The sequence below is a fragment of the Crocuta crocuta genome, unplaced genomic scaffold (genome assembly GCF_008692635.1).
Source record: "Crocuta crocuta isolate KB4526 unplaced genomic scaffold, BGI_CrCroc_1.0 scaffold441, whole genome shotgun sequence".
NCBI classification, from domain to species: Eukaryota; Metazoa; Chordata; class Mammalia; order Carnivora; family Hyaenidae; genus Crocuta; species Crocuta crocuta.
In genome coordinates, this window is record NW_027527822.1 from 79,411 (window position 1) to 151,499 (window position 72,089).

The 72,089-nt window shown below is 40.3% G+C and overlaps 2 protein-coding genes across 3 annotated transcripts in view; one reads left to right on the plus strand and one right to left on the minus strand.

Moving 5' to 3' along the window:
- The first annotated feature begins 7,105 nt into the window (after positions 1-7,105).
- Positions 7,106-54,712, plus strand: NLRP3 (NLR family pyrin domain containing 3). Of its 2 annotated transcripts, XM_077775896.1 has the most exons (10): positions 7,106-7,168; positions 7,627-7,955; positions 13,486-13,584; positions 14,284-16,048; positions 18,774-18,944; positions 20,983-21,153; positions 22,782-22,952; positions 48,722-48,892; positions 49,592-49,762; positions 53,416-54,712. In XM_077775896.1, the coding sequence occupies exons 2-10, from the start codon at positions 7,673-7,675 to the stop codon at positions 53,513-53,515; spliced, it is 3,102 nt and encodes a 1,033-aa protein (XP_077632022.1). In that variant the 5' UTR covers positions 7,106-7,168; positions 7,627-7,672; the 3' UTR covers positions 53,516-54,712. The 2 variants fall into 2 exon arrangements, with proteins under 2 accessions (XP_077632022.1, XP_077632027.1); XM_077775901.1 differs by lacking the exon at positions 22,782-22,952.
- A 12,919-nt stretch (positions 54,713-67,631) lies between these two features.
- Positions 67,632-72,089, minus strand: part of LOC144241347 (olfactory receptor 2H2-like) — a 5,888-nt gene continuing 1,430 nt past the window's right edge. The window contains exon 2 of the mRNA XM_077775939.1: positions 67,632-68,592. Within this exon, the coding sequence (XP_077632065.1) occupies positions 67,632-68,592 (961 nt within the window). The remainder of the gene's footprint in view (positions 68,593-72,089) is intronic.

The following is a 72,089-nucleotide window of genomic DNA, read 5'->3' on the forward strand; positions in this document are numbered from 1 at the left end:
GTTACACAATCCAGCCATTCCACTCCTAGGTACTCACTCAAAAGAAATGAAAACACACAAAAACTTATATGTGAAAGTTTATAGTGGCTTTAATAACAATTGCTCCAAACTGGAAACAACCCACATGAGCTTTGCATAGGAAATTAACAAACACGTTTGTGCACAGCATAGAACACATCCCAGCAATAAAAGGGAATGAGGATACAGCAATGGGGGCAAATGTGTTCCACATGAGTGGAAGGACCTGGATACAAAAAGCCGCATGCCCTGGGATTCTGTTTATGTGATGCTCTGGAAAAGGCTCAGCTTTAGCTACATAAAGCAGGCCAGGGGATACCAGGGTCTGTGGGTGGGGACACAGGTTGATTAGGAAGTGGCACAAGAAAAGATGGCAGATGTTGGAAGTGTTCTGAACGTCCGCTGTGGTGGTGGTGATGTGATCACACGGTGCTTGTGAACACTCACAGCCTTTAACAAAAAGATAGCATGAATTTTTACTGTGTGCAAGTTAACCTGATTTGCTCACTCAATTTATATGAATGAAAACAAAAGAAAAAATCCTCAGTCAACAGATCTAAAGGATAACTACAATTCAATATAGCCTAACTATTTGCTATGTCAGAAAAAAATCTTTATATATCTATATTTTCATATGTGTATCTTTATATATATCTATATCTTTATGTATATATCATTACGTATATAAATGTACATATACACATATATAATACATTGATAGGAAAGCATGAAAAGCACATGATTTTTCAAGGAGGGAAAANTTATTTATATTCAAGTTTGTTAGCATATAGTGGAATAATGATTTCAGGAGTCGAATCCAGTGATTCAAAACAAGAAATGTTCTTGTCCTAGAAGTCAGAAGTCTCAAGTTCAAGTATCAATCCCATCTTGGCTGTACCCTTAAAAATATGTAAATCAACAGTAGAACTCCCCTGTGACCCAGCAATAACACTGCTAGGAATTTACCCAAGGGATACAGAAATGCTGATGCATAGGAGCACATGGACCCCAATGTTCATAGCAGCACTCTCCACAATAGCGAAAACATGGAAAGAACCTAAGTGTCCATCAACNGCTGAGCGAAATAAGTCAGGGAGAGAAGGACAAATATCATATGTTTGCACGTATAGGAGGATTAGGAGGAACTTAACGGAGGACCATGGGGGAGAAGAATTGGGGGAAATAAGAGGTGACAGGGAGGGAGGCAAACCATGAGAGACTCTCGAATGCCGAGAACAAACTGATGACTGATGGGGGGGAGGGGAAGGGGGTGATGAGCATGGCGGAGGGCACTTGTGGGGATGAGCACTGGGTGTTATATGGAAACCAACTTGACAATAAACTATTAAAAAGTATGTAAATCCACCCTGTTACTATTTTCTTATCTGTGAAACTACATTTAATCTGCCTGCCTCCTGTACAGACAAGTTCTGATAATCATTTAAATGTGAAGATTTCTTGGGGCTTCTGGGTGGCTCAGTCCGTTAAGCATCTGACTCTTGAGGGGCACCTGAGTGGCTCAGTCGGTTGAGAGTCTGACTTTGGCTCTCAGGTCATGATCTTACGGTTTGTGGGTTCAAGCCCCACATCAGGCTCTGTGCTGACAGCTCAGAGCCTGGAGCCTGCTTCAGAATCTGTGTCTCCCTGTCTCTCTGCTCCTCCCCTGCTCATGCCACCTCTCTCTCTCTCTCTCAGAAATAAATTTTAAAAACATTTAAAATAAAAAAAAATCTGACTCTTGGTATTGACTCAGGTCGTGATCTAATGGTTGTGGGATGGAGCCCATAGTCGAGTCCTGCATTGAGCCCCAGGTCAAACCACGCACTGAGCACAGAGCCTGCTTGCAATTCTCTCTCTCCCTCTGCCACTCTCCCTTGCTGGCGCACTCTCTCTCAAAAATAAATAAACATTAAAAATAAATGTGAAGGTTTCTTTTAGATGTGCTCTAAAAAAGCAGTATTAGTTAATTGAGCTTATTTCATTTATTACTCATGAGTAATGTTTATGGCAATAGAATATAATTCAATAGTACAGAAAGAATTAAAGGAAAAAGAAGGGGCTCCTGGTGGCTCACTCGGTTCAGCATCTGACTTTGGCTCAGGTTATGCTCTCATGGTTCATGAGTTTGTCGTCTGAATTGGCTCTGTGCTGACAACTCAGAGCCTGGAGCCTGCTTAAAATTCTGTGTCTCCCTCTCTCTCTGCCCCTCCCCTGCTCACTCTCTGTCTCTCAAAGATTAAATAAATGTTAAAAAAATTTTAAAAAAGGAAAAAGGAAAAGCTTGTTCACACACACCACACACACACACACACACACACACACACACACACACACACACACACACACACCTGTTCCTGGTTCAGCCTTTCTGCTTGAGCATGTTTGATATGTCTGTGTAGCTTGAGTGTATGAAGGTATTGCTGCTCCTAATGACAGGCAGAGCTTGAGGCTCAGTTCTGCTATTCTGCCCTTGCAGATATTGGAGTGTACCCCTCTTTCCTCTCTCAGAATATTCTGCACATAATTATAGCAATGATAGTAACAGGAATTACCCACTGACACAAGCTTCTACAAATTAGGTTCTGTTCAAAAGGCCTCACATTTATCATTTGTTTAATCCTTACAACAACAACCCTCTACAATCAGTGCCATCATTTCCCTCATTTTACAGGTGAAGAAACTGGGGCACAGAGAGACAAAGTCATTGGCCAATGGCCTTCCTGTGGACCTGGACTCTTGTCCTTTTTGCTCCAGGGTCCCTGCACTTGCCTGGGGTGCTGAGCACCTCTCATTCATTATGCTCTGTTAAACTCATGCCATTGTGAACAGTTCTGCAGCCACTGCAAGTACTGGAGAAGGTGATCTGGGTGTTTCTCTATCCTCTAAACTCCTCTTGGGTATAGCAAGGTGATTTGCAGCTTTGTGTTCTTGCCTGGTACACACCAAATGCTCCATACATGTTAGGAGAACAAGAGAGTCAGTGAGTCAGGGAATAGAGTCTGTGCCTATCCAAAGGAATTGAAGCAAGGATATCGAAGAGATGCCTGCACTCCCCTGTCCATGGCAGCCTTATCCGTGATAGTTGAGATATGGAAACACCCTAAGTGCCCATAAGTGGAAGAATGGATAAAGATCTCTCTCTTTCAATCTATCTATCAATCATCTATTTATCCATAATCATCTATTATCTATTATATATCTATTATCTATTATATATCATCATCTATTATCTGTCTACCATCTATCATCCACTATCATCTATTATATATCTATCATCTATCATCATCCATAATATATCTATCTACCATCTATCTATCCATCATCATCTATTATCTATCATCATCTATTGTCTATCATCATCTATTGTCTATCATCTATTATCTGTCACCTATCAATCATCCATTATCTATCATCATCTAATATACCTATCATCTATCTATCTATCTCTCTCTCTCTCTCTCTCTCTCTCTCTCTCTCTCTCTCTCACATGATGGATATTATTCAGTCACAAGAAAAAAGAAAATCCTGGGGGCTCAGTCAGTTAAGCATCTGAGTCTTTATTTCAGCTCAGGTCATGATCTCATGGTTTGTGAGACTGAGCCCTGCATTGGGCTCTGTGCTGACATTGAGGAAACTGCTTGGGATTCTCTCTCTCTCTCTCTCTCTCCCTCTCTCAAAGTAAATAAATAAACATTAAAAAAAGGGAAATCCTGCCATTTGCAACAACATGGATGGATCTCAAAGACATTATGCAAGGTGACATAAGTCAGATAGAGAAAGAGAAATAGTGTATGATATCACTCATACATGGAAACTAAAATAGTCAAAATCATAGAAACAGAGAGTGGAATGGCAGTTGCCAGAGGCTGGGGAGAGGGAAAGTGGAGAGGTATTAGTCAGGGTCCAAAATTTCTGTTATGCAAGATGACTAAGTCTTGGAGATCTGCTGTACAGCATAGTTCCTACAGCTAATCATTCTGTGTTGTGTTTATTAAAGTATTTATCAATTATTATTTACTTAAAGAGTAGATCCTTTTATTTAAAAATTTTAATGTTTATTTTTGAGAGAGGGAAGGAGAGACAGAGAGTGACAGAGTGCAAGCAGGGGAGAGGCAGAGAGAGAGGGAGACACAGAATCCGAAGCAGACTCCAGGCTCTGAGCTGTCAGCACAGAGCCTGATGCAGGACTTGTACTCACAAACTGCGAGATCATGACCTGAGCTGAAGTCAGACGCTCAACCAACTGAGCCACCCAGGTGCCCCTAAAGAGTAGATCCTATATGAAGTCATCTTCCTATAGACACAAAATAATAACAATAAAACAACAACAACAACAGTAGCAACAAGAACAAGAATAAAGGGGTGGGAGGGAAGTTTGGGAGGTGATAAACATGTAGGCTTGATGATGGTTTAACAGGTGTGTTCTTTTTATAAAATTTTTATTCAAATTCTAGTTAGTTAACATACAGTGCAACATTGGTGCCAGGTTTTTTTTTTAATGTTTATTTTTGAGGGAGAGAGAGAGAATGAGTGAAGGAGGGACAGAGATAGGGGACAGAGGATCGATCTGCAGCAGGCTCTGTGCTGATAGCATACAGCCTGATGTGGGGTTTGATCTCATGAACTATAAGATCATGACCTGAGCTGAAGTTAGATGCTCAACTGACTGAACCACCGAGGCACCCCTTCCCAGGTATATTTTTACTTCAAGAAATTCACAGACCCTATTCTGCCTGCCGACTGCCTCTATATGGTGGCTTGAGAGAGCAAGGATCTACAGCGTGATGGGCCGGTCATGCTCCCGATTTTCCACTTGCCAGCTCTCATGGTCCTCCTTTCTACCCTCCTGTCTGTCATCACATCACTGAAACAGCAGCTGTAAGAGCCAGAGAGAACATCTGCTGAGCACCAGCTGAGTTTCCCTCAACTCCCTTCCCCAGTGGGCCACTCAGAAGAGTGCAGACATCTCTGGCAGCAACCAGAGATAAGAGCACCACTCGTTCTTGGAAAATCCAGCAACATGAGTAACCGTTAGTCTCTGACTGCCTGTGATGCAAGCTTGTTCAGTCCATGCTGAGGCCACATCCTTCCTGCCCCTGCTGGGCTGTGACCACTATAAATTCATCAAGTTTCCTCTTGGGCTGTTTCTGAGGCCTGCATTTGGGTGAGTCCAACTCTGTGACACTGTGTAGATGAAAGGATCTGGGGACAAATAAGGAGGGGACATCGAAGGCCAGATTTGTCTTGGTTAATGCACTAGGGATTTCTTTATCTTTTTTTAATGTTTTATTTGTTTCTGAGAGAGAGAGAGAGACAGCATGAGCAGGGGAGGGTCAGAGAGAGAGGGAGACACAGAATCTGAAACAGGCTCCAGGCTCTGAGCTGTCAGCACAGAGCCCGCCGCGGGGCTCAAACCCAGGAACCATGAGATCATGACCTGAGCCGAAGTCGGACACTTAACCGACTGGTGCACTAGCATTAGGGATTTCTTAGTCCAGCTTGTGAGTCTGTTCTTCAACAAGAATTCTGGAATGTACTCTGATTTCCCATTATTGGGCTTTATGTGTTTGTGCAAGTGTGTGTGTGTGGGGGTGGGACAGGGGTGAGGGCAGGGGCAGCATACACAGCTTAGACCCGCAACTCTGGGGGATTTGCCAGGAAATCCCCCCCCCCCCCCAGGGATTGGATGGAGAGGATGTGTGTGAGGAAATGAACATCCTAGAAACCAGGGACACAGGAGATAAAGGTCGGGATAGAGTGCATTAGAGTTAGGGAAAGGGCGGCACAGAGAACAGGTACAGTCTGGGTGTGGATGAGAAGATTTAAGGAGGGGGACCAGGGTTGGATCAATCTGGAGAAGGCCCACCACCCTTTAGATGCATAAGGAATGGACTTGGTAGGTACGTGGAGCCAAGAGATACAGAGAGAGGTGAGCGTGTGTCAGGTGTCTTGCACCCTAGGCTGTGGTCATTCCAAATTGTAATTTGAAGTGTTCCACAGCTCCACAGTCCCTCTCCTTCCCATCAGCATCATTTATGCATTTAGGTTGATGCTGTGCTTTTCCAAAACTAGTAATGTGAAGGGATCAATCCCAAACACAACAGTGGATTCATTTTTCTAAAATCTGGGAGAGGTGGAAGAGAGAAAGTTGTGCCAGCTGACCTTTGCTCTTTGTGGAACCCTAAATCTACATAGGGAAACTGAACTCTGTGAGCTCTGTAATAAGTGGCTGTGTGTGGTAAATGCTGGGAAAGTGTTTTTTTTTTCCTTTTAACCATCTATTTTTACAGTCTTTGATCTTTTTTGTTTGTATCAGACTGACAAACCTAGTTAAGTGATGGAAAACATAGTCACACATCTTTCCACCATGTGAACAGTGCAGTGTTAGGGACGTGAGTTAGGAAATCCGTGATCCTGATCTAAATCTTGGCTTTGAATCAATTTTTATTTCTGTGAAACCTTGGGCAAGCTCCCTAGTTTCTCTTAAGTCTGAGTTCCTCTTCCACAAAACGGGCATAGAAATATATGCATGTCATATGGCTTTGTGAGAGTTAGATAAGAAAAATCATTAGTACAGGGCCTAGCTCATGAGAGACTCAATAAATGTCAGTTCTAATTATAATTGTGAAATTTGCCAGGAGACCTTAAAGAGATGTTATGTGTTTATTCCCGTCCCCCATATACCCAAGTTTCACTGTATTTGTTTCTATCAATCAATGGATCAATAGAAGTGCACTCAAAGACCGTCCCCTTCTCTGCCTGCTTCTGTGTACTTTCTCTATCCAACCACATGCTGCTCTGTTTCTATCTTAGTTACTCATTTCCTGGGTCAAAGTAGAAATGGGGAACCAGAGTCTTTCTATTGGAAGGAACTTAAAAGCCATATTTTCCACTCTGTAATTTTATAGATGAGGAAACTGAAGTTGAGGAATAATGAAGAGTTTATTGTAGGCCATAGCCCAGTAATCGATGAGACCAAAATCTCTTGGTGATATGTGGAAGTGACATCATGGAGCAATTGGTTTGGGCATATATAACACTGTTAATGTGATTGCATTTGTGTGTTTAATTACTGTTTCTGTCCACAGGGACACCTTTCTTCCATGGCTCAGGATACACTTCTGAGTCAGGCCAACAGGAGAACATTCTGGTCAGTATTTGGTTCACTCTTTTTCTTTTATCTTCTTTTCTCTTCTCTTTTCTTTTCTTTTTCTTTATTTTGTTAAATGTTTATTTACTTATTTTGAGGAAGAGAGAATGTGAATGAGCAGGGGAGAGGCAGAGAGAATCCCAATCAGGCTCCACGCTGTGTGGAGCCCAATGTGGGGCTCAATCCCATGACCCCTAGATCATGACCTGAGCTGAAACCAGAAGTTGGACACTGAACTGACTGAACCACCCAGGTGCCTTTGGTTCACTTCTCAAAATTAAAGATGACAACTAACAGTTGGTGTGTATATATATGTGTGTGTATATATATATATATATATATATATATATATATATATATTGCTTTGTATTCTGGGTTTTTCATAGTTTAATTCTCTCCAAAGAGGACAGACTTTAAAAATGACTCTCCTTACCCATATGCTGGTTCCACTGTTCCAGCTTCCCCGTGTGGACCTATGCCCAAGGACCCTGACCAGAGCCACGGATGAGCATGGCAAGTGTCCGCTGCAAGCTGGCCCGTTACCTGCAGGATCTGGAAGACGCAGACTTTAAGAAATTCAAGATGCACTTAGAAGACTACCCTTCTCAGAAGGGGTTCAGCCCACTCCCTCGGAGTCAGACAGAGAAAGCAGACCACATCGATCTAGCTACTCTGATGATTGACTTCAATGGTGAGGAGAAGGCATGGGCCATGGCAGTGTGGATTTTTGCTGCAATCAACAGGAGAGACCTTTACGAAAAAGCTAAGAGGGATGAACCAGAATGGGGTGAGTGGAAGGAAGACAACATTTTTAAAAATTGTGATAAAACACACATAACATTTACCATTTCTAAGCATATGATTCATTCATGTTGTGCAGTCAATCTCCAGAACATTTTTTCATCTTACAAAACTCTGTACCCATTAAACAATAATTCTTCATCCTTTCCCCTCAGCTCCTTGAACCACCACTTTTTGTTTCTATGGATCTGACTACTCTTGGTACCTCTTATAAATTTAATCATAAAGTGTTTGTATGTGGCTTATTTTATTTAGGATAAAGTCCTCACGCTTCATCCAAGTTGTCACACATAACGTGATTTCATTCTTTTTGAAGGTGGAATAATATTCTCTGGTCTGTGTACATCACATTTGGTTCATCTATTCATCCATCAGTGGACATTCAGATTGCTTATAGCTTTTGATTGTTGTGAATAATGCTGCTAGAAACATGAGGGTACAAGCCTCTTTGATACCCTGCTTTCAATTCTTTTGGGTATATGTTCAGAAGTGGAATTATTGGATCATCTGACAATTCTAGGTTCAATTATGGGAGGAGCTCCCATAATATTTTCCACAGTGGCTACACCATTTTGCCCTCACATCAGCAGTATACAAGGGCTCTAATTTTTTTTTATCCTCAACACTTATTTTATTTTTGTTTTGATAGTAGCTATTCTAATGGCTGTGAGATGATATCTGATTGTGGTTTTGATTTGCATTTCCTGATTGACTACGGATATTGAATGACTTTTTATGTGCTTATTAGCCATTTGGTTATCTTTGGAGAAATGTCTATTTGACTCCCTTTTCCCATATTTTAATTGAATTATTTGTCTTTGTTGTTATTGCTGTTGTTGTTGTTGTTGACTTGTGAGAACTCTTTTTATGTCCTGGATATTACCACTTATCAGATATATGATTTGCACATATTTTCTCCCATTCCATGGATTGTCTTTTCACTCTGTTGATGCAATAAAGTTAACGTTTGTTTTATTCTTAATAATTCCATTTTTATCTTTGCTTTACCCTTTTTCTGCCTCTCCTGATAGTGTCATGAGACATTGGAGGAAAGCAGTTTGGTTTCTTTCTAGCTCCTTTAAAAATTTGAGTCAGGGCTCATCTGGTCCCTAGGAACTATGGACATGTTGGGGGGTGGTCTTTCTTTCTGGCTTGGTGTTCTGAGCAAGAGAAGGGCACAAGGAAGGGCTCAAAGGAATCTAGAAGATCACAGGATGATGATGTTGAGCTAGTAGAAAGGAGGAATAAAAATGAATCAGCAGATCAGGAGAAGCACGACGAGGGGGGGCAGCGATATGGGCATAATGAGGGAGAGAAACATGATAATGTGGGCATAAGGTGGGGGTGCACAGCAGTGGGATGTTATAAAAATTGCATACAACACAATTAAAATTGTGTCAGTACTTAAATGCTAATTAACCAAATTAAGGTATAATAATCATTGTTGCAGAAGTAGTTCACTTAAGCAGTTTTTATGGATTTTGGTCATTCCTTGTAAGAATTCCATGAGGTTGACATTAAAAAAAAATTATTTGTTGGCTCTATACCCAACATGGGCCTTGAACTCACAACCCCTAGATCAGGAGTTGTATGCTCTACCAACTGAGCCAGCCAGGAGCCATGAGGCTGGCATTCTCAAATGGACTTTCAGTTTTGTTATGAAATAAGACACGCAAGTCAACTAAAAAAACACACTATGATTCCATTTATAAGAGCTACTAGAGTAGTTAAATTATAGAGACAGAAAGTGGTTGCCAGGGGCTGCAGGCATTGGGGAATGGGGAATTGTTCTTTAATGGGTATAGAGTCTCTGTTTTCTAAATAGATCATTTTGGAGATTGGCCAACAACTTGAAGTGAGCCTGAAAGAGATTCTGGTTGCCTGAGGTTCTGTTTTAGTCAGATTCAAGACCTGGATTCAATGCCAGTTGTGCCTTGGGCTGAAGCCTGGCTCTTAACCACTATGCTATCTTGGCTTCTGTAACTGGACTCTGACATGGGAGAATTATAACTAGGGTTAGAAGTTTTGTTTGTTTGTTGTTGTTGTTGTTGTTGTTGAAGGGGAGCAGATTGTAGGGTTAGGCTTTAGAATATGGAAGTCATGGTTTTGGTTTGAGTTAATGTTTAGATTTTGCTTTGTGATTGGGTTGCCAATAGCATTTACATTCAGAATAAATAGACACCTATCAGGAATCTTTTTTTTTTTTAACGTTTATTTATTTTTGAGAGAGAGACAGAGACAGAGAGGGAGTGCAGGCATGGAGGGAAAGGGAGGGAGACAGAAAAGCTTAAGCAGGCTCCGGGCTCTGAGCTGTCAGTACAGAGCCTGACAAGGGGGTCGAATTCACGAATGGTGAGATCATGACCTAACCTGAAGTCAGACGCTTAATCAACTTAGCCACCCAGGTGCCCCAGGAATCTTTTTTTTTTTTTTAATTTTTTCCTTTTTTTTTTTTTTGAAAGAAAGAGACAGAATGTGAGAGAAGGAGGGGCACAGAGAGAGGGAGATACAGAATCTGAAACAGGCCAGGCTCTGAGCTGTCAGCACAGAGTCAGACATGGGGCTTGAACCCACCAACCATGAGATCGTGACCTGAGTTGAAGTCTGACACTTAATCAACTGAGTCACCCAGATTCCCCCTTACCAGGAATCTTTTAGGTTGCTCTTGGGTTCCTCTTCACCTCAAATTATCTCCCAAATATTTCCCTTGGTTGTTTAGCACTTGTTCTACTGTAATTTAATTTATTTGGTGAAATGCCTCTTTGGGATGTGTAATTTAATGACTGTGTAGATCTATGATTCTCAACTGTACCTCCATGTTGGAGCTTTCAAAATATAATGGACTACATGCAGAAGATCGAAACTGGGTCATTTTCTTACACTATACACAAAAATAAACTCAAAATAGATGAAAGACCTAAATGTGAGACAGAAAACTACCAAAACCCTAGTGGAGAAAGCAGACAACACTCTCTTTGACCTCAGCTGCAGCAATTTCTTGCTCAACACATTTCCAAAGGCAAGAAAAATAAAAGCAAAAATGAACTATTGGGACTTCATCAAGATAAAAAGCTTCTGCACTGCAAAGGAAAAATCAACAAAACTAAAAGGTAACCAATGGAATGGGAAAAGATATTTGCAAATGACATATTGGATAAACAATTAATACCCAATATCTATAAAGAACATACCAAAGTCAATACAAGAAAAACAAATAATCCAGTGAAGAAATGGGCAGAAGACATGAACAGACACTTTTCCAAAGAAGACAGTCAGATGGCTAACAGTCACATGAAACGATGCACAGCATCCATCCTCATCAGGGAAATACAAATCAAAACCACACTGAGATACCACCTCACGCCAGTCAGAGTGGCTAAAAACAACAGCTCAGAAAACTACAGATGCTGGTGGGGATGTCGAGAAATGGGAACCTCTTGCATTGTTGGTAGGAATGCAAACTGGTGCAGCTGCTCTGGAAAAAGTGTGGAGGTTCTTCAAAAAAATTAAAATAGTACTACCCAATGACCCAGCAATAGCACTACTAAGAATTTATCCAAAGGATACAGGAGTGCTGATTCATAAGGGCATTTTTACCCCAATGTTTATATCAGTGCTTTCAACAATAGCCAAATCGTGGAAAGCACCCAAATGTCCATCAACTGATGAATGCATAAAGAAGATGTGGTATATATATATATAAAAGAATACTACTTGGCAATAAGAAAGAATGAAATCCTGCCATTTGCAATGACGTGGATAGAACTGGAGGGTAATATGCTAATTGAAATGAGTCAGTCAGAGAAAGACAGATATCATATGTTTTCACTCATCTGTGGATCTTGAGAAACTTAACAGAAGACTGTGGGGAAAGGGAAGGGGAAAAAATAGTTTCAAACAAAGAAGGGGCCAACCCATAAGAGCCTCTTAAATACAGAGAACAAACTGAGGGTTGATGGGNAATTAAAATAGTACTACCCAATGACCCAGCAATAGCACTACTAAGAATTTATCCAAAGGATACAGGAGTGCTGATTCATAAGGGCATTTTTACCCCAATGTTTATATCAGTGCTTTCAACAATAGCCAAATCGTGGAAAGCACCCAAATGTCCATCAACTGATGAATGCATAAAGAAGATGTGGTATATATATATATAAAAGAATACTACTTGGCAATAAGAAAGAATGAAATCCTGCCATTTGCAATGACGTGGATAGAACTGGAGGGTAATATGCTAATTGAAATGAGTCAGTCAGAGAAAGACAGATATCATATGTTTTCACTCATCTGTGGATCTTGAGAAACTTAACAGAAGACTGTGGGGAAAGGGAAGGGGAAAAAATAGTTTCAAACAAAGAAGGGGCCAACCCATAAGAGCCTCTTAAATACAGAGAACAAACTGAGGGTTGATGGGGAGGTGGGCAGGGGAGATGGGAAAATGGGTGATGGGCACTGAGGAGGGCATTTGTTGGGATGAGCACTGGGTTTTGCATGTAAGTGATGAATCACGGGGATCTAACCCTGAAACTAAGAGCACACTGTGTACAATGTATGTTAGCTAACTTGACAATACATTATATTAAAAAGGTATATAATGGTGCTGGACTCCACCTAAGATAGACTGAAAAATAATCACTGGGGGTGGATTCCCAGAATCAGTATTTTTAAATGTTTTCATTTATTTTGAGATAGAGAGAGGGAGAAATCAGGGGCAGGGAAGAGAGAGTGGGAGAGAGAGAATCCCAAGCCACCTCCATGAGTCAGCGCAGAGCCTGACATGGGACTGGAACTCATGAACCATGAGATCATGACCTGAGTCGAAATGAAGAGTCTGACAATCAACTGAGCCTGCCAGGTGCACCTCAAAATCAGCACTTAAACATTTTTAAAATGTTTTTTATTTATTTCTGGTGGGGGGAGAGAGAAAGAGAGAGAGAGAGATAGCATGAGCAAGGGAAGGTCAGAGAGAGAGGGAGATACAGAATCTAAAACAGGCTTCATTCAGGCTCTGAGCTAGCTGTCAGCACAGAGCCTGACGCGGGGCTCAAACCCATGAACCGTGAGATCATGACCTCAGCCGAAGTCGGACGCTCAACCGACCAAGCCATCCAGGTGCCCCTAAAATCAGTATTTTTAAAGCTTCCTAGGTGAATCTCAAGTCAGCTGGGATTTTGAACCATTGAGTTAGACAAGCCAGATTGGTAATTCTGACCCTAGGAGACTAAGAATGTGGGTATGACTAATTTTAGACATTTGGGGGCAGGGAAGATTAATCCTGCTGGTCCATTGCCATTTTAAGATTATGGAGGCATTTATGAGTGCATGAATGCCATGAAGTGGATGTCCAACTGCACATCTGTCATCTGCAGCTCTGAGCTCTGTTTTTCTTTGGGAGAGATCTGGGTCAGGGGACTTTGAGCGGTGTCAGCCGTTGGGTACTGAGTCTGAATTATGTCACCTTAGTCAGGAGTTCTGACTTTTAAACTTGTATTTCTTTTTCCTTTTGTTTTCAGATAATGCACGTGTGGTATGCCGGGAAGAAAGCCTTGAAGAAGAGTGGATGGGTTTATTGGAGTACCTATCCAGAATCTCTATTTGTAAAAAAAAGAAGGGTAAGCAATGGGAGTAGGGTTCCCATTGGGTTTGGAAACCCTGTTTTGGAGGCTGGGAAGCTTGGTCACCCTATATGGTCCTGCTCCTTGGGGGTACAAAGGCCCATTTCAGGAAGAAACAGAACTAAAGCTGTAGAAACAACTCAATGTTCACATGGCTTCTTGCAGTTCCAGAACCAAGGGAAGGTGTTTGAGTATTTCAGGTTTTAAAAGCTATGGGATGCCAAATACCTAAAGGAATAAAATGGAAGAAAAAGGATTTTTATGGGGGTGCCTGGGTGGCTCAGTTGGTAAAGCATCTTACTCTTGATTTTGGCTTAGGTCATGATCTCACAGTTCATGAGTTCCAGCCCTGAAGTGGGCTCTGAGCTGACTGTGAAGAGCCTGCCTGAGATTCTCTCTCTGCCCCTCCTCTGCACTCTCTCTTTCTCTCTCTCAAAAATAAATAAATAAACATTGTAGAAAAAGGATTTCTGGTAGCTGACAGTGCCTATGGCACTTTGCTGTTCTGATCTGCTGTGTATAGGAAGGTTTTGACATTCTAGATTTTCTGGGACTGTCTGTACCTGCACAGTGAAGAGAACCTGCACTTCCCATTTCTCAGCTCTGGCCATCACTCCCTATGGGTCAGAGACCGTTGTTGAGAGCTTTTGTATGCTTGGGCTTCTCCCAAAGTCTACCTTTCTGTTTTTGCCTCAGATTACTGTAAGAAGTACAAAAAACATGTGAGGAGCAGATTCCAGTGTATCAAAGACAGGAATGCCCGTCTGGGTGAGAGTGTGAATCTCAACAAACGCTATACCAGGCTGCGTCTTGTCAAGGAACACAAGAACCAGCAAGAGAGGGAACATGAGCTCCTGGCCATCGGCAGGACTTCAGCCAAGATGCTGGACAGCCCCGTGAGTTCTCTGAATGTGGAACTACTGTTTGAGCCTGATGACCAACACTCTGAGCCCGTTCACACGGTGGTATTCCAGGGAGCAGCAGGCATCGGGAAAACAATACTAGCAAGGAAGATCATGTTGGACTGGGCATCAGAGAAAATTTACCAGGACAGGTTTGACTATTTGTTTTATATCCACTGTCGGGAAGTGAGCCTCGGGACACGGAGGAGCCTGGGGGACCTGATCGTCAGCTGCTGCCCAGATCCAAACCCACCCATATGGAAGATTGTGAGCAAACCTTCCCGGATTCTCTTCCTCATGGATGGCTTCGATGAACTTCAGGGCGCCTTCGACGAGCACACAGAAGCGCTCTGTACAAACTGGCAGAAGGTAGAGCGGGGAGACATTCTCCTGAGCAGCCTCATCAGAAAGAGGCTGCTTCCTGAGGCCTCTTTACTTATCACCACCAGACCTGTGGCCCTGGAGAAACTGCAGCATTTGCTGGACCGTCCCCGTCATGTGGAGATCCTGGGTTTCTCAGAGGCAAAAAGAAAGGAATATTTTTTCAAGTATTTCTCAGATGAGCAGCAAGCCAGGGAGGCCTTCAGGCTGATTCAGGAGAATGAGATTCTCTTCACCATGTGCTTTATCCCCTTGGTCTGCTGGATTGTGTGCACTGGGTTGAAGCAGCAAATGGATAGTGGCAAGAGTCTTGCCCAGACATCTAAGACTACCACTGCAGTGTATATCTTCTTCCTCTCCAGTTTGTTGCAATCTCGCAGAGAGAACCAGAACCACGATGTCTCTACTAACCTCCGGGGTCTCTGTTCCTTGGCCGCAGATGGAATCTGGAACCAGAAAATCCTGTTTGAGGAGTGTGACCTTAGGAATCATGGCCTTCAGAAGGGGGATGTGTCTGCTTTCTTGAGGATCAACCTATTCCAAAAGGAAGTGGACTGTGAGAAATTCTACAGCTTCATCCACATGACGTTCCAGGAGTTCTTTGCTGCCATGTACTACCTGCTGGAAGAGGAAGAACAGGGAGAGATGAGGAGCTTGCCGTGGAGTAGTTCCAAGCTTCCTAACCGAGATGTTACAGTCCTTCTTGAAAACTATGGCAAATTTGAAAAGGGGTATCTGATTTTTGTTGTTCGCTTCCTCTTTGGCCTTGTAAACCAGGAGAGAACCTCCTACTTGGAGAAAAAACTGAGTTGCAAGATCTCTCAGCAAATCAGGCTGGAGCTGCTAAAATGGATTGAAAAGAAAGCCAAGGCCAAGAATCTGCAGATCCAGCCCAACCAGCTGGAGTTGTTCTACTGTTTATATGAGATGCAAGAGGAGGACTTTGTGCAGAAGGCCATGGGCCATTTCCCCCAAATTGAGATCAGTCTCTCTACGAGAATGGACCATGTAGTTTCTTCTTTTTGCATTGAGAACTGTCGAGGTGTGGAATCACTTTCCCTTAGGCTGCTTCATAACTCTCCAAAGGAGGAGGAGGAGGAAGAGGAGGAGGAGGAAGTGCAATGCTGTGAGGTGGACCACTGTGTCCTCCTAGATCCTCATGCTGCCTATACTCACCGGTAAGGCAATTTGGCTTTAGGCAGGTGATAGAATGGTAGTGCTGCCTTCCACTTTCTAGCCACCTTTCTCCGGGCATTTGTTCTCTCTTCCCACTTCTCAATTGTTTTCAAAATGTGGTTGCAACATAGGCACCTGGGTGGCTCAGTCAGTTAAGTGTCAGACTCTTGATTTTAGCTCAGGTCATGATCTCACAGTTCATGAGATCAAGCCGAACATCGGGCTCTGCGCTGACAGCACTGACAGCATGGATCCTGCTTGGGATTCTGTCTCTTCCTCTCTCTCTGCCCTCCCCTGCTACTGTGTGTGCTCCCTCAAAATAAATACATAAGCATTTAAAAACATGTGATTGCAACAGCTACATAATAATGCCACCACCACCCATTTCTACTAGACTCCTTCAATGGTAGAGATTGACTAGTAGAGGAAAAGTACGTGGACAAACGGATGAGAAAAAAAGCCAACAACAACAACAAAAAAAAAAATAAGCAAATATTTGGTGGATGTGAACTCAGTGCAAGGTATTACATGGGGAAGAAAGTTGAATGCAGTGTTGTGAACTCAAATTGCTTGTAATCTACTTGGGGCTCTAGTGCATAGTATCCAGTCAATACCCAAACAACGAAACGACCCCAGTGACTGTCCCAGGAACAGAGAGGATAAAGGGACTTCAGTGCTGGGTGCTGGGAGTGGGGATGGGGGCTCCTCAGAGGAGTGAGGTTTGAGTCTGCCTTGAAGGATCTGTAGGATGTGAGTCAGTGCAGGAGAAGGTAAAGGGATTTTGGCGATGGGGTCTGTGTAACAAGGCATAAATGTGGTCTGAGGAGCAGTGTATGTAGGAGATGGTAGGGGAAGGTCATGACTTCATTGAAACAAATATGAAGGGAAATTGAAGGAAATAGGGCTGGAGAGGTGGGGGTACTTTTAAGCTTCCCCTTTCTGTTAATAACGAGGAAGTCACCAACAGCACCCTATTCAGGGTCTGTTCACCAACTTTGCAGGAGGTTGAAACCAGTCACTGTGTCTGTACAGCAAAGCAGTTCAGTTCTCTGACCTCTGAAATCCCTGCTTGGGAAAGGCCACAGCTACGGTGGGAATGTGGATGCTCTGTGTATGCCTGAGTTTAACCTGCAAGAAAACACTTGACATGGGGCAAAATTAAAGCGATATGGGGCTGGCCTTTCTACCAGGAGCAATGAATTGTCAGCTCCCTCTCTCTCTCTTGGCAGCACTATAAGGATAACCTTTTTTATTTATCATTTGGTCATCAAGGACCAACCGCTGGGGCTTCAGTGAGACTGAGGCCCAGGCCCTACTCACAGTGATGTAAGGTTTGGTTGTGGGAACAGTTGGGACAAAAGAATGGACCACTGGGAGAGATCAGCTATATAAGATCACCTGTAGGATGCACCAGAAGCCCACCTTTGGGAGCCCTTGAGCAGCTGGACTCTGAAGGATGGAGCATGAGACAGCCAAGCATGGGCAAGGGTAGCTCAAACAGAGGGAATAGTGGGTTCAGAAGACAGGAGTTGGGGAAGCAGCATATGTCTCTATGATAGGAAATAGTTCAGAACAGCTGGAGAGAGGGAGAAAGAGACAGGAAGTGAGGGAAGGAGGCATATCTACTCATTAGGGTCCTAAAAACTAGACTGAGAACAGACCTGACCAAGGTGACACAGCCATGGAGAAGGCTGGCAGAAACTCAGACTAAAAGTCCTAATGACAAGCCTGACACTCATCTTGCTAGATGACAGGTACCTTCTTCTGAGGGCAGGAGCTTGCTTTTGTGTATTCTAGAACCTTCTGAAGCCCAGTAGCATGGGCTTCTACCCCATGCTTGTTAGAAGTGCAGAATTGTAGGCCCAGTCCTAGACCCACAAGTCAGAATCTGCATTTCAACAAGAGCTATACATTGGAAGCACCTTGAAGGCTTAAAATTATTGATATGCTTGGTCCCACCTCAGAGATTCTGACTTTATTCCTATGGTAAGGCCTGGCCTAGGGGTTTTTGAGAGCATTGTGGATGCTGTTATGTACTCAGTGTGAGAACTAGGTTCTGGATCACTTCCAGAGTGTCCAGGGCATTGGGCAGGAGAGCTGACCAATGAGACGGGAAAAGAAGGATATTTGACAGAGGGACTAGGGGGTACACAAAGGCAGCCAGTCACAGGCTCAAGCAATGTTCATAATAAGGTGTGTAGGACAGTCTTACCAGGGCCCCCTAGCCTGTGTTATTCCTCAGTAAGCAATCTTTGTTTTTGTGAGTCCTTTTCTTTTCTCTTCTTTTCTTTTTTCTTTTCTTTTCTTTTCTTTTCTTTTCTTCTTTTCTTTTCTTCTTTCTCTTTCTCTCTTTTTCTTTCTTTCTCTCTCTTTTCTTTTTCTTTCTTTCTTTCTTTCTTTCTTTCTTTCTTTCTTTCTTTCTTTCTTTCTTTCTTTCTTTCTTTCTTTCAGTTTATGTGTTTATTTTGAGGGGGGCGGGCAGAGACAGAGGGAGGGAAAGAGAATCCCAAGCAGGCTCCACACTGTCAGCACAGAGCTTGATACTGGAGTCAATCTCATGAACTGTGAGATCATAACCTGATCTGAAATCAAGAGCCAGACGATTAACTGACTGAGCCACCCAGGCTACCTCTGTAAATCATTTTAGAATCCTTGGGAGGTCTTGGTCTCAAATGGTGTCAGCCACTCCTGATTTTCTTTTCTCTCTTCCTTCGTTACAATTTCTAGGTTGGTGAACTGTCATCTCACTATTAGCCTTTGGCAGGGTCTCTTCTCTGTCCTAAGCACTAGCTGGAACCTCACTGAACTGAACCTCAGTGACAATGCTCTGGGGGACCCAGGGATAATGGTGTTATGTCAAATGCTCCAGCGTCCTGGCTGTAATATTCGGAGATTGTGGTAAGAACCTGCCTCTGTGTGTGTGTGTGTGTGTGTGTGAGTGAGATACAAAGACTGGAGGAAGACCACAGAGTCCAGGTCAGTGGTTTATTAGTTTTCTAGGGCTGCTATAACAAAGTACCATAGACTGAGATGTTTAAATAACAGAAATTCATTTTTTTCATAGTCCCAGAAGTCCAAGATGAAAATGTCAGCAGGGTTGGTTTCTTCTGAGGCCTCCCTTATTGGCTTACAGATGATGGTCTTCTCCCTGTGTCTTCACCTGGTCTCTGTATTCATGTCTGATCTCCTCAAGAACACCAGTTATGTTGATGGGGCCCAATCTAATGACCTCATTTAACTCTTTAAAGCCTGATCACCAAATAGAGTCACAATTCTGAAATCCTAGGAATTGAGACTTCAACATATAATTTTTGGGAGGCATGGTGGACACAATTCAGCCTATAACAAGTCAGAAGGCAGAACGGATTAGAGGCCAGTTGTTCAGGAAGTTTCAAATGGAGAAGATTGAAGGGGAACTGAAAGTAAGTCACTTGTTGGTGATGTGACAGAAAGTGCCTGACCTTAAATGTCTTCCATTTTCTCACTGGCCATCCTCTTAGATGAGAGTCAGAGAATTTCATCATGTGCAGTGGCTACCTGGGCTGGATCCCATCAAAACATTTTGTATACATTGAAATGTCACAGGGATTCTCCTTTAGCTTTCTTAATAAAGAGTGGTTGCTCTGAGTCCACACTGTGAGTCAGACTCAGATGCCTCAAGGGGAGCACACAAGTGTCTGGGCCATTTCCCAAACCCTCTTCCATCATACATCTGTATTTTGGATGAGCTATGCAACCAATGTTAAAGTTCACCACTCCAAGGTGTTTTCATACAACCCTCTCTCGATCACCATACACACCCCAACACTAATCTTATCTATTTTACCTCCTATACAAACCACTAGCCCAGATCCAGCAACCATGATTACTTGCCTGGATATTGCAATAGCCTCCAAGACTATCAGCTTCATGGGACAGGATTCATGTTTATCTTCCCATTGTCCCTACAATGTCTGGATAAGTGTCTCAGCAAACATTAGTGCTTAAAAATACATACTTAATGAATATTGACTGTTTGGTCTCCCCACATCCACTTTTACCACCTACAAATCTACTCTCCATACAGATTCCAGTCAGCGGATTATTTAGAAAATTTAGGTTAGGATATTATTTTATAAATAATAGGATTATTTAGAAAATTCTACTTTGGCCATGCAATTCCCTTGCTTCTCTTTGGTCTTTTGATAAATTACAAATCCTCTTCTTGCCTTCAAGGCTCTGGCCAGTTTTGGCTCTTCACGTGCCTCTCTATCTCCATCCCATGCCATTCTCCCAGCCACCCCGGTGGGTGTCCCTGTGTGATTCTGGAGAGTGAGACACAAATAGGGAGACATGGGTCTGACAGAGACACATAGTTGTTGTTGTTGGTGGTGGTGGGGTGATAGTGGTGTGTGTGTGTGTGTGTGTGTGTTTGTGTGTGGTTGTAAACACGTCAAGAATTACAGCTTCCTGCTATTCCAGTGTCAGTGAAAGGCTGGGATTTAATCATCAAACAGAACAATGGGGACAAGATTAGCAAAGAGAAGTAGATGGGTAAAGCTCCAGAGAGAATAGTGTCCACCTGAGGGATTTTCAGTTAGGAACATGTGCTAAAGAGGTGAAACACATAGGTTCACCACCTTTTCCCTGTATGAAACAGGAACATGCCATGTATACATTGGCATTATTTACAGAGAAAGTTCACTGATGCGCTCAACAGTTGTGGTCTCGGGCTGTGAGCTAGTGAGCCTGGGGGCTAACTTCACAGTAAGTCTCAGGCTATGTGCAGGAGGTCTGATAGGATGACACTTTACATAACTTTGGTTAAGATTTTCCCTTTGCGACATGAGACCACACGTGCCCCTGTTTGGTGCTGAAAACAAGCATAGACTGGAAGACAGTGAAGAGAGAAGCAGCCTGTGTTCTGATTCTTTCTGCTTCTGTACTTGGCATGAAGGTTGGGGCGGTGTTGCCTTTCCCATCAGTGCTGCTTCAACATCTCCTCGGTCCTGAGTAGCAACCAGAAGCTGGTAGAATTGGATCTGAGCCACAACAGCCTGGGAGACTTTGGAATCAGACTTCTTTGTGTGGGGCTGAGGCATCTATTCTGCAATTTGAAGAAGCTCTGGTGAGTCTGAGCTATTTTCCTTCCTGAAGCATGAGCTGTGGCTTCAATGAGCCAAGATGGGTGATAGTTTTAGCATGAGAATGGCCTTCCCTGCTAAGATTTTCCAGCGTTTATCAATAATTCAGTAAATTAGTGTTTGCTGTGGGAAGAGCCACATACTAAGCCTTAGAAAGGAACTTAAATAATCAAATACATCATGCTCACCTTTAAGGAATGTATAGCCTAGCTGAGAAAATAAAACCAGTGTAATGCATTGCTCCAGAAGAGTTTTGGGACTTTGTGACAAGCCCTTGGTCTCCACACTAAATAGGAAAAGAGGTGCTAACTCAATACAGACACTCAATATTTTATGCAGCCCTTCACTATATGCCTCTGGGAGACTTGAATTTTGAAGAAGAGAAAACACTTCAAAATGGTAGGGCTGATTTACACCCATTGTGATGGCAATTATAAAAATAATAATCCAGCATGAACTTTCAGGAGCCTGGGTGTCTCAGTCCGTTGATTGTCCAACTCTTCATTTCGGCTCAGGTCATGATCCCAGGGTCATGAGATCGAGCTCCGTGTTGGTTCCACGCTGAGTATGGAACCTGTTTAGGATTCTCTCTCTCTCTCGTTCCCTCTCTCTCTCTCTCCCTCTCGTTCCCTCTGTCCTCTCACCTTTCCATTCCTGCTCTCCGTCTCTCTGTCTCTCTCAAATACAAATAAAACAATAAAACAAAACATAAAACAAATGTTGGTGAGCAAGTGGAGATTAGGAAACATCACACATTGCTGGTGAGAAGGTGAAATGGTACAGCTGGTATGGAAAACATTATGTCAGTTCCCCAAAAAACTGAACACAGAATTATCATATGATGCAACAATTTCACTTCTGGATATATATAGGAAAGAGCAGAAATCAGGCACCCAAACATGTATTGGTTCACCTGTGTCTATAACAACACTATCGCAATAGCTGGAAGGTAGAAACAACTAATTTACCCATGAATGAATGGATTAAGAATGTGGCATGGGGGTGGGGCTGGGAGTGGGTTTTGGGGTCAAGGAGTGTGGCATATACATGCATACAGCCTTAAAAGGAATTTGGATGAATCTTGAGGACAATATCCTAATTAAAATAAGCCAGATGCAAAAGGGCAAATACATATGATCTGACTTACAAGAAGTACCTAAAATAGTCAAATTCATAGAGGCAGGAATCTGAATAGTGGGTCCCAGGGGCTGGGGGAAGGAGGAACGGGGAGTTAGTATTTAGTGGGTACCAAGTTTCTGTTTGGAAAGATGAAAAACTTCTGGAGATGGATGGTGGTCATGGTCACACAGCAATGTGTATGTACCTCAATGTTACTGAATTGTGCATCTAAAAAGGGTAAATTTTATGTTATGCATATTTTAACACAATAAAAACAAGTATAGAGAACTGAAAAGATGTGGGGCTGGCATGGGCTTGGATGGTGTTTACTTTCTATTACACCAAATAGAAGGAAATAAAAAGTTAGCATAGAGTTTGACCTATTCTTCCCATGTGTGGATTGGAGTAGAGGCAGCATTAGATCAAGGGCATCCTTGACTCGCAGACAGCGAGGAAAGAGAAGGGTTATGACATTCTGCCATCTTTATGGAAGGTTGGTCAGTTGCTGTCTCACATCAGCATGTTGTGAGGACCTGGCATCCGTCCTGAGCATCAGCCAGTCCCTGACCAGACTCTACTTGGGGGAAAATGCACTGGGAGATTCAGGAGTTGGAATTCTATGTGAAAAAGCAAAGCATCCACAATGTAAGCTGCAGAAACTGGGGTAAGTCTTCACGGGTGTCTCAGCAGAAAGCCGTCTTCTCTTCGTGGATGTATGTTTGGAAAATGTGGATGGGGATTGCTGTATAAAAGATTAATACGATGGGGTTAAAAGTAGAGAATGGAGGAGACAGACTAGCTGCTACCTCCTGCTAGTAAGGTATTTATGACTCTAGAATTGGAGATCCTAAGAGTTGAAAGAAACTCTCGGGGTTGTGCAGTCCACTTCTCCATTGACTGAAGCACTTGCGTCTAAGACGTTCATGTGGATGGTCACTGGTTGTGTGTGAGCACTTCCAAGCACACCTGTTGCTGCTGCACAAGGTGGCCACTGCAGAGGAGAAAGCTCTTATTTCTTTGGTTTCTGTGCATTGTTCCTTGTTCTGTCCCCCAGGGCTCTGCTGAGATATGTTGATCTCAATTCCCCAGAGACAATTCTCACACTCTAGGTCTTCTCATCCTTTGCCTGGATGACTCTAAACTCTCAGGTAAGATGTGGCTTCACATCTTTACCTATGTAATCATGCTGTCCTAGTTAAGAGCTGTTCTGTTATTGTTCCTATTTGAAGTACATTGCCCAGACCTGAACCTGATACTCCTAAAGATGTGTGGTGGAATTTTCACCTCCCATGGCAGGATATGGTACTGTCTCAGGGAGAATCTGTGATTTCCTTGTTTTTGGCAGTCATATCAGTTCACAAGTTCACATGTGTAAATAATAATGTGAAATTCTGGCAACCAAATCTCTGCAGACACCAACTGGGCATCTTATAAGTCAATTCCATTTTGGCACTAGATACTCAGAGTTAGTGCAGATCCCCACAGCTTCAGGGTCCCCATTTGTCTGCACACTGGCAATGCCAGATACCAATTGCAAGTAGTGGGCACAGGTTACTTGCACTTCCTTCTGACCAGCTATGGATTGGTGGTTTCCATGACCCCTTTCTCAGGTTTGAAAATTTGCTAGAATAGCTCATAGAATCCAGGGAAACACAACTATATTTACATTATTGGTAAAAGATATTACAAAAAATACAAATAAACAGCCAGATGAAGAGTCACATAGGGTGAAGTCCAGAAGGGTCTGGAACATAGGAACTTCTGTCTCCATGTGTTTAGAGTAGTCTACCCTCCTGGTACATGGATGCATTCACCAACACAGAAGGTCTCTAAATCTTGTCAAAGACATTTTATAGAGTTTACTCTCCAATCTTCCTCTTTTCTTCTTCCTTGAGGTTGGTGGGTGGGGCCGAAAGTTCCAATTCTCTAATCACCTTGTCATTCTGGTGACCTATGCCATCCTAAGGCCGCCTATAGCTTCCCCTTCAGTCATCTCATTAGTATAAACTCACGTGTGGTCAAAAGGGGCTTCTCTGAAGGGTGCCTGGGTGGCTCAGCCAGTTAAGCATCCAAGTTTTGATTTTGGCTTAGGTCATGATCTCATGGTTTGTGAGTTCGAGCCTTATGCTGGGCTCTGCGCTGACAGTGGGAAGCTTGCTTGGGATTCTCTCTCCCTCTCTCTCTGCCTTTCCCCAGCTCATGCTCTCCCTCTCTCTCTCAAAAACAAAACACAACAAAACAACAAATAAATTTTTTAAAAAGTGACTTCTTTGAATAGCAAAAGAGACAGATTGGAAATTCTTTAATTTCCACTTAGGGAGAAAAACACTTAGGATATTCCAAGAGTTTTAGAAGGTCTGTGTCAGGAAATGGGGACAAAGACCAAACATATTTATTATAAAGGCACAAAAAATATCTACTGATAATCAAGTACTTAAACATGTATCATTGCTCTTCCATGATCTTTATATGGATTATCTCAGCTGGCCCCATAAAAACTATACCAAGTAGGTAGGTATCAATGTCTCCAATTTAAATAGGAGAAAGTGAGACTAAGACTGCTTAAGACCTTTGCTTTAGGACACCCAGCCAGAAGGCTGTGGAACCCACACTCTGCTCCCTTAACTCCAGTAAGCACTGCCTAATGAGGTGTTGCTGCTGGGCTTTCTAGAGGCCTTTACATCCTGCTCACTCTGACCTGTGTGGACCTCACATTTAACTCTGGTAAATTCTATTTTATCTTTGTTTTGACTTATTGTTTAGGCAGTTTTGAATTGTGATTCTGTCCGTGTTACCTCTACCTACAACAGGCAAACTATAAATGTCTTCATTTACATTACTGATATAAATACTAACCAGATCAACACCAGGACAAAATAGAGCAGGAAGGGTCTTTATTGAGGAATAATCCATTAATCCATAATTAAAACCTCTATATATTCATAACACTATGTTATCTCCTGTCATATCAGCCCAACCTTAAATATCACCGGGTCTCTTTCCTTGAAGAGCCCTATATTGAATGCCTCCATATCCTCTCCTTACGAGTCTACCTCAGCAATTTGGTTTCTGCTATTCTTGGTTTATTCAACAGACATCTTTTGGCCCCTTTGTTTCTGGTCACTCTGGGGGCTCACTTGTAGGTGCTGATAGTGGCAGTGAGAAAGACAGACCTAGACAGACAGACAATATACAACATGTGTAAGCAGTATAATAAAAACTGTGGTTACAGTAAGAGTTACTTTCTTGCTCACCTTCTGTCAGGTGCCATGGGATCAGGTACTACATGAAGTGAGAGTGTGAGCCATGAAGAAACCAGGGGAGAAGAAATACTCCAGGAAAAGAATGGAAGGGAAGAGCCCCAGAACATAGACTCTCTGGTGGCCCTCTGTGGTTCTTGCTCTACCTCGTACACTCTTCCCAGTCTTTATTTTAGTTGACATCTGTTGTCTTTAATTCCACTCTTCATCTTACTGAAACTCCTCTCTTGTTTTTGGGGCACTGCTCAGTCTTTCCTGTTAATTTTATAGCTTCCTCTTCTTTGCGTTCTGCCTTGACTTTGCTTCCTGTGGTCTGGTAACTTCAGCACTGGTTTTCTTTTTTTTACTGATGTTTTTACACTCTCTGGGAACTTTCATATGCCCCTTAGTTTCAAAAACAACGTATATAGATATTGAGATGACTCAGAAAGCAGGTTTTAAACCCCGATATTGCTTTGTTGCTCATTAGCCTTAAAAATAGATTTTTATATCTTAGAATAGATTTTAGCTTCACAGTAGGATTTGAAGGAAGGTACTGAGACTTCCTATATACCCCCTGTCCCCACCATGCATAGTCTCCCCAATCATCAACATCAATGACCAGAGTGATACATTTGTTACAATTGATGGCTGATACAATCACCCAAAGTCAATAGTTTACATTGGAATTAGCTCCTAGTAGTGTACATTATGAGTTTGGACAAGTGTATAATGACATGCATCTACTACTGTAGTATCACAGAAAGTGGTTTTACTGCCCCCAGATCCTCTGTGTTTGGACTATTCATACTTCCTTTTTGTTCATCCTTAGCAACCACTGTTTTTGCTTTTTATTGAAGTAGAGTTAACATACAATGTTATATTAATTTTAGATGTGCATCAAACTGATTTGGCAATTCTATACATTATTCTATGTTCACCACGATAAGCATAGTTACCCTCCGTTACCATACAACATTATTACAATTTTATTAACTATATTCCCTATACTGTATTTTTTATCCCCATAACTAACTTATTTTTATAACTGGCAGTTTTACCTCTTAATCCCCTTCACTTATTTTGCTCACTCTCCTACCCTCTAGGACCTACCACTTTGTTCTTTTGTATTTATGATTCTGTTTCTGGGTTTTGTTGTTGTTGTTGTTGTTGTTCATTTGTTTTGTTTTTTAGATTCCACATATAAATAAAATCATATGGTATTTGTAAATGGGATCATTTTCTCAGTTTCTCTTTCTCCTAATTCATTATTACTATGTAGAGATGCAACAGATTTCTGTATATTACTTTTGTATTTTGCAACTTTATTGAATTTATTTATCAGTTCTAATAGTTTTTGTGGTGGATTTTTAAGAGTTTTCTATAGACAGTATCATGTGATTGGCAAATAGTGAGTTTTTCTTCTTTTTTACTACTTTAGTTCCTTTTGTTGTTATTGTTGTCTAATTGCTGCAGTTAGGACTTCCAGCACTATGTTGAGTAAACGTGGTGAGAGTAGACATCCTGTCCTGTTCCTGATCTTTTTTTTTTTAGTTGAAACATTCTTTCTTTGTTGAAACTTTAAGTCACCAGGAAGAGCAAAAAATGATTAATTTCTTTACCTTTTAAATGAAAACCAAAGATAATTCAGCAACAGGCAACTTTTGTCTTTTATTAGCATATTGGAATGTTTGTCCTGTTCCTGATCTTAGAGGAAAAGTTCTCGGTTTTTCACCATTGAATATAAAGTTAGCTGTGGGTTGTTCACAAATGGCCTTTATTATGTTGAGGTATGTTCACTCTAAAACCACTTTGTTGAGGGTTTTTATCATTAATAAATGTTGTATTTTGTCAAATGATTTTTCTGGATGTATTGAGATGGTCATATAGTTTTTATCCTTTCTTTTGTTAATGTGATGTATCACATTGATTGGTTTACAAATACTGAACCACTCTTGCATCCCTAGAATAAATCATCCTTTTTTTTTTTTTTTTTAATGTTTTATTTATTTCTAAGAGAGAGACAGCATGAGCAGGGGAGGGTCAGAGAGAGAGGGAGTCACAGACTCTGAAACAGGCTCCAGGCTCTGAGCTGGCAGTCAGCACAGAGCCCGACGCGGGGCTCGAACCCGCGAACCGCGAGATCATGACCTAAGCGAAAGTCGGACGCTTAACCGACTAAGCCACCCAGGCGCCCCTAGAATAAATCATCCTTGATCATGATGAATGACTTTTTAAGTATTGTTGAATATTTTGTTGAGAATTTTTTCATCTATATTTATCAGGGATATTGGCCTTTAGTTTTCTCTATTTGTTGTGTCTTTGACTGGTTTTGGCATCCTTGTAATGCTGGCTTCATGGAATAAATTTGGAAGTTTTCCTTCCTTTTTTATTATTGGGAATAGTTGAGAGGGATACATATTACTCTTCTTTAAATGTTTGGTAGAATTTATGTGTGAAGTCATCTGGTCCTGGAATTTTTTTGTTGGTAGTTTTTTGATTACCAATAACATTTTTAAAAAATTGGTCTCTTCAAATTTTCTCTCTCTTCCTGATTCAGTTTTGGAAAATTATGTTTCTAATAATTTATCTTTTCTTTCTAAGTTGTCCAGTTTGTTAGCACATAAGTTTTAATAATATTCTCTTATAATCATTTGTACTTCTGTCATGTTGGTTGTTATTTCTCCTCATTCATTTCTTTTTTTTTTTTTAATTTTTTAATGTTTTTTTCTTATTTATTTCTGAGAGAGATAGAGAGAACATGAGAAGGGGAGGGTCAGAGAAAGAGGGAGACACAGAATCTGAGACAAGCTCAAGGCTCCAAGCTGGCTGTCAGCACAGAGCCCGCCGCGGGGCTCGAACCCACAAACTGTGAGATCGTGACTGAGCTGAAGTCGGATGCTTAACCGACTGAGCCACCCAGGTGCCCCTCTCCTCATTCATTTCTTATTTTATTTATCTAAGTCTTTCTTTCTTTCTTTCTTTCTTTCTTTCTTTCTTTCTTTCTTAACGTTTTATTTATTTCTGAGAGAGAGACACAGCGTGAGCAGGGGAGGGCCACAGAGAGAGGGAGATACAGAATCTGAAGCAGGCTCCAGGCTCTGAGCTAGCTGTCAGCACAGAGCCTGACACAGTACTCGTACCCACGAACCGCGAGGTCATGATCTGATTCGAAGTCTGCCGCTTAACCGACTGAGCCACCCGGGTGCCCCAGTCCTTTTCCTTTCTTGATGAATCTGGCTAAAGGTTCATCAATTTTGTTTATAGTTTCAAAGAACTAGCTCCTGGTTTCATTTTCTTTTTCATTGTTTCTTTAGTCTCTGTTTCATTTACCTATGCTCTAATCTTTATTATTTCCGTATTCCTATTAGCTTTTGATTTTGTTAGCTCATCTTTTTATTTTGCTCTTTCAGGTGTTAGGTTAGGTTGTTTATTTGAAATTTTTCTTGTTTCGTGAGGTAGACCTGTATTACTATTAAGTTTTCTCTTAGAACAGCTTTTGCTGCATCCCCCAAATTTTGGATTGTTGTGTTTTCATTTACATTTGTCTTCATGATTTTTTAAAAAACTTCCTCTTTGATTTCTTGGTTGAGCCATTCATTGTTTAGCAGCATGTTGTTTATCCTCCATGTATTGGTGATTTTCCCAGATTTTTTCTTGTAATTGATTCTAGTTTTATATTGTTGAGGTCAGAAAAGACGCTTGATATAACTTTAAACTTCTTAAATTTACTGAGAATTGTCTTGTGGCCTAACATGTGATCTATCCTAGAGAGCGTTTTGTATGCACTTTAAAAGAATGTGTATTTTCTTATTTCTGGTTAGAATGTTTTATAAAACATTGTAATGTTTTATATATATATAATGTATCTATATAAGGTCCATCTGGTCCAATGTGTTGTTAAAAGCCACTATTTTGTTGATTTTCTGTCTGAATAATCTATCCATTAATGTGATTGGGGTGTTAAAATCCCTTATTATTGTATTGCTGTCAATTTTTACTCTCTGTGTCTGTTAATAACTGCTTTATGTTCTAGGTGTTCGTATGTTGGGTGCATAGATATTTATAATTGTTATATCTTCCTTTCTAACTGTTCCCTATATCATTACACAGTGCCTTTCTTTGTCTCTTCTTACAATCTTTGTTTTAAAGTCTGTTAAATCAGTCCTGGCATTTTTCCTTTTTCTATTTATATGGTAAATGTTTTTTCCATCCTTTCACTTTCTGTCTGTGTGTGTCATTAGTTCATAAGTGAGTTTCTTTCAGGCAGTATATAGATGGGTCTTTTTTTTTTTTTCTTTTATCCATTCAGTTAGCCTATGTGTTTTGATTGGAATACTTAGTTTATTTACATTTAAAATAATTATTGATAGGCATGTATTTATTTCCATTTTGTTAATTGTTTTCTGGTAGTTTTTGTATTCCTTTCTTGTTCTCTTCCTTTGTGGTTTGATGGCACTTTTTAATGTTATGCTTGGATTCCTGTGTGTGTGTGTGCGCGTGCGCATGTGTATTAATTTGATTTTTGATTTGTGGTTACCATGAGGTTTATATATAGCATCTTATAGGTATAGCAGTCTATGTTAAGTTGATGGTTGCTTGAGTTTGAACACATTCTAAATGCACTACATTTTTACTCCCCCTCCCTGTATTATGTATATGATGTCATATTTTATCTCTTTTTTAAATTTTGTGTACCTCTTGACTGATGCTTGCAGATATAATTGATTTTACTACTTTTGTGTTTTAACCTTCATACTGGCTTTATAAGTGATCATTCTACCACCTTTACTCAATGTTTGCTTTCACTAGTAAAATCTTTTCCTTTTATAATTTTCTAGCTTTTAGTTATGTGTGTTTTTCTACTGAAAGCATCCCCTTTAACATTTCTTGTAAAGCTGGTAAAGGTGATGAACTCTTTTAACTTTTGTTCATCTGGGAAATACTATCTCTCTCTTTCTATTCTTAATGGTGATCTTGCTGGATAGAACATGTTTAAAAAAACATTTTTTTAATGTTTTTATGTATTTCTAAGAGAGAGAGAGAGACAGCATTAGCACGGAAGGGTCAGAGAGAGAGGGAGTGATAGACTCTGAAACAGGCTCCAGGCTCTGAGCTGGCAGTCAGCACAGAGCCCGACGCGGGGCTCGAACCCACGAACCGCAAGATCATGACCTAAGCGAAAGTTGGACGCTTAACCGACTAAGCCACCCAGGCGCCCCTTGCTGGATAGAATATTCTTGATTGCAGAGTTTTTCTTTCCAGAATTTTGCATATTTCATACCACTCCCTTCTGGCCTGCAATGCTTTTGCTGAAAAAGTTTAAAATTCTCTTTATCATTACTTTTTGCTGAAAAAGTTTAAAATTCTCTTTATCATTACTTTTTTGTCATATATATTATTATGTGCTGGAGTCTAGCTCCGGCTGGGTCCAGGGTTCCCTGAAGGATGGACAGTGTCGGCGAGGGAGGGATGAGAGAGATGTGAGATTCTTTCTGGTCACCAGCCAGGCCTCTCTCCTCACTGTCTGAGACTCAACTTTATTTTATGATTTAGTGTTTGGGAGACAGCACAGAAGTGGCGTTCTGATGATAAATCCTTTTATTAGTAAAGACTTTCCAGAACATTGATATGCAAAAGGATGGGGAACAGCACAGAGGTGGCGTTAGCATAGTAAAGGCAAAAGTTAGTTCTTGTGAGCAGAGGTCAACAGCCCACTCATCACTTAATGGGAGGTATTAAGAAAAACAGGTCTTTCAGGAAATGCAATGTTGCTCCCATAACCATAAAAGAAGAAATTCTTACAGTAAGTTCCTTCACAAAGTGCAATTGTATCAAGGCCAGAATGAGTCACTCCTAATGCCAATTAACAAGGTAACTTGGGGGTCAATACTCAAGCCAAAATAATTGGGTGCTGGTGGATATTGGGGTTGCTACCTGACGGTAAGAGTCCGTGCAACTTACTTTAACCTCATAAGGAGTTCTTACTCAACCTATGAATTCAGAAAATGGCTCCCAACAATTGTGTGTCCTTGTGTGGACTGCTTTAGGTTCATCTTGTTAGGAACTCTCTGTGCTTCCTGGACCTGGATCTGTTTCCTTCCCCAGATTAGAGAATTTTTCAACTATTATTTCTTCAAATATGTTCTCTCTCCTCCTTCTGGAATCTCTAGGATGCAAATGTTATGCTTGACAATGTCACTGAGTTCCCTTAACCTATTGTAATATTTTATTCTTCTTTTTCTCTTCTCGGTGTTCAGCTTGCTTGCTTTCCATTACCTTGTCTTCCAGACTGTTGATCCATTCTTCTATATCCTTAAATCTGCTGTTAATTCCCTCTAGTGTATTTTTTTTAAATTTTAGCTATTGGATTCTTTATCCTGTATGGTTATTTTTTATTTTTTTTATCTTTTTGTTGAGATTCTCACTGAGTTCATCCATTCTTAAGTCCAGTGAGTATCTTTATGAACATTACTTTGAATTCTAGATAAGCAGATTGCTTATTTATGTTTTAATTAGCTCTTTTGCTGTAACTTTCTCTTGTTCTTTCATTTGGAACATATTCCTCTTCCTCCTCATTTTGTCTGACTCTGTGTTTGTTTCTATATATTAATGAGGTCAGCTACATCTCCTGGTCTTGAAAAGTACTGATCTTGTGTAGAGGAGATCCTGTGGTTCCCTATGATGCAATTCTGGCCAACAGAATCAGACATTCCAGGGGTATTCTCCTATGTAAGCTGCACACACATTTTGGCGGCTGCTGTGGGTTCAGTGAACAAAGTTTGGTTCCTGCCCTGTGGAAGGGCCTTCCGAGGCTGCCATAGGCTCATAGGTAGGTGGGGTCTGAAGTAAGATTAGATGTCTGTACTTAGCCTCTCTGCCACAGATATGTGTTCATGAAACGTCAGGGCATTCTTTCTGTGCAGTCAGCAGCTTAGCTGTTGAAACTGTGGGCATGTTGGTGTGGGGGGTTATCTCCCTATCTCCCCAGGTCAGGAGTCACCTTGGAGTAGTGCATGTCCTTGCTGGGGCTGCCTGCTGGTTGTGGTGGGGCAGAAGCCACTTTGGATGGACACTTGCTGAGGTGGGTGATTTGGTGTGGTGAATCTGCAGAGGAACACAGCAAAGTACCAATTATTACCAAGATAGGTGGATACTATCCACAATGATGTTAATGCTGGCTCCTGCAAGTTTCCAGCTATCTAGGCTGGGAGAGGAAAAAAGAAATGCTGCCTACTAGCCTTTTGTTCTCATAGAAATCTTCTGAAGACTCCTGCCCCTCCAACACATGTTTTGAGATTAATAAATAATTCCCTTTCATGTATTTCCAAGACACATTTCAACTGCTACTTTTGTGCTGTGTCTTGGGCAAAATAATTTATTATGTTGGCTACTTTTTAAAATTTAAGTTTGTTTGTTTGTTTGTTTTTAGTAATCTCTACATCCAACGTGGGGCTTGAACTCACAAACCTGAAATTAAGAATCACATACTCTTTCAACTGAGCCAGCTAGGTCCACCTATATACTGGCTATTTTAGGGCAGGGATTAAATTTTCTATTTCCCTCTGATCTGCTGATTTTTAAAGTACCCAGAGTTAAGCCCCATTGACTTTCAGAATCAGATGTTTTGGTGACTTGTCTTCCTAATGTGGCTCTTCCATGCTTGGGGTGACTGGCATTAAGTCTGATTTTCTTCCTTTTCAAAGTTTGTGGTACCCCTCTCATCTGTGGTTAGACTTGCCAGGAATTTCCTTCTTAACCAGGACTCTATGTCTGCTACCTATTTCCTTGTGGCCTCTTCTCTGTGGAATGTCTTTTCTGTTAGTTTTCAAGTTGTTTTCAGAGTTTTAAGTGCATAGATGGAGCTGTTGCTGTGTCTGTGGGACAAGATTAATTCAGGTTTGTCCTATTCCATCACTTTTTTAAAACGTTTTTATTTAGGGGTGTCTGGGTGGTTCAGTTGGTTAAGTGTCAGAGTCCTGATTTTAGCTCAGGTCATGATCTCACAGTTTGTGAGTTCAAGCCCTGAGTTGGGCTCTGTGCTGACAGTGCGGAGCCTATTTGGGATTCTCTATCTCCGTCTCTCTCTGCCCCTCCCCGACTTGTGCTCTCTCTCAAAATAAATAAATAAAAACTTAAAATTTTTTTTATTTCAATTCCAGTTGTTAATGCACAATATTAGTTTCAGGTGTACAATATAGTGATTCAGCACTTACATACAATACCCAGTGCTCATCACAAGTGCACTCCTNTGCTGACTGACTTATTTCACTTATTATAATACTCTTTAGTTCCATCCATGTCATTGCAGATGGCAATGATTTCATTCTTTTTGACAGGTGAATAGTATTTCATTATATATATCACTTCTTTATCCATTCATCAGTTGATAGACACTTAAGTTGTTTCCATTATATATGGAATGTTTTATTTTCTTTCTGAGAGAGAGAAAGCGTGAGCAGGGGAGGGTCAGAGAGAGAGGGAGACACAGAATATGAAACAGGCTCCAGGCTCTGAGCTAGCTGTCAGCACAGAGCCCGATGTGGGGCTCGAACCCACGAACCGTGAGATCATGACCTAAGCCGAGGTCGGCTGCTTAACTGACTGAGCCACCCAGACGCCCCATCCATTTCATTATAGATAATGCTGCTATAAACATTGGGATGCATGTATGCCTTTGACTTAGTAATATTGTATTTCATGGGTAAATACCTAGTAGTCAAATTGCTGCGCTGTAGGGTAGTTCGATTTTTAATTTTTTGTGGAAACATCTTACTGTTTTCAGAGCAGCTGCACTGTTAGCATTCCCACCAGCAAAGGAGGAGTGTTCCCCTTTCTCTGCATCTTCTCTAACACCCATTGTTTCCTGAGTTGTTAATTTTCACCATTCTGACAGATGTGAGATGGTATCTCATTGTGGTTTTGATTTGTATTTTCCTGATGATGAGAGATGTTGATCATCTTTTCATGTTCCTTTTAGCCTTCTGTATGCCTTATTTGGAAAATGTCTAGTTATGTCTTCTGCCTATTTTTTAACTGGATTATTTGTTTACTGGATGCTGAGTTTTATAAGTTTTTTTTAAATGTATTTTGGATACTAATCTTTTGTCAGATATGTCATTTACAAATGTCTTCTCCCATTCCATAGGTTGCCTTTTAGTTTTGTTGGTTGTTTCCTTTGTTGTACAAAAGTTTTTTATTTTGATGAAATCCCAGTAGCTTATTTTTGCTTTTGTTTCCCTTGCCTCAGGAGACATAACTAGAAAGAGATTGCTACATACAGCCAATGTCAAAAGAGTTTATTACCTGTGCTCTCCTCTAAGATTTATATAATTTCAGGCCTCATATTTAGGTCTTTCATCCATTTTGAATTTGTTTTTGCGTATGGAGTAAGAGGAGGACAAGTTGCATTCTTTTGCATGCTATTGTCCAGTTTTTCTAACACCATTTGTTGAAGAGACTTTTTCCCTTTGGATATTCTCTCCTGTTTTTGTAAAGATTAATTGACCCTATAGTTATGGATTCATTTCTAGGTTTTCCATTCTGTTCTATTGTTTTATGTGTCTATTTTTTGTGCTAGTACCGTACTGTTTTAATTGCTACAACTTTGTAATATAACTTGAAATCTGGGATTGTAATGCCTACAGGTTTCCTTTTCTTTTCAAGTTTGCTGTGGCTTTTTATTTATTTATTTATTTATTTTTTGTGGTTCCATACAAACTTCAGGATTGTTTGTTTTGGCTTTGTGAAAAATGCTCGTGGTATTTTGAGGGGGAGTGCATTAAATGTGTCAAATTGCTTTGTAATATTTGCTTATATAATTTTTTTTTTAATAGTTTATTGTCAAATTAGTTTCCACATAACACTCAGTGCTCATCCCAACAAGTGTCCTCCATGCCCATCCCCCCTCCCCCCACATCCATCAGTCCTCAGTTTTTGTCAGCATTCAAAAGTCTCTCATGGTTTGCTTCTCTCCCTTTCCCCCACCATTTCCGTCCTTCTTCTCCCCCTTGTTCCTCCGTCAAGTTCNCATCATCTTCAATTTCTTTCATCAATGTTTTATAACTTTCAACATGCAGGTCTTTCACCTCTTTTTAAAAATTTTTTTTAAATGTTTTATTTATTTCTAAAAGAGAGAGGGACAGCATGAGCAGGGGAGGATCAGAGAGAGGGAGACACAGAGTCAGAGGCAGGTTCCAGGCTCTGAGCTAGCAGTCAGCACAGAGCCTGACGTGGGGCTCAAACCCATGAACCGTGAGATCATGACCCGAACCAAAGTCGGACGCTTAACTGACTGAGCCACCCAGGCGCCCCTCACCTCTTTGATTAGGTTTATTACTAGGTATCATTGTTTTTTGTGCTATTGTAAGTGGGTTGATTGCTTACTTTCTTTTTCTGCTGATTCATTATTGGTGTATAGAAATTTAAAAATTTTCTGTACACTGATCTTGTATCATGTGTCTTTACTGAATTTATATATCAGTTCTAGCAAATTTTTGGTGGAGTCTTTCAGGTTTTCTTATAGAATATTATGTTATCTGCAAATAGTGAAAGTTTTACTTATTCTTTGCTGATTTGGATACTTTTTATTTCTTTGTGTTGTCTGGTTGTTGAGACAACCAGCATAGTACTGGATTTCCAATAGTATGTTAAATAACAGTGGTGAGAGTGGATATCCCTGTCCTGTAATGTCCGTAGAGGAAATATTCACACTGTCTCCCCATAGAGGATGATATTGGCTGTGGGTTTTTCATATACAGTCTTTGCTATGTTGAGATATGTTCCTTCCAAATCTACTTTGTTAAGCGATTTTATTATGAATGGATGTTATACTCTGTTAAATGTTTTCCCTGCATATATTGAAAGGATCATTTGGTGCTTAGCCTTTCTTTTATTTATGGTGTATATCATGTCGATTGATTTGTGAATATTGAACCAGCCCTGCTGCCCAGGAATAAATCTCACCTGATCATGGTGAATAATTTTATTAATGTACTCTTGAATTCGATTTGCTATTATCTTGTTGAGAATTTTGGCATTCATGTTCATTAAGGATATTGGCCTGTAATTTTCTTTTTTAAATGGGTCTTTGTTTGGTTTAGCAATAAGGATATTGCTGACTTCATAGAATAGGTTTGGAAGCTTTCCTTCCATTTCTATTTTTTGGAACAGCTTGATAGCAATAGATATTAACTCTAAATGTCTGGTAAAATTCCCCTGGGAAGCCATCTAGCCCAGGACTTTTATTTATTGGGAAATTTTTGATAGCCAATTCAATTCCTTTGCTGGTTATGGGTCTTTTCAAAACTTCTGTTTCTTCCTGTTTGAGTTTTCTAGTGTATCAATGTCTAGGAATTTGTACATTTCTCCCCAATTGTCCAGTTTGTTGACATATATTTTTTCATAGTATTCTCTTATAATTGTCTTCCTCTGATGTTGGTTGTGATATGTCTTCTTTCACTCATGATTTTATCTACTTGGGTCCTCTCTCTCTCTCTCTCTCTCTCTCTCGCTCTCTCTCTGTCTCTTTTTAAAAGTCTAGCTAGGGGGTTATCAATTTTGTTTATTCATTTAAAAAATCCAGCTTTTCGTTTCATTAATCTGTTCTACATTTTTTCCCCACTATACCGTTTATTTCTGTTCTGATTTTTATTATTTCCCTTCTTCTGTTGGATTTAGGCTTTATTTGCTGTTCCTTTTTTTGCTCCTTTAGGTGTAAGGTTAGGTTGTGTATTTGAGAACTTTCTTGTTTCTTGAGATAGGTCTGAATTGCAAAGTATTTTCTTTTTAGGACTTGCCTTTGCTGCATCCCAAAGTGTTTGGACTGTCATGTTTTCATTTTCACCTGTTTTCATGTATTTTTTAAATTTATTCTTAAATTTCCTGGTTAACTCATTCACTCTTTAAGGATGTTCTTTAACCTCCATGTATTTGAGGTATTTCCAATACTTTTTCTTGTGGTTGATTTCAAGTTTCATAGCATTGTGATCTGAAAATATGCATGCTATGATCTCAATCTTTTTGTACTTGTTGAGGGCTGATTTGTAACTCAGTGTGTGATCTATTCTGGAGAATGTTCCATGTTTATTCGAAAAGAATGTGCATTCTGCTGCTTAGAATGAAATGTTCTGCATATATCTATGAAGTCCATCCAGTACAGTGTGTCATTCAAAGTCATTGTTTTTTTATTGATTTTCTGCTTAGATGATCTGTCCATTGCTGTAACTGGAGTATTAAAGTCTCCTATTGTTATGGTATTATTATCAATGAGTTTTTTATGTATATGATTAACTGATTTATATATTTGTCTTCTTCCAAGTTGGGAGCATATTTACAATTGTTACCTTTTCTTAAGGATAGATCCCTTAATTATGTTATAATGCCCTTCTTCACCTCTTGTTACAGTCTTTCTTTTAAAACGTAGCTTGTCTGATATTAGTATGTTGCTCTCACTTTCTTTTGACCTTCATTAGCATATTAGATGGTTCTCCATTCCCTCACTTTGAATCTGCAGGTGTTTATAGGTCTAAAGTGAGTCTCTTGTGGACAGCATAAGATAGATATTGTGTTTTTTAAATCCATTCTGATAACCTATGTCTTTTGATTGGGATATTTAGTCCATTTACATTATGTCCATGGACATATATTTAGCCCATTTATTGAAAGATATGAACTTAGTACCATTGTGCTATCTGTAGGTGTGGTGTTTCTGGAGATGCTCTCTGGTCCTTTGTAGTCTTTGCTGCTTTGGTCTTTTTCTTTTCATCACTCAGAGAGTCCCCCTTAGGATTTCGGGCAGGGGTGGTTTAGTTGTCACAAAGTCCTTTAGTTTTTGTTTGTCTCAGAAGGTTGTTATTTCTCCTTCTATTCTGAATGACAGCCTTGCTAGATAAAGGATTCTTGGCAGCGTATTTTCCAGTTAGCACATTGAATATTTCCTGACACTCCTTTTTGGCCTGCCAAATTTCAGTGGACAGGTCTGCTACGAACCTTATATGTCTATCCTTGTAAGTTATGGACCTTTTGTCCCTAGCTGCTTTCAGAATTCTCTTTATCTTTATATTTTGCAAATTTCACTATGATATGTCATGGTGTTGGTCTGTTTTTGTTGATTTTTAAGGAAGTCCTCTGTATCTCTTGGACTTGGATGCCTGTTCCCTTCTCCAGATTAAGAAAGTTCTCAGCTACTATTTGTTCAAATAAACCTTCTGACTCTTTTTCTCACTCTTCTTCTGGGACTCCTAGGATACAGATATTGTTTCATTTCATGGAATCATATAGTTCTCTAATTTTTTCCCTCTTTTTTCAGCTTTATTATTTTTCATAATTTTGTCTTTTATTTCACCTATTGTCTCCTCTGCTTCTTCAATCCTCACTGTCACTGTATCTACTTTATTTTGCATCTCAGCCACAAAATTTTTAAATTCATCTTGATTAGTTCTTAGGTCTTTGATTTCTGCATCAGAGGTTTCTCTGGTATCTTCTATGTTAGGTAGGAGCCTTATGACTGTTGTTCTTTTTTAAAAAAAAATGTTTCTTTATTTTTGAGAGAGACAGGGACAGAGAGAGAGAGGGACACACAGAATCTGAAGCAGGTTCCAGGCTCTGAGCTGTCAGCACAGAGCCTGATGCAGGGCTTGAACTCACAAACTGCAAGATCATGAGCTGAGCCAGAGTCAGACATCTAACTGACTGAGCACCCAGGTGCCCTTATGGTAGTTGTTCTAAATCTTGTTCATCTATATTGCTCGTATCTGTTTTGGGTAAGATATAAGCTGGCTGTGATTTCTTCTTGACATTTCTTTGGGGAGAATTCCTCTATCTTGTCATTTTGGCTAAGTTTCTTTCTTTTGTGTGTTTTAAAAGCTTGTTATGTGTCCTGCTCCTGAGAGTACTACTGTATAAAAATGGGTTATATGCGGTCCAGGGCTTTGTACTCCAGGAACTGTTTCTGGTGTATGTTGTATGCATTTTGCTATTGTGTTTTGGCTACTCTATCCCACTGGCTGGTCCTCTGAAGATCTCTTCTTTGCTTGCACTGTTAGAATGTTAGGTCCTTTACCTAGGTGTGCTTTGATTTGTTTGTTAAAATAACCCTGGGGGAAAAAAGCAAGGGGGATAGGCTGATTCCAAAAGTAGAGAAAAGGAAAAGGACCAAAAGAAACCCAACAGAGAATCAAACAACCAAAAGGCTGATTTCAAAGAAAAGGAAAGGAAACAAATAGAAAAAAAGCAAAAGAAAAGAAAAACAGGATAAAAAAGAAAAGAATAAAAAAGGCTGATCAAAAAAATAAAAGAGAAAAGGAAATGGACAAAGCCTGATTCTAAAGAAAAAAGAGAAGAAGGAGGAAAAAAGAAACAAAGAGTTGTCTGTTGGTTCGTGGGGTGTGTGTGGGGTGGCTGGCTGTGCTGATCTGGAGAAAAGGCTGGCTACATTGGCTTAGAATCAGTCCTGCTCAGTAAATAAGCAGTTCCCAGGCACAGAGGGGCAGGGTTTGGTGTAAACAGGTCCTGCCTCCATTAGGTACCACTGTGCTGCTCTCTGAAGTCCCACCATTTTGGTGTTGGGGTGAAAGTGGCACCACCCCTATCTCTTGACCCTGGAGAGGGGATCTCAACCTCATTGTCCAAGCAGCCGTCACAGAAGAGCAGAAGAAGTCAGCTTGCTTGCACCAAAACTCTCTTGCTTTTATTCTTTGGCATGCAGCTGGAATTCAAAACCCAAAGTTTTAAAGGACCTGGCACAGCATGGATCCACTCCCCTCCTCCAGAGTAGAGCCTCTCCACCCTGCTGATGAAAGGCCTTTGGCTGGAACCTAAAGGGTCTTTTGTCCTTGTGGAGGCAATAAACACCTTTCCAAACATAGTCCAGAAAGGGGACCTTTCTCTTCCAGTTCATCCCAGAGTTCTCTACTACACCCCACTATGCATTCTGGAGCCAGCTTCCTCCTGCCCAGGAGCACGAACCATAGATCCACTCCAGAGAAAGTCGTGTACTTTCAAAACCTCAGAATTTGAGCTCCAAACGCTATTTGCAAAAAAAATGGAGCACTAAATACTTTTGTCTCCCCAGTCTATGGTCCAGAGAAGTTTTACCCTTGTGCTAACTCAATGCTGCACTTTCTCAACCTCTTTCTCTTTCTCTCCCTTTCATTTCTCCATGGAAAAGGTTCCATGTTCTCTGTGGTACTGTCATTTTTCTCTCCCCTAAATCACATCCATGCACCTTGCACCTGCCATGCTGTCTCCTACCAGCTGTAGAGATCCTTCTGCCCATTGCAGATTGATTTCCTGGGTATTCCAAGTAATCAGACCACAATACAGCTGTGTTTTAGGGATGAGGAAAATCCCAGTCCCCCTACTTAACTCCTCCCTGAAATGATTATTTAAATTTGTAGTTATGTACTGTTTGCTAGTATTTTATTGAGAATTTTTGCATCCATATTCGTCAACGATATTGGCTTATAATTCCCTTTTTTAATGAGTCTTTGTCTGGTGTTGTTATGAGGGTAATGCTGGCCTCATAGAATGAGTTTGGAAGTTTTCTTTCCTTTTCAATTTTTTGGAATAGTTTGAGAAGAATAGGTATGAACTCTAAATGTTTTGTAGAATTCCCCCGTGATGCCATCTGGCTCAGGACCTTTGTTTGTTGGGAGATTGTTGATAACCGATTGATTTTCTTTGCTGGTTATGGATCTGTTCAAGTTTTCTATTTCTTCTTATTTCAGTTTTCATAGTTTATATTTTTGTAGGAATTTATCCATTTTTTCTAGGTTGTCCAGTTTGTTGGCATATAGTTTTTCATAATATTCTCTTATGATTGTTTCTATTCTTGTAATGTTGGTTGTTATTTCTCCTCTTTCACTTGTGATTTTATTTATTTGGGTCTTTTCTCTTTTCCTTTGATTATTATAGCTAGATCTTTATCAGTTTTATTAATGTTTTCAAAGAACAAGCTCCTGGTTTCATTGATCTGTTCTACTGTATTTTTGTTTTTGTTTTGTTTCTATATCATTAATTTCTTTTGTAACCTTTATTATCTAGCTGCTTCTTCTGGATTTAGAATTCATTTGTTGTTCTCGTTCAGCTCCCTTATTTGTAAGGTGAGGTTTTTTATTTGAGATATTTCTTGCCTCTTGAGGTAGGTCTCTATTGCAATATACTTCCCTTCTAGGACTGTTTTTGTTGAATCCCAAAGGTTTGGGACTGTTGTGTTTTCACTTTCATTTGTTTCTATGTATTTTTAAATTTCTTTCTTTCTTTTTTTGTTTGACCCATTTATTGTTTAGTAGCATGTTTTTTAGCCTCCATGTATTTTTGGCCTTTCTAGATTTTTTCTTTTCTTTTTTTAATATAGTTTATTGTTAAATTGGTTTCCATATAACACCCAGTGCTCATCCCAACAAATGCCCTCCTCCATGCCCAACACCTGTTTTCCTTTCTCTCCCACCCCATCAACCCTTAGTTTGTTCTCAATATTTAAAAGTCTTTTGTACCTGGTGAACCAGCAGCAACGCCTGCGGAGGCGGTCCCGGAGCCGAGTGAAGTGGCAGCGGCACGCACGTCAGCCGCCCACTGAAGCGGCAGCTGCGTCGACCCGGTGAAGCAGCGGCAGCGCTCGCAACAGCGGCCTGCTGAAGTGGCGGCGGCAGCAGCAACCCAGTGAAGCGGCAGTGGCGCGCGACAGCGGCTCGCTGAAGCGGCAGCACGCGCTGCAGCGACGCTGACTCTACGGACCTGAGGTTGCTGTGTTCCCTGATCGCACTCTGGTTGTATCCCTGCTTGACTCCGGTGGATCTGAAGCTGTGACATTTCCCCCACCCACCACTCAACCCCCAGGCAACAGGGAAGCATCGACCTGCGGGACTCTTCAGCCCGCAGACTAGGACTTGGAAACAGGCGGGGTGTGGGGCATAGAACTCAGCTCACCTTGGCTGTATCTTCAGCACAGGGAGATTGGAGCAAAGAAGTGATTTGCAACGCTTGGTTGAGAAGGGACTGGGGCAACGCCATTCTTCTCCCCACAACCACCAAGGAGAGGCCTCAGGGAGGCCAACACAGTGGAGACAAGACCTGCCTACACCAAACCACGCCCATCCCCTCCAGATAGCTGTTTTGTTGTTGTAGCTGTTTTTACCTGAGCCTAGGTTTGCGTGTTTATTGGTTTTGTCTGTGCGTTTGTGTACCTGTGTTCCCTCTGTGGTGGTCTGTTTTCTTTTTCGAGGGCTGCCTCAAGAAACAAGCCAAACTACACATGGTGGAGAGTCCCAAATAGCACTACCAGTATGGAAACAAAATAACCAAACGCTCAACGAGAGAAACCAAGAGACACCATCCAAAGAACACTTCCTGAACAGACAGGCCCTGAACAGTTGAAAGAGCCCTCTCTAATACAGCAGAACTCGCAGGGGCCATGTGTACAAGTTTTTAAAATTAACAAGAGATAGAAAGCTAACCAAAATGATGAAACAGAAGAACTCTCTTCCAAAGAAACGCCAGGAAGAAATGACAGCTAGAGAACTGGTCAAAACAGATAGAAGCAACATAACTGAACAGGAATTTAGAAAAATAATCATAAAATTAATCGCTGGGCTTGAAAAAAGCATGGAGAACATCAGAGAAACTATGGCTACAAACAATGTGGAGCTTAAAATTAGTTATGGTGAATTAAAAAATGGGATAAATGAGATACATAATAAACTGGAGGCGTCCAATGCATGGATTGAAGAGGCAGAAAGGAGAATAAGTGGTTTAGAAGACACTATTATAGAAAAAGAAGAAACTGAGAAAAAGAGAGACAAACTGATCCAGGAACATGAAAGAAGAGCTCAAGAGCTCAGCAATACAATCAAAAGGAACAATATCCATATCATAGGAATCACAGAAGAGGAAGAGAGAGGGACAGGTGCTGAAGGAGTCCTGGAACAAATTAGAGCAGAGAACTTCCCCAACATGGGGTGGGGGGTGATAGACATTGAAATTCAACAGGCACAGAGAACTCACTCCAGACGTAATTTGAATCGATCAGCTGAATGACATATCATAGTGAACCTGGCAAAATATAAAGACAAAGAGAGAATTTTGAAAGGAGCTAGGGAGAAAAGGGCCCTAAAATACAAAGGGAAACCTATTAGAGTGGTAACAGACCTATCGAATGAAACTTGGCAGGCCAGAAAGGAATGGCAGGAGATCTTCAATGTGGTGAACAGAAAAAATATGCAGCCAAGAATATCCAGCAAGCCTGTCATTCAGAATGGAAGGAGAGAGAAAATTCTTTCCAAATAAACAAAAATTGATAGAATTTGTCACCAGTAAACCAGCCCTACAAGAAATCCTGAGGGGGACTCTCTAAGGGAAGTGTTGCAAGGAATGTAAGATACCAGTGACACCACCACAAGCATGAATCCCACAAAAGACACATGACTCTAAACTCATATATTTCAATAATAACACTGAATGTAAATGGGCTGATGTTCCAATCAAAAGACATAGGGTAGCAGAATGGATAAAAAAACAAAATCCATTTATANCATTCTTTATAGATTTTGGATACTAGCCATTTATCTGATATGTCATTTGCAAATATCTTTTCCCATTCCATCGGTTAAAGTCAAGGAGGCTGTTTCCTGCTTTCTCCTCTAGGGTTTTGATGGTTTCCTGTCTCACATTCAGGTCCTTTATTCATTTTGAGTTTATTTTTGTGTATGGTGTGAGAAAATGATCTAGTTTCATTCTTCTGCATGTTGCTGTCCAGTTCTCCTAGCACCATCTGTAATGAGGTTGGCTTTTTTTTCCATTGGCTACTCTTTCTCACTTTGTCAAAGATTAGTTGGCCATACATGTGTGGGTCCAATTCTGAGTTCTCTATTCTATTCCATTGGTCTATATGTCTGTTTTTGTGCTAATACCAAACTGTCTTAATGATGACAGCTATGTAGTAGAGGCTAAAGTCTGGGATTGTGATGCCTCCCGTTTTGGTTTTCTTCTTCCATATTACTTTGTCTATTTGGGGTTGCTGGCAGTTTTGAGATGCGTTGGCTTACAAATGCATCACCACTTCACATTTATCTCTATATGGTATTGTCTCTGTGTTGGTGTGTGTCTTTGTGTCTAAATTTCCCTGTCATAGAAGGTACCAGTCATGTTGAATTAGGGCTCACTTTCTTGACTTCTTCTTAACCAACTGCATCTTCAATGACCCTGTTTCTAAATACAGTCACGTTCTGAGGTACTGGGGGCTTGGATTCCAACACATGAAGTTTTGGAGAACAGAATTCAATCCATAACACTATCCATCTGTTAAAACCGAAATCATAATGTGGCTGATTTCTTATAATTTCCTCTTAAATTTGTCAGGGATTTATTGCCATGCTGCTATATACAGATCTATAGATTTGGGCATAATATTATATAATATTAATTATAGTAATTTATTTAAATTCTTATTAAATAGTAAAGTTTTGGATAAATTTTTCCTTTTTTAATATTACAAGTAACTAAGNTCAGGGATTTATTGCCATGCTGCTATATACAGATCTATAGATATGGGCATAATATTATATAATATTAATTATAGTAATTTATTTAAATTCTTATTAAATAGTAAAGTTTTGGATAAATTTTTCCTTTTTTAATATTACAAGTAACTAAGAAAAACATTTGTTTTTAAAAAAATTTTTAAATATGATTTTATTTATTTTTGAGAGAGAGACAGAACATGAGCACAGGAAGGGCAGAGAGAGGAGACAGAATTTGAAGCAGGCTCCAGGCTCTGAGCTGTCAGCATAGAGCCCCTCACGGGGATCAAACCCACAACCTGAAATGATGATCTGAGCTGAAGTTGGATGGTTAACCAACTTAGCACCTAGGCGCCCCTGAGAAAAAACATATTTATTTATATATCTTTGTGTATGTGTGGATATTTCTTTTGAGATGGATACCTTTGTTTAATTAATGAAGTAACACTTGTAAGCATTTTATATTTTGTTAGGCATAGCCAAATGTCTTGAATTTTAGACCTTTATCTCTGGTTGCGTTTTGCACCTCATACCCCCAACATTACACAAGTGCCACAAGGTGAGCATTTGCAAAATTCTTTAATTTTTATAACTTACTCCCCACCCTCATCCCTTTGTCCCCTGAAGGTCCTTTCTTTACTGCCTTATTGAACTGTGGCACTTTCCAGGAGGCTGATCAGCCAATAAACAGAGGAAAATCTTAGATTTTCTTTACTTTCAGTTCCATCTTTATTTTGCAAAACACCAGAGGAATTTTCTAAAATACAGATTTGATAATATTGAGCCATTTCTCAAAAACAAACAAACGGGCAAACAAAACTTTCAAAGTTCATGTTTCTTTGCATGGTACACAAAATTATCCCTGACCAGCTTTAGATCACTGTTTCTGCTCTTTCACCTACCACACCCTTTACTCCATTTTTTAAAAATGTTTTATTTATTTCTAGGAGAGAGAGAGAGACAGCGTGAGCAGGGGAGGGTCAGAGAGAGAGGGAGTCACAGACTGAAACAGGCTCCAGGCTCTGAGCTGGCAGTCAGCACACAGCCCGACACGGGGGCTCAAACCCACGAACCGCGAGATCATGACCTAAGCGAAAGTTGGACGCTTAACCGACTAAGCCACCCAGGCGCCCCTCCTTTACTCCATTTTGAGTCCTATTGAACTCATTTTTAGTTCTAGGAACCTGACCTCTTTCATCCTTCCTCCCCTTGCTTACTGCTTTCCTTTGCTTGTATGCAAAATACTCTCCCACCCTCACAGTTCACCTAGGAAGCTCCTTCTTATTCCTCAAGTAATTTCCCTGTTCCTCAGTTTTTACATTTAAGAATAACGATAAAAACAATACCTGCATCTTGGTTTTGTAGTAATTCAATGAGATAAACCTATTTAAAGTCATTTTCTTGCCTAAACATATAGTAAACCCTTAATAAATGTTAAATCTTCTTCCTCAATATTCTTTGTAACACATATTTGTAACCTAAGGCACATCGTTAGTAAACTTAAAAAAAAAAAAAACCCAGGGGCGCCTGGGTGGCTCAGTTGGTTTAATGTCAGACTTCAGCTCAGGTCATGATCTCAGTCTGTGAGTTCAAGCCCCACATCAGGCTCTATGCTGAAAGCTCGGAGCCTGGAGCCTGCTTCAGAGTCTGTGTTTTCATCTCTCTCTGAAAGATCCCACTTGTATTTGTCTCTCTTTCAAAAATAAATACATGTTAAATTTTTAAAAAATAATAATTTAACAGTGTAGTACACGGCAAAATATCTGTGCTCAGTGAATGTAGAACTGAATTGAATGGATTGCTTGAGACCGAGATGTACAATGTTGGCTACATCTGTCTAATCAAGTGGAGTGGTTGGTAGAATTAATTGTTCAACTCCTAAACATTTTGTTATGCACTCCATGTACCCATCACTCAGTCTCAATGGTTATTAATGCTTTGATAATTCAGATGTGACTCATTCTTAACAAAACCATCCTGTGCTTGTAACCATTGTCACTTCATGGTGAACTGCTCCTCAAACATCTATTTCATAATCTTTTCTAGTCCTTTTCTGGAAATGATGGCAAAGCCCGCCATTTTGTAACTTTCAAAATAGTCTTTCTTTTCCTTTTGGATGACTATCTTCAGTCTTCTGGAATGTTCTTCCTCTTTGCCAATGTCTTAGTCTGTTCAGGCTGCTGTAACAAAAATATCATTGTCTGGATGACTCAAACAACAAACAGTTATATCTCACAGTTCTGGAGCCTGGAAGCCCAACATCAGAGTGCCTGTAAATCATTTGATATTTGGTGAGACCTCTCTTCTTGGCTTTCAGACAGCCACCTTCTTGCTGTGCTCTCACATGGCAGTAGAGGCATGGGAACTCTCTTGGGTCTGTTTTACAAAGGTGCTAATCCCATCATGAAGAGTCTACCCTTAAGACCTACCTACCTCTTAAAGGCCACACTTCCTAATACTATCACATTGAGGATTGCGATTTCAACATACGATTTTGAGAGGACAGAAACATTTGGTTCAAAACAGCCAATAATTCTGCAAACCTCTTCTACATGTTAAATAGAGTCCATCTGATAAAATTATTCTTAACTGGAAATAAAGTTCTTACTATAAGTCCCTCAGAACTTGCCTTGCCTTTTACTCATCTATCTTGGGCTTTATGCCCTCTTTGTCTTGCTTATTCTATCTTTCTAACTATGATTCATCCTTGACTGGGTAAATAAGTCCTTCTGTTTTCATTTGATCACCTGCTCATTGCTGCTTTCTATGTTTCTATTTCTCCTGATTCTAAGACATCTTGGAGCTTAAAAACATATCATTGTTAAGGGTTGTGGCAAGATGGAATGATTGCATGAAATGTTCTTAAATCAAGGTTTTGTTGAAGGTCTAGCATATGTGGCTTTCTGTATACTGTATACCACCCTCTGAGCTTCTCTGCTCAGTGATGCAGCTCTCTACTTTAGAGCCCTCATGCTTCTGTTGAGTGATAGAATATGTTCAACTTGACCCACGTGTAATACACCAAAAATCTTAATCCCACGAGTGTAAGGCAAATCTAGAGCTTTATGCTCTGAGAGACCTCTTCCAATGCAGAAGCAAGAATGATATGGAAAGAAGGGGCAACAGAGGAGAGATGGCACTAGAACGCTTAAGTCTGGGTACCGTATCTATAAACACCTGCTCTTTGACCATAAGAGAAACATATACTTTTATAAACCTCAGATTTCTAATCTGTAAAACATACATAATAGTTACTGTTGCACTGCTACCTGCTCAGGTAATGTGAGAGTTAAATAAGGCAAGTCTCGGCAGTGTGGTAGGAGTTATCAGTGAGAGATAACCTGGGGTGTATTTCTGGGAAATGTGGTGGTAGGGAGGATGCATGGTAGAGGGAATGTGCATAAGAAGGAAGAAGGAAGTGGAAGGAATCTGGATTAGTTTGCTTTTGCTCTGTCTCTTCTAATGATCCCAGCCAAACATCTGCTGAGACTTATTTGTCTTTCTTTTGTGGCCAGAGACAAGGAGTCATGCTCTCCTCAGATTGTATCCAAGATGCTGACTCCTTGAAGTTGAAGGATGCATCTTTTTGTATAAGATGAGATCCTTTTGGTGAGGTAGCTGTGCAATGTTCTAAGAAGCCTGAACATTGAGGACTCTTGTCTTTGTTCCTTCTCCAGGTTGATGAATTCTGGACTTACATCAGGTTGCTGTCCAGCTCTGTCCTCAGTGCTCAGCACTAACCAGAAGCTCACACACCTTTACCTACAGGGCAATGCTCTTGGAGACACCGGGGTGAAGCTACTCTGTGAGGGCCTCTTGCAACCCAGCTGCAAGCTTCAGATATTGGAGTAAGTCCCTTAGCTTATTTGTTTTAAATTTTTGTGTATTTATTTTTGAGAGAGAGAAAGGCAGAAAGAGGGAGAGAGAGAGGATTGCAAGCAGGCTCTGCACTGTCAGTGCAGAGTCCAATGTGGGGCTTGAACTCACACACCATGAGATCATGACCTGAGGTGAAACAAAGAGTCAGAGGGTTAACTGACTGAGACACCCAGGCACTTATTACAATGATGGGGATTCATGGTGACTAAGGTGTGTGTGTGGGGGGGAGGGCTAATGTAGGATGATTTGTACCTGAGAAGTAATGGTGTTCTAAGATTTGGCTTATTAGGGGATCATGTGCCTGGGAGGAATTCTATTTCTCAGTGCTGTAAAGGTAAATACTGGATTTGGATTTGTGGATTTCACCACAAAAGAATAGGGTGATATGGCACTTGTGTTTTAGGGAAATTTGGGGAGAGGCATAGAATTGAAGAAAAATAAATTCACAAACTACTCTTACTAATTTGATGTGCACAATCTAGCAGACTGGAAAAAAAATACTTTCATCTGAAAAGGAAGGAATAGTAACCATGGGCACAGAGGATTATTCTAAGTTTGTTAATCCTGTTCTTTTTGTGCATTTGAAATACTGCAGGCTGAGATCTGGAACACCTGGTGGGATGGCTAAGGGGACTTTTTTTTTTTTTTAATCACCCTGTTTCTTGCAGATTGGACAACTGTAGCCTCACCTCACACTGTTGCTGGGACCTTTCCACACTTCTGACCTCCAACCAGAGCCTGCGGGACCTGAGCCTGGGCAACAATGACTTGGGTGATCTGGGGGTCATGCTGCTCTGTGAGGTGCTGAGGCAGCAGGGTTGCCTCCTGAAACGCCTGCAGTAAGTGTGCTCTGCAGAGATTCGCATGGTGGGGTTCAGAGTATGAAGGACATGTTGACGAGTTATCAAAATCCAGGAGGGCTTCATTTGTACTCAGACTGAGGTTGGGTTTTTAAATTTTTTTTTAACATTTATTTATTGTTGAGAGTCAGAGAGAGACAGTGCATTAGCAGGGGAGGGGCAGAGAGAGAGGGAGACACAGAATCCAAAGCAGGCTTCATGCTCCGAGCTGTCAGCACAGAACCAGATGAGAGATCATGACCCGAGACAAAATCAGATGCTTAACCGACTGAGCCACTCAGGGGCCTCTGGTTTATTTGTTTATTTGTTTGTTTGTTTATATGGTCATATGAGTCATTAGCCACATAACTAAATTTATCCAGACTTCATGCAGGCATTAACTTTGAATAATCGTTTCAGTTCAGTGTGAAAAGTTTCCATTCATTTTCCTGAAAGAAACCCAAGCCCCAGTGAAAGTGGCCAGATAGAATAACATGGCTATGCAAGGGACTGGACTTTGCAGAACTGGAGGAGTCCATGGTTCATTGAAATTGCCAAGGTCTTTGCACAGTTGGGGTGGTAAGGTCTTGTTTTTGAGGATTTCCAAATGGGAAGAGAGTTTCAGAATCAGCAAGATTAGAAATTCCATAGACTTCAGTTTATCTGCATTGTGTTGCATTTCCTTATTAGTGACACCAGTGAGGTACTCATTACCTTTTGAGTAAGAACTCCCTAATGAGTTTCCTGGCTTTGTCAGCCAGGACAGTCACAGTTTACAGTGAAGACATTTCCCTCACTTGTCTCTAGGGGCAATACCATGGATTTTCTTCTAGTTCATGAGCTGTTTCTGCTCAGTCTCCTATGTGGATTCTCTTTATCATCCTGACCTGCACATGCTGGATCCCCAGGACTCAATCATTGAGCTAATTTTTCTTCTCTAAACTTTATCTTGTGTTTACATCATCTAGTCTTCTGGCCTTATCATATATATGCTGTGCCATCCAATTTATACCTGCATGAATTCCATGTCCAAATGCTAGTCTGACCTTTCCATTTGTATGTCTAATAAATAAATCTTCTAAACTTTACATGTCCAAGTCCAAATCTGTATCATCCCCTTCTGTCTAACACCTTCTTCTTCCCCATCTCCACCAATGGTTATTCATTGTGAATTGCTTAGGCCAAAAAAATATCCTGTGTCACCTTTGACACCTTGTTTCTTATGCACATGTCCAACTTGTTGGCATGTCCTGATAGTTCTGCTTTCATAACATGCCTGCTTGTGGACCTCTTCTTGCCAGCTTCATGGCTCCCACTCTGGTTCAAGCCATTGTCCCCTCTTGTCTGGATTGTTCTGGGTGGCTTTCTGCCAGGTAGTATTCTTACCATGGCAGAGGGAGGCTGTAACGTGTAACTAAAACATGAGTCAGGGGCACCTGGGTGGCTCAGCCAGTTAAGCATCTGACTCTTGATTTTGGCTCAGGTCATGATCTCATGGTTTGTGGGTTTAAGCCCCACAACAGTCTCTGTGCTGATAGTGTGGAACCTGCTTTGAATTCTCTCTTTCCCTCTCTCTGCACCGACCCTGCTTGCTTGCTCTCTCTCTCAAAACAAACAAACAAACATTAAAAAACCATGAATCAGTGATCATATCATTCCTACCAACATGCTCTAGTGACTTCTTATCACATTCCGAGTAAGATCCACAAACTCATTGTATTGTGTAAAGCCTCATGTGATCTGGCCCTTGTTGCTTTTGCAAATTCATCTTCTCCTAATCCTTGTTCCTTGTGCTTCACTGATCTCCTTGCAGTTTTGCAAAAATATTTTCACTTCCAGAACTTTTCATGTGCTGTTCCATCTGCCTGGAACTCTCTCCCCTTTGATATCCACATGTCTTGTTCTCATGTATCCTTAAATTCTCTGCTTAAAGGTTTTTGTGTGTCTGTCTCTAACTATCCTAGTGAAAATAACAGACCAGTTGATCCTTCTGGTTTTTTGTTTTTTGTTTTTTTTTGTTATTTTCCTCCATAGTATTAATCAGCAACATACATACATACTATATATTTTCTTGTTCATTTATTATCTATATCTTACCAAATAATATGAATTCTATATTATAACAGGGACTTCTGTTTTTGTTCACGACCTCAAGGCTAAGAACCCATTGGAATACAGGTTCGAATAAACAGAAATTTAGATCAGCATTGTATCATTATGCAGAGACAGTGGAGCATGTTTGCTACAGGAAAAGCTAACATTCTCAGAGCTAAGAGAAATGGAGGGACAAAGGGCAGGATATGTCAGGATGAAGCCTGGGAGATTGATGTACATAGACTCACTGACCCACCCCAGAAGGACTCTCTGGAGATAAGGGACAGGTTTGAAACAGACTGAAGAGACCATGGATCCAATCAACCTATTTCATTAGCTCAGGCTGCCTTACACAAACAGACATTTATTTCTCACAGTCTTGAGATATGGAAAATCTAAGATCACAGTGCCAACTAATTCTGCTTCTAGTGAGAGCTTTCTTCTAGGCTTGCAGAGGGCTGTCTTCTTCCTGTGTCCTTATGTGGCAGAGAGAAAGACAGGGTCAGAGAGACAGAGTGTGTGCATCTCTTATCATAAAGGCAGTGATGCCATCATCAGCACCCACCCCCATGACCTCTCTAACCCTAATTATACCCCAATGGCCCTATTTCCAAATACATCACATTGAGGATTAGGGCTTCAGTGTATGAATTTTGGAGAAATACAAACATTCATTCAGTTCATAACACAACCAAACCAAGATTGTTAGAAATGATGCAGAACAAATGGTATGATTTCTTAGCTAAGTTGGAAGGGAAACTTACAAAAATAAAAAGAGACAAGTGGGAAGAACATATCAAAGAACACTTGAGAGGCATACAAAACAATTGCAGCATGTGAGTTTCATATGGCTCCCACTTAAATAAACATAATATAAAAGTAAGTGTATCAGTCAGTTGAAGAAACTCAAACACTGATTTGATATATGTTGATAATAAGAAATTATTGCTAACTTAAAAAATTTTTTTTAAAGTTTATTTTGAGAGAGAAAGAGACAGCTTGAGCAGGGGAGAGGCAGAGAAAGAGGGAGAGAATCCCAAGCAGGTTCCACACTGTCAGTACAGAGGTTGACACAGGGCTCAAACTCATGAACTATGAGATCCTGACTTGAGCTGAAATCAAGAGTCAGGTGCTTAACCCACCGAGCCACCCAAGTGTTAACTTTTTAAAGTGGCATTGTGGTTGTGTTTTTAAAAGAATTCATTTAGTGTCACACAGTGAAATATTTATAGATGCATGAAATGCTGTGTTTGTAATAATCCATTGATGTGAGGAGTAGGGAGATGATAGATAAAACAAGATTGAACATGAGTTATTCATTGTCAAATCTGGGTAATGGGCATATGATGATTCCTTATACTATTTTCTCTAAATTTACACATGTTTAAACATTTCCAAACTTGAAAGTTAATGTAACAGAAACAACATTTGGCGTGAAGTGTAGCATCAGAGAGCTTAGAAGTGTGTTAGGTTAAGAGAAGATGAGATTTATTGGCAAAAAATCTCTGAGAGTGTTCTTTGAAGAGTATAACCAAAGGCTCTCTATTTGCTTTGTACAGGTTGTGTGGGATGTATTTCAATTATGATACAAAATGTGCATTAGAAATACTTCAAGAAGAAAAGCCTGAATTAACCATTGTCTTCGAGCCTTCCTGGTAGTAGTAGGAGCTGGCGGCCAGATGCCAACGTTCTGGCTCCCTGCCGTCCCAGTGTGGACAAGTGGAAGGGAGCACTCCTCCATCCAGGGTCAAGACCATCACTCTGCGATTCTTCTGGTCCAGTGTGGGACAGCGAAATCTTGTGTTGGTGCATTTGTGTTGAGAATGTGAGCATCTCCTGTACCCCTGGCTTGAAGACACCAGGACCATGGAACCATCCAAATGATGTGGTTCTCATTGTACAAACTTAGTTGAAGGATATGTTCCTCTTGGTGACCTCATATAACTAACTCATTTAAGAAAACACGTTTTCTGTGTTTTTCTTATTTTTCCTCTCTTTAAATCTCCTTTCCCTCATATCTTTTTTAACCCCTCTTTGTTCTGTTTACTTTCACCCATATCATCACACTTAAATTCTATCCTTTAACTGATGGTAACAGAAAAAGTAAACTCTATATTATGTTGCAATTTTGTGGCAGCAACTTATTTATTTAAAATTTTTGTAACAGGTATATTTTCTAAGAAAATAATTCATGTTTATTGTAGTTGGTTGAAAATTCAGAAAATATAAAACCTTTTTGTATTTATTGATTTAAATTGTTTCTTTTCTTAATTTTAAAAGAAGGTGACTAGAAATGTTTTAACTTTATAGATAAACTAAATTGCTTTATGCATTTAAAAAATCTCTTTACCAAATGATTCGGTTGTAATACATGGCGGGGAGGGCAATCACTTTGCCCTAACTCTGATGGTTGAAATTTCAGCTCTGGTAGGACAGGAAGTTGAAAATTATGTCCAGGACAGTTTTAGAGTAGATGAAGCCTATAATAATAAATAGAAATATTATGTAGAAAATACATTTTGTCTTTAATCATAAGAGCTTATCTTGGATTTATTAAAGGAGCAGTTTGTCTGCCACTCTTTGCATAGCATTAAATCATTAATAAATATTGATTAATTGCTTCTCCACACATGGGGCAACTCTTGAACCACATGGAATTGTTGAAGATGGAAACTTGCCTCTTCTGTCAAACGAACCATCCAGATTCTGCTACTCAAAGTATGGCTTATGGACTGTTGATATAAGGAGCTTGTGCAAGAATATAAATTAATCCCATTACTAAGTATGCTTTTTAGACAAGCTGATTTATTTTCTTGGTGAGACAGTCTCAATAAAGGAAGCAGTATTTGATTTGTATTCTGTTGCAAACTTTTTGGTTTTCTAGAACCAGCACTTCTTAGTAACTGTGGTCTAGATTTTTGTTTTTTTGCATCTGGGTGAAGTGAACTATTATAGACTGTCTTTCTGCTGCAAGCATCTGGACACACAGGGTAAAATGTAATAAAATGTAATTAAAATACAGTGAAGCTGGAAAGAGGAAAAAAACTTCTGGGCACACAGGACTTAAAAGTGAGTTAAGAATTTACTCCTCAATGACCAGAGGAATATCTGAATAAATATAAATCCCACAATATGACTATTAATTTGGAAATATCTATGAGTCTTTCCACACCAGTAGAACTAAAAAAATAGGTAAAGTTGCTGGATAGAAGATCAATATATAAACATCAACAGCATGCTATTGGAAAAAAATATTCTCAATCATCATAATAAAGATTGGATCAGGTATGAAGCAGCAGCACATGCTAACATCTAAAGAGAAGTTTAAATGAAGAGCAGGATAGTTGTGTAGTCTGAAAGTCATATCTCCACTGTTGGCTAATCAGTTGCAAAAGAAAAATAGTAACTTTATAAAAAAGAGCAATTAGATAGTACCCTGACCACCTAATAAAAAGATCAATGGGTGCAAATGGATGTCTATTTTTGAGTAAGACAACTTGAAAAGGAACTATTGTTACTTGTGTGTAATTCTGGCTGAGAATACATACGCAGAATCTGATTATCAGGAAACACCAGATTAACTCTATGGGAGGAAGTTTTACTAAAAAGGGGAGTTCTATTATTTTTATTATTTATTATTATTATTATTTTGAGAGAGTGAGAGTGAGTGGAGGGAGGAGAGGAAGAGGGAGAGAGAGAATATCAAATAGGCTCCACACTCAGTGTGGAGCTCAATGTAGGCCTAATCCCATGACCCTGGGTCATGACCTGACCTGAAATCACTCAACTGACTGAGTCACCTAGGCTTCCCACCATTGTGGTTTTGATTTATATTTCCCTGATGATGAGTGATATTGAGAGTATCTTTTCATGTGTGTGTTAGCTACCTAGATGTCTTCATTGGAAAAATGTCTATTCATGTCTTCTGCTCATTCCTTAACTAGACTCTTCAGGGGAGGTGTTGAGTTTGGTAAGTTGTTTCTTAGGTTTTGTTTTTATTTTTGTTTTTTACAGATGTTGGATACTAACCCTTTATCTGATACATCATTTGCAAATATCTTCTCCCATTCTGTAGGCTGACTTTAGTTTTTTGATTGTTTCTTTCACTCTGCAGAGATTCTTTTTTAACTTGATGAGGTCTCAATTGTTCATTTTGCTTTTATTTCCTTTGCCTCCCGAGACGTGTCAAATAAGAAGCTGCTGCGGCCTCAGACAAAGACTTTGGTGCCTGTTTTCTCCTCTAAGATTTTGATGGTTTCCTACAAAGATACATTTTAAAAGTAGAGCTACATGTACAGTAATGTAACTATAGTTAACAATACTGTATTGTATTCTTGAAATTTGCTAAGAAGGTAAATCTTAAGTGTTCTCATCACACACCCACATACACAACAATGTATAAGGGTGACTGTGAAATGATGAACGTGTTAAGTAGCTTGATTGTGGTAATTATTTCACAATGTATACTCATTTCAAAACATCACATTATACACTATATATACATATTATATATATAAATAAATAAACTTGGATAAAAAAGACAACAAATTGCATTGCATGACATGTAAGCATATTGACACAGATCACCAAACTAACAGAATGGAATTAGAATAAGAGCATATTGTTTCTTTTGGGAGAAAAATCAATGTGTAAACCATTTAGAAGAAAATAGAGCAAAATATCTGAGATATAAGCTTAATGTGTTTCTTGAAATAGACTTAAAATGACAAAATATAAAGCAAAGGCTGGTAAATTAAATTGCATTAAAAAGTAAAATTTTTGAGTATTGTTGCAAAGTTGACATTCTAGCACCAGCTTAAGCCCTCCTGTGCTGGGCTGGGGTCCACATTTTACTCCAACCATCGCTGTGCTCAGCAGCTGCACATGGATACAATATAATTAATCAGTGGACCACTTATCTCTCTTTGCCTATCAGCCTGGCAGCTTCTGTGACAGTGCGTAGGGCACTTGCAGACCTGCCTCAGGCTCAATCTGCCAGTACAACAAAGCTAGTAACCTGTGGGGCTATCTTTGACCAAGGGGGTGGGGGCCATTTTGAAGACTCCCACTCCCTTTCTGAGATAACATTCTACAAACCCTTCAGAAGACCTTGGTGGGTCTGAGTCCTTGTATTTAGCTGTAGGGGACAATTTATTAGGCCTCCCTTGTATTCGTTTTCCTTTTGCTATGGGTTGTATTGTGTCTCCTCATCCCACCCAGGCCATTCCAATTCACATGTTAAAATCCTAACCCCCAGTACCTCAAAGTGTGACCTTACTTGGAAATAGATCCATTGCAGATGTAATTAGTAAAGGTGGAAATATGGTGGACTAGGATGAGTCCTAATTTATCCCTAATGTGACTTGATATAAAAGAGTGGAATTTAGACACAGACACACACATGGGGAAAACACCATGTAAAGGTATAGTTCTACAAGCTGTGTGATGTCAAGTATTTCCAGTAGACCACCAGAATCTAGGAGAGAAGCATGGAACCATTCTTCCTCATTGCCCTTTGAAGGAACCACCTGTGCTGGCATATTTCTAACCTCCACAACTGTGAGGTGATACATTTGTATCATTTAAACCACACAGTCTGTGGCAGCCTTAGTAAAAGGAATATAGCCTATAACAGCAAAATGTATAGTCAGGTTGAAATGGCACCATTCACTCCCAGAATTGAGGCTATCACTGGGATTCAATGGACCTTTCTTAGTGACCAGATTTTGAAGAAATGTTTGTAGGAATGAAGGAGGCCCACCCTACCCAATATGTCCTCATGTTAATTAATTACAACTGCAGTGATACTTTTTCAAATGAGATTATATTCTGAGGTGCAAGAGATTAGGATTTCAATGAATGAAATCTGGGAAACACAATTCTAACTCATAAATGTACCCTCTACCCAAATTCCTGTTCTTTTCACATACAAAATATATTCACTGCCTCCCAATGTTCGCCCAAAGTCCTATCCCATTCCAGCATCCAATTTCATATAAATATCACCTAAATCGGATTTAGGTGAGATTTGAAGGATGATACATCCTTTCCAGCTGTGAATGTGTAAAGTCAGACATCATACTATGTGCTTCCCAAATACAGTGGTGGGGCAGATGTAGGATAGATGTCCCCATTCCAAGGGAGAAGAATCAAAAGTGAAATAGGAGTCATGGGTCCCAAGCAAGTATGCGACCCAACAGGGCAGATTTCATTAGATTCTAAGGCTTGATAATAATCTTCTGTGCTATGCTCTGCCCTCCTCGCCTGGTCCCTGGAACTAAGGAAGACACAATCCCACCCCTGGGACTGCACCCTCTGGGCCCGATGGCCATGGAAGCCTTGTCCAACTCTGAACCCACTTTGGGATTATTCTTTCCTTTTCTTGAAGGTTAATGTATATTTCCAGATACATAGCTTGGTTGACCCTTTTCCTATCTGTACAAACTTACCTGGACAGCATTCCCTCATTTCATTCTGTATCTCTCTTCCTAAACTTCCAAGCTGTCAGTGCTTCTGTGGATAAAACATTCACAAAAATGTTGTTGGTCTCCTGTACAATTCACAGGGGTCCAAACCATCAGAAAGGAAGGTCTTTCATAGATCTTTCCCATATACCACACCTCTATTCCTGACTTCACATAAGATGGTTGATTTGATAATGTCATTGTTGGATTATGAAAGTGATATGTATAGGTATGTGTAAATATAAATAAACTACTATTTAAGTTAGTAAGGTACGGTTTAAAGATATACTTTTTATCTATAGTCAATTAGATTAAGATGTCTTAATGTTCTAGTGCTGTGTCTAGTGGCTCCACCTAATGGATCTGCTTATTTTTCTTTTTCTTTTTCTTTTTCTTTTTTTTTTTTACTTATTTATTTTTTTTTTTTACAAATAGTTTATTGTCAAGTTAGTTTCCACATAACACTCAGTGCTCATCCCCACAAGTGTNAGGATGATTCTTTTTTTTTTAATGTGTGTTTTTTTTTCTTTTTTATTTCTAGGAGAAAGAGAGAGAGACAGCGTGAACAGGGGAGGGTCAGAGAGAGAGGGAATCACAGACTGAAACAGGCTCCAGGCTGTGACCTGACAGTCAGCACAGAGCCCGACGCAGGGCTCGAACCCACGAACTGCGAGATCATAACCTAAGCGAAAGTCGGACGCTCAACAGACTAAGCCACCCAGGCGCCCAGGATGATTTTTTTAATGTGCTGTTGAATTCGATTTGCAAGTATCTTGTTGCATCCGTACTCAACAAGGATATTGGCCTGTAGTTCTCTTTTTTTTCTGGGTCTCTGTATGGCTTGGGAATCAGAGTGATGCTGGCTCCATAAAATGGGTCCTGGAGTTTTCCTTCGATTTCTATTTTTCGGAATAGCTTGAGAAGAATTGGGATTAATTCTGTTTTAAATGTCTGGTAGAATTCCCCAGGGAAGCCATCAGGTCCAGGGCTCTTATTTGGTGGGAGTTTTTTGATTACTGATTCGATTTCTTCACTCGTTATGGGTCTGTTCAGGTTTTCTATTTCTTCCCGTGTGAATTTTGGTAGTGAGTGTGTGTTTAGGAATTTGTCCATTTCTTCTAAGTTGTCCAATTTGTTGGCATATAATTTTTCATAGTATTCCCTGATAATTACTTGTATTTCTGAAGGGTTGGTTGTCATAAGTCCATTTTCATTCATGCGTTTGTCTATTTGGGTGTTCTGTCTTTTCTTTTTGGGAAGCGTGGCTAGAGGTTTGTCAAGTTTGTTTATTTTTTTCAAAAAACCAACTCCTGATTTCATTGATCTGTTCAATTGTTTCTTTGGTCTCTATGTTGTTTATTTCTGCTCTAATTTTTACTATTTCCCTTCTTCTGTTGGGTTTAGGGCGTTCTTGTTGCTCTGCCTCTAGTTCCTTCAAGCGAGCTGTTAGATTTTGGACTTGCACTCTTTCTAATCTCTTGAAATAGGCCTGGAGAGCAATGTACTTTCCTCTTAGGACTGCCTTTGCCACATTCCATAGATTTTGGATTGTTGTGTTTTCATTTTCATTTGTTTCCATTATTTTTTAATTTCATCTCTAATCGCTTTATTGGCCCATTCATTCATTACTAGGGTGTTCTTTAACCTCCATGCTTTTAGAGGTTTCCTGGCTTCTTCCTGTGATTGATTTCAAGTTTCAAAGCATTATGATCTGAAAGTGTGCATGGTATGATCTCAATTCTTTTATATTTTTTGAGGGCTGCTTTATGTCCCAGTATGTGATCTATCTTGGAGAATGTGCCATGCGCACTTGAGAAGAAAGTAAATTCCCTGGCCTCAGGATGTAGAGTTCTAAATATATCCGTCAGATCCATCTGGTCCAATGTGTCTTTCAAGTCCATTATTTCTTTAGTGATTTTCTGTCTGGTTGACCTATCCATTGCTGTAAGCGGAGTATTAAAGTCCCCTGCTATTAGCACATTCTTATCTATAAGCTTGTTTCTGTTTGTGATTAATTGTTTTAAATATTTAGGAGCTCCCATATTCGGTGCGTAGACATTTATGGTTGTTAGTTCTATAATGGATAGACCCTGTAATTATTATGTAATGCCCTCCTTCATCTCTTGTTATTGTCTTTAACGTAAAGTCCAGTTCGTTTGGTGTAAATATAGCTACTCTGGCTTTCTTTTGATTTTCAGTAGCATGTTATATATTTCTCCAGCCCCTTACTTTTAATCTGAAGGTATCTTCTAGTAAAATGAGTTTCTTGTAGACAGCATATATATGGAATTTTTTTTTTTTACCCATTCTGCACCTTATGTCTTTTGATTGGAGCATTCAGCCCATTTACATTCAGTATTATTATTGAAATATGTGGGTTTAGAGTCTTTGTATCTTTTGTAGCGTTCATGTTTGTGGTGGTGTCTCTGGTATCTTTGTTCCTTGCAACATGTCCTTCAGAGCGTCCCCCTCAGGATTTCTTCTAGGGCTGGTTAGTGGTGACAAATTCTTTCAATTTCTGTTTATTTGGAAAGATTGTTATTTCTCCTTCTATTTTGAATGAGAGGCTTGCTGGATAGAGGATTCTTGGCTGCCTATTTTTTCTGTTCATCACATTGAAGATCTCCTGCCATTCCTTTCTGGCCTGCCAAGTTTCAGTAGATAGGTCTGTCACCACTCTGATAGGTTTCCCTTTGTATGTTAGGGCCCTTTTCTCCCCAGTTGCTTTCAAAATTCTCTCTTCGTCCTTATATTTTGTCATTTTTACTATGATATGCCATGCAGAAGATCCATTCAAATTACGACTGAGGGTGTCCTCTGAGCCTCTTATATTTCAACCTTTACTTCCTTCCCCAGGTTGGGGAAGTTTTCTCTAATTTATTTCAGGACTCCTTCAGCACCTTTCCCTCTGTCTTCCTCTTTTGGGATACCTATGTTCAAGATATTGTTGCATTTGACCGTATCGCTGAGCTCTCCAACTCTTCTTTCACATTCCTGGATCAGTTTGTGTCTCTTTTTGTCAGCTTCTTGTTTTTTTATATTAGTGTCTTCTAAATCACTTATTCTCCTTTCTGTCTCTTCAATCTGTGCATTGGAGGCCTCCAATTTATTATGTATCTCATTTATTGCATTTTTTAATTCTTCACGCCTATTTTTATTTTCCATTCTGTCTGTAGCCATAGTTTCTTTGATGTCCCCTATGCTTTTTTCAAGTCCAGGTATTAATTTTATGATTATTATTCTAAAATCTTGTTCAGTTATGCTACTTATATCTGTTTTGAGCAGTTCATTAGCTGTCAATTCTTCTTGTAATTTCTTTGGAGGAGAGCTCTTTTATTTCATCATTTTAGTTAGCTTTCTGGCTCTTGTTAGTTAAAGACTTGTTTTGCTCTCTGCACCTTGAGCGCTGCTGTACCCAAGAAGATTCTTTGACTGTCCAGGGCCTATCCTTTCAGAGTGTGTTTTTTGAATGGTATCTCTTGGTCTTTCTTGTTGAGACCTTCGTTATTTTATTTTCCTACTCGTAATGATATTTGAGACTCTCCACCATGTGTACTTTGGCTTATTTCTTGAGGTAGCCCTGGAGAAGAAAATAGACAGACAAACACACAGGGAGCAGGGGCTCACAAACGCAGAGACAAAAGCAACTAACATGCAAACCGAAAGGGAAAACGAAAAAGTTAAGAGAAAAGACAGAGGAGGGAGGCCGAATAATAGAGAATAAAAAATACATAAAAAGGTCAAAAAGAAGAAAAGAAAAGGAAAAAAGAAGAAAACCGATGGGCAAAGAATGGTTTAAAGCATATAACTGGATTTCCCAGCTACAGTTAAATAGCCAGGTCTATGAAGTGCTGGTTGAAGAGCATAGAGAAAGAGAGAGAAGACAGGGTGGGGATAAGGCAAAATTGGAAACAGAATGAACAGGCAGAAGGGATAAGAAGCTTTTTTCAAAGAGGTAAAGGGTAGAATATGGTTGGATAGATGAGAGAAGGACGCTGGTGTTATCCAGAGAAACTATATAGTCTAATTACTCTTGAGAGAAAGAGATGAAAAGGTCATTAGGTGTAGAATTTACATGTACAGAATGGACTAGATGCGACTGTTTAAGCAAGCTGGTGGCCAGAGTTAATCAGGTCAGTGTTCGGGGGAAAAAGAGAAAAAGAAAAAGAAAAAAAAAAGGGAGGAGGGCAGCTCTCTAGCAGGGATGGGCATGGTGTGATCCATTGCATCAGGAGGAAGCTCTGCCTTAGCGGTTGTGGGGAGGAGAGTAGCGGTGCACCAGTCCCTTTTTGAACCAAGCGCTGCACCTTGCTTTTTTGGGTGTGTAAACTCCCTGTGCTGGATGGGTCACGCTCTTTTACCCAAGCCAGGCCTAGTTTCCAAGTCCCCGTCCGTGTGCCCAACTGAAATTGCCGTAGACACAACCTTGCAGGCGATCCCCTCAGGGCAATTCCAAGCCCCGTGCCTAGGCCTGGGGATGGAGCCAGAAGCCGCTGCTCCCATTCTTCCGGGTCGGGTTGGCGAGCTAGAGTGGGGGTTTGCCTGCAGGGCGTGTCTGGCCCGCTGGAGAGAGGGAAACCAGGTCCCTCTTTATCTCATCACCTGAAACACGAACTCGCAGGCAAATCTCCCAGTTTTAAGCCCTTTGCCTTCCCTCTAGAGTTCTAGCCAGCTAGGAGCGGGGAGGTACGTGCGCTTCCAGGAATCCAGCCAAGCCAGGAGTACAAAGGAGCAGTGGTGCGCTTGCAGCCCCTCCGGGACGAGTTGCTGTGTGGGGACCTGGCATGCAGGGATTTGGGGCGCATGGTCCTTCTGTGCCCTGAGCGGAGGTTTTTCTGTTTCCCAGTGACAGGGAATGTATCTTGAGTAGTTTCGAACTCTTTTTCCCTTCTCACTCCCCACAGAGGGGGATCCCTCCCGTCCCTCCAGTCTCCGATCCTGGCCTGATTTTATCTTCCCCAGCTCACACTCACGTTAGAAGGCTTTCTCAGTGGATTCTGCGTCCTTTCTCTCCCAACCTCTTGGGTTCTGTAAGGTTTCCTATGGCTTCAGATCTTTTCTGTGTGAGATATGGAGGCGAGTGCAATGCACAGAGCTCTCTACTTCTCCACCATCTTGCCCCCAGCTCCTTGGTTCTCTATTCTATTCCATTGGTCTATGTGTCTGTTTTGTGCCAATACCATACAGTCTTCATGATTTCAGCTTTGTAGTAGAGGTTAAAGTCTGGAATTGTGATGCCTTCCACTTTAGTTTTCTTTTTCAATATTACTTTGCTATTTGGGATCTTTTGTGAACTTCCTTGACGTTACATCTCTACTTTATTTTATATATAAAATCTTCATTCCTAAGCACATTGACATCATTATATATTTACTTTATCTATTTGTCATATCTATCTATCTATCTATCTATCCATCTATCAATGATTTATCCATTTATCATCTGTCAATTATCTATCATATATTATATGTCTTTCATCATCTATTTACCACCTATTATCTATTTATATAATCTATGTTTCTACCTATGTATCTATCATCTATCTATCTATCATCTATCTATCTATCTATCTATCTATCTATCTATCTATCTATCTATCTATCTATCATCTATTATAAATAGTCTCAAAATAATGAGAAAAATTCAAGGCTGGTAACTAAATGTATTTTAAAGTTTCTTGATGGCTCTTTTTGTCTGTGACACTTCCCTGTGGGTTGTACAGTGCCACTCTGGTTTGAGAGCACTTTGAAACTGTAGGTTTCTGTAGAGACCACAGCCTTTGTGCTGAGATTGAAGCCTATTCTGATTCTTCTCCATTGCTTTTCCCACTGGATACCTTTAGATTCTGCTTTTTTTAATCTTTGAAAATAAGTAACTTCATCAAGATTTCCCTCTAAATCTTGCATGTTCTGTTTCAGTTTTTGCCTTTTAATCCTCAGATTCAATTAAAAAATTTTTACTGCTGCACAGTATTCAGGCAAGTAAGTGGTTTTCTTTTACTGTTGGACAGAGGGGACTGCATTAGCAGATTATGCTTTTGTTGATGTCTTTATTTATATTAACATTACTTTAAAAATCTTGTAGAATGACACTTCTTTGAAGATGGATCTAATTTTCCAACTGAAATCCATCACATTGCATATGGAACAAATATTTTGAAGACTCTGAAAATAGAAGAGACAGCTGGGGCCCTCAGGACACAGGGAATGACACTGTGGTGAGGTCCCTGGGTTTTTGTCTCTTTGCTTATTTGTTTTAATTCCTCTATGACAGATTTGAACCTGAAGAATTTCTTTTCAATGAATGGTGCTGGAGTTATTGTATATCCACAGGTTAAATAAACAAACCATGGGCCAATCTCACATTTCGTGTAAAAATTAGCTAGAAAACGAGTGTCTGGCTGGCTCAGTTGGTGGGCCATGCAAGTTGTGATCTCAGCATTATCAACTGGAGACCCACGTTGGGTGTAGAGATTACTTAAAAATAATAAAATCTTTAATAAGTGTATCATGGACTTTATGTAAAATGAAAAACTGCAAAACTTTAGAAAACAACATAAGAGAAAGTTTCTACAGCTTGGACCTACAGTATGGTGAGATGTTAGGGATGACACCAAATGCATGGTCCATAAAAGGAAGAAATTGGTAAACTGGACTTCATCAACACTTAAAATGTTTGCTCCGTGAAAAACTTTGTTAAAATTATGAGAAAAACAAGCTACATGATTCAGGGCGTGGGGGGGAGGGGTGGGTCGGGGACAGGATTTTGAAACCACATATCTGACAAAAGAAACCTTCTATATAGGATATATAAGGAAATCTCAAATTCAACAACAGAAAACAACTAGAAAACAGGCAAACAAGGTACACTGAGGAAGATACACTGATGGAAGATGAAAATTGTTTATGATTAAGCATCTACCAGAATGTGTAAAATTGAAAAAAAAAAAAAAGAAATAGTGACAATACCAAATGCTTGCAGGGATGCAGAGAAACTGGATTGCTGTCCTGGAAAGCTTATGGTAATTTCTTACAAAATTAGACAGATGTTTACTATATAACTCAGCAGTTGCACTTTTAGGCATTTATCCCAGAGAAACACAATTCTAATGATTACAGAAAAGGCTGTTCATAAATGCTCATAAGAGCTTTATTCTTATAGCCCCAAACTGGAGGCAGCTCAGAAATGTTCAGTGGGTGAATGAGTCGATTGAACTGGTATCAATACCCTGGAATAACTATTTGACAATAAAAGGGAAAAATAACTATTGATACACACAACAACCTGGATGAATTTCCAGAGAATTATGCTGAATGGGAAGTGCCAATCCTGAAATGTTACTCTCTCTATAATTCCATTTGTATAAACTTCTCGAATTGACCAAAATGTAGAAACACAGAATAGATGGGTTGATGCCAAGATTTAAGAGGGGTGATGGGGCTGTGAGAGAAGCAGGTGTGGCTGTGAAGGGCAACATGAAGGTTCCTTGTGGGTATGGAAATACTCTATCTTGTGGTTATCAATGTCAGTGTGCTTGTTGGTAAATTGCATTAGAGTTTTGCAAGATGTTACCACTGGGGAGGGAGGTAGTGGTGGGTAAAGGGTCTATGGGCTATCTTTATTAATTCTTACAGCTGCATATGCATCTATAATTATCTCAAAATACAATGTTTCATTTAAAATAAACCCAATGTACCAAGCATAGTGAAGATGCATTGTCATAAAATTGTAACGATCTTTAGGTTATTTTCTTTAGGTATTTCATTAATGAGAACTCATATACTTGTTTCTTGTCATTATTCTGGTCAGACATGGAGTTCTTGCTTCACAAAAAGTGATGTGTGGGAATTATAGCGAGGATAATCCATAGATGGCCCCAGTTGTGTCTTCCCCTTATTAGATTTTTTTCCTGGATTTCTCTTCTAGAGTCAAGAATTGTGAGATGCACCAGTTGTGAAGCCAGAGTCTTACAGCTTTGAACCCACACATGAATCACTCAGCTCCATTGTGAGGCTGGTGCTGGGAGTGTGGATGTCATATTTCTGTCTCTCTTGCTCATTTCTATTAGGCCTCATGCATATGGGATGATATAGGCAGATGGGCTGCAGGCTGATGTTGGGAAGGAGACTTGTTCTTCCTCTTTCCTTCTTTGGTTTCTTTCTTGTTCATTGAATCTGTAGGGGTAGTAGATTCGGTAAAAGTGGTTGAATCAAGATTCCCCAAGGGGTGATGAGCAAAACCAGCATTTCCTCAATGTCATCAGCCCAGCCAGAAATGCTCCTGACTCAGAAGTAGGAGGTCTGAAAATTTATATTCCTAGGGGTCTCTTCTCAGGGCCATCAGTTTCAAACATTCCCGATCTTTTCTTGTGTTCCCCTAGTACTAGGGGCTGCTCCTTTTTGCCTCTTTTGTCTCTTTTAATATCTATCTAGCTAATAATTTCTTGTAACAAATACTCTCTTTTTTATTTTTATTAAAACTTTAAAAAATTTATTCACTTTTGAGAGAGAAAGGTGGGGGGGGATGAACCAGGTAGGAGCAGAGAGAGAGGAAGACACAGAATCTGAAGCAGGCTCTAGGCTCTGAGCAGTCAGCACAGAGCCCAACACAGACCTGAAACTCGTGTAGGCAGGGAGACCAGGTTTGGGGCAGGAAGAGGTGGCTCCAAAGTCACCCCCCAGGGTTTGTCCAGAGCCCGAGGACCCACAAAGCTAGAGAGGGGGTCGGCAGGCTGCCCTGGGGTCTGAGACCACCGCCAGCCCTGTCCTGCGAGGCTGGCGGGTGNGTCGGCGCGGTCAGCCCCTCGCAGCGGGCAGCGGGGCGAACCGTCAGCACAGGAGAAAGCGTGGTGCTCTGTGAAATAGTCCCAGCGCAGCACCTCAAAACGGGAGGCCGGGTGCGACGGTGCTGGAATGCCCACGGGCCAGGCGGCTGCCCGCTCCCCATCGGCTGCCAGATGACTGGTGTTCTGGATCTCCCACTGCAACTCTGAACACTGAAAGTGTAAGATCATGACCTGAGCCAAAGTTGGACGCTCAAGCGACTGAGCCTCTAGGAGCCTTATGCACACTTTTTCAATAATGGTAAAGGTGTCTGCTTCCTGATGGTAGTCTGATTGGGAACAATGTCTCTCCTGCATTTAAGTTGAAAAATAATATTTCCAGCTACATCACATTTGCTTTTCATTAGACCACTGTCTGTATAAAGCAGGCAATTGGCCACTACTTCTGTTAGAGTTGATTGAGAATCCTCATGCTTGCAAATCAGCAAATGAACTGGACAAACCTGACTTCTTGAATCTGAGCCTCTCCTCACTCTTCAGTGGCCATTCTGTCTTTGCCTAGGAGCCTCCTGAAAGCTCCCTTCATGTCCTTGTTCCTCAAAGTGTAGATGAGTGGGTTGAGAGTTGGGGTCACCACAGTGTAGAATAGAGTTAGGAACTTCCCTCCCTTCTGGGAAAAATGACTCCGGGGTCGGATGTAGACAGCAGTGACACTGCAGTAGAAGAGAAAAACGACAGCCAGGTGGGAGGAGCAGGTACGGAAAGCCTTGCTCCTTCCATCCTGGGACTGGATGGCCAGCACTGCCTGGGCGATATGGCCATAGGAGACAAGGATGAGCAGGAGGGGCCCCATCAGGAAGATGGCACCAATCACTGAGATCTGAAGCTCATTGACACGTGTGTCTCCACAGGCCAGGCGGATCAGTGCAGGGACCTCACAGACAAAGTCGTCAACCTGATGATGATGGCAAAACGGGAGTTTCATGGTGGAGGGAGACTGCACCAATGTGCCAAAAACCCCACTTGTCCAGACCAAGAATGCCAGCTTGTGACACAGGGGCGGGTGCATGATGACTGGATAGTGCAGGGGCCGGCACACTGCCACATAGCGGTCAAAGGCCATGACTAGCAGCAGAACACATTCTGCAGCCCCGAGTCCCAGGAAGATGTAGAGCTGGACTGCACATCCTAGATAGCTGATGGTCTTGTCAGAGCTCCAGAAATTGACCAGCATCTGAGGGATACAGCTGGTGGTAAAGCAGAGGTCCAGGATGGAGAGGTGGGTGAGGAAGAAGTACATGGGGGTGTGGAGTTGGGGGTCCAGGTGAGACAGGAGTATGATGGTGGTGTTGCCCACTAGGGTGACTGTGTAAAAGACAGACACTGCCACAAATAGGGTCCTTTCTAGCCTGGGGTTATCTGAGAAGCCCAAGAGAATGAAGCCATCTGGGACGGTGCCATTGGCATGTCTATCCAGCGCCCACCTGGATCTAAAACAAATAACACATCAGTTAGAACATCACCTAAAAGAGGTAGAGAAAAGTGATTTTTGATTTTAGAAAATTGCCCTTTCTCTATTAATATTTTCTCTACATGTTTACTGGCTTTTCTTTCATCTCTGTCCCTTTTTGGAAATTTTCATCTGTTAATTTCTACAAACTTGGATGATTCTAGCACGTTCTAGGATGTTCCTAGAACATGAGATTGTGGTAGGTAATTATGTAAGAACTAACTCTTGTCAGTGCACCTGAGTGGTTCAGTTGGTTAAGTGTCTACTCTTGATTTTGGCTTAGGCCCTGATCTCACAGTTTCATGAGATCGAGCCCTGTGTTGGGCTCTGCACTGAGCTTGGAGCCTGCTTGGATTCTTTCTCTCTCTCCCTCTGCCTGTCCCCTGCTCATGCTCTCTCTCTCAAAATAAATACATAAACTTAAAAAAAGAAAACTAGGGGCACCTGGGTGGCTCAGTCGGTTAAGCATCCAACTTTGGCTCAGGTCATGATCTTACGGTCTGTGGGTTCAAGCCCGCATCATCTGTGCTGACAGCTTAGAGCCTGGAGCCTGTTTCAGGTTCTGTGTCTTCCTCTCTCTCTCTGTCCCTCTCCAGCTCATGCTCTATCTCTCTCTGTCTCAAAAATAAATAAAGGTTAAAAATTTAAAAAAATGAAACTAACCTTTTCCACTATGCACAACTTATGCCAACAAACAGAACAGCCTAGATACAATGAAGAAAAATTTGAGAAACACACAAACTACCAAAACTGAATCAGGAAGACATAGAAAATCTGAATAGATCAAATAATATTATAGAGATTGATTCACTAATAAAAAAATTTCTCAACAAAGAAAAGCCCAGAACCAGATATCTTCACTGGTGAACTTTACCAGATATTTATAAAAGAAATAACAGCAATTCTTCTCAAACTTTACCAAAAAAATCAGAGTAAGAGACACTGCCAAACTCATTTAAAGAGGGCAGTATTACCTTAATACAAAATCTAGATAAGGACACCACCAGAAGAAAATTACAGACCAATATCCCTTTTGAATATAGAGGTGAAAATTTTCAGTAAAATTCTGGCACACTGAATTTAGCAGCACATTAAATGCATCGTGCCCATGATCAATGTGGGACTTATCCCTGGGGTGTAAAGATGATTCCATATATGCAACTCAATCAATACATTATATTAATACAATAAAAGAAAAATATATGATCAGTTCAGTACACGTGGAATAAGTACTTGACAAAATTCAATATCTGTTAATGATGAAAGCTCCTTAAAAATTCTGAGTATCATTGACAGTGTTGAGTATAGTCACATTAGTTTCAGGTGTACAACATGGTAATTCAGCAGGTTTATACGTTATGCAGTGCTCAGCACAACTGGAGCCACCATCTGTCTCCATATATCACTATTATAGTATTATGGACTATATTCCCTCTGCTGTGCCTTTTATGTCCATGGCTTCTTCATTCCATAACTGGAAGTCTGTATTTTCCACTCCCTCTTACCCTTTTTACCCATCTTCCCACCCTCTTCTCTTCTAGCAATCATCAGTTCGTTCTGTGTACTTATAGTCCTGATTTTGTTTTTGTTTGTTTATTTTTTCTCCTCTTTTTTTTTATTTAGATTCCACACTTGAGTGAAATCATTGGTATTTGTCTTTCTCATTCTGACTTATTTCACTTAGCATAATACACTGTAGGTTCATCCATGTTGTCACAAATGACACTATCTCATCCTTTTTAAAATGACTGGATAATATTCCAGTGTAGAAGTTTCACATCTTCCTTATCCATTCACTTATCAATGGACACTTGGGTTTCTTCCATATCTTGGCCATTCTAAATAATGCTGCAATACAGTGAAAGAAACAATCAACAAACTAAAAGGCAACCAATGGAATGGGAAAAGATATTTGCAAATGAAATATTGGATAAAGAATTACTATCCATAATCTATTAATAATTTCTTAAACTCAACACCTAAAAAAACAATCCAGTGAAGAAATGGACAAAAGACATGAATAGACACTTTTCCAAAGAATACACACAGATGGCTAAGAGACACATGAAAAGATGCTCAACATCACTCATCATCAGGGAAATACAAATCGAAATCACATGAGATACCACCTCACCCCTTTCAGAAAGGCTAACATTAACAACTCAGGAAATAATAGATGTTGGCAAGGATGTGGAGAAAGGGAAACGTTTTGCACTGTTGGTGGGATTGCAAACTGGTGCAGCCACTCTGGAAAACTCTACAGAGGTTCACCCCAAAATTAAAAATAGAATTACCCTGAAGCCCAGCAATTGCACTACTAGATATTTATTCAAAAGATGGAAAGATGCTGATTCAAAAGGACACATCCACCCCAATGGTGATAGCAGCACTATCAAAAATAGCCAAAGTATGGAAAGGGCCCAAATGTCCACTGACTGATGAATAAAGAAGATGTGGTATGTTTATATAATGAAATATTACTTGGCGATCACAAAGAACGAAATCTTGCCGTTTGCAACAACATGGATGGAACTAGAGTGTATTGTGTTAAGCAAAATAAGGCAGAGAAAGATAGCATATGATTTCACTCATATGTGGAATTAAAAAAATATAGAACTCCCCTATGACCCAGCAATAGCACTGCTAGGAATTNAAAAAAAATTTAAAAAATAAAATAAAAAATAAAACATGGATAGAGGGGATGAGAAGGAAAAATAAGATAAAAACAGACAGGGAGTCAAAGCATAAGAGACTCTTAAATTCAGAGAACAAACTGAGGGTTGATGGAGGATGGGGTGAGGGGAAAGTGGGTGATGAGTATTGAGGAGGGCTCTTGTTGGGATAAGTACTGGGTGTTGTATGGGAACTTTTTGACAATAAATTATATTAAAATAATTAGTTATTGAGCTTTATAATCACACCCCATGTAAATGAGGAAATTAGAACTCAAAGTAATCTTGTGAATAATACACACAAAAAAGTAGCCTAATTTTAATGTTCAGATATCTATGATATTCTCTGTTTCAGAATGAATTAAAAGTAAAATCAGGGGTGAGGGGTAAGAGATCAGATTTGTGATTACCACAGATTTGTGGTAGGGGATAGGGTGAACTACAGGAAGGTGGTCAAAGGTTACCCATTTTCAGTTATAAAATAAGTAAATAAGAGGTGTAATAAAAAAAGGGGTGTCTTTTTTCTAAAGAGCAGAATTTGACATCTAATGTGTCATTGAGTGGTATTTCCATTATCATTGATGAAACCACCATACTTTTGAGAACTAATGATGTATTTAATGACAGTGCATGTCATGTTCTCCTATTTGAAGTTGTAACAGAGGCTGGAAGCAGACAGCCACTTAGCAGCTCTCTTTCCATATCCGGAAAAGCCTAGACCAGTTGATCTTAAAGCATATTAATTTAGTAGACATATTTGTCTCATTTGGCCTTCACTCCGTAAAGCTGGCTGCTTTTTTCCCCT

Coding starts and splice junctions, on each gene's coding strand:
- NLRP3 (XM_077775896.1), top strand. CDS start 7,673: ATGAGCATGGCAAGTGTCCGCTGCAAGCTGGCCCGTTACCTGCAGGAT. Junction 18,945..20,982: donor TGTAATATTCGGAGATTGTG/GTAAGAACCTGC, acceptor CTTGGCATGAAG/GTTGGGGCGGTGTTGCCTTT. Junction 48,893..49,591: donor TGCAAGCTTCAGATATTGGA/GTAAGTCCCTTA, acceptor TGTTTCTTGCAG/ATTGGACAACTGTAGCCTCA.